Source organism: Dromiciops gliroides, chromosome 2, assembly GCF_019393635.1.
Source record: "Dromiciops gliroides isolate mDroGli1 chromosome 2, mDroGli1.pri, whole genome shotgun sequence".
Taxonomy (NCBI): domain Eukaryota; kingdom Metazoa; phylum Chordata; class Mammalia; order Microbiotheria; family Microbiotheriidae; genus Dromiciops; species Dromiciops gliroides.
The window spans coordinates 639,864,459-639,925,406 of NC_057862.1; the positions used below are offsets into that span (position 1 = coordinate 639,864,459).

Sequence of the window (60,948 nt, forward strand, 5' to 3'; positions counted from 1 at the left end):
AATAAGGGCTCACACACCTACCTGGTTCAGATCACCAAGACTGACCTCTGACCCTCCTCACGTCTGCTATCACAGGGGCCTTCGGGACAGCCGGGCTACAGCTGGGGACATTGCCCATTATTACCAGGACTATGTGGTAAAGAAGGGGCTCAGTCGCAACTTCTTCTGTGGCTCTGTGGTCACAGCCGTGGATATCGGGAACTCAGAGTCGGAGGAAAACAGGAGCCAGCAGGACGGGAGCCCCTTGTTCATGGTGAGTGGCTTTATGACCACCGAGGATGGAAGCCAGCAGCCCTTCAGTCTCCGTGCCCGCAACGTGGTCCTGGCCACGGGAACATCGGACAGTCCAGGCCGTCTAGACATCGTGGGAGAGGATCTTCCCTACGTTCACCATGAGCTCTCTGCCCTAGAAGAGGCCATGAAGACGGGGGCTGTGACCCCCGCCTCTGACCCTGTCCTCATTGTTGGGGCCGGGCTGTCGGCAGCTGACGCGGTCCTCTATGCTCGGCACTACCACCTCCCAGTGATCCATGCATTCCGCCGGCCCGTGGATGACCCTGGCCTCATCTTCAACCAGCTTCCCAAGAAGATGTACCCGGAGTACCAACAGGTGCACCAGATGATGCAGGAGAAGTCCATCCTCTCCTCCAGCACCTCCCGAGGCTACTTGAGCCTGCCTAAACACCAACCCCTGCTCTTCCAGGAGGACCGGCAGGCTGTGTTCCGGGACCAAAATGGGGAGCACAAGCTGTTCAGGGTCTCCCTTGTGCTGGTGCTCATCGGCTCCTACCCTGATCTCTCCTTCCTGGCCCATGGAGGCAGTGACCTGACTGTGGACCCAGACCAACCGCTCAACCCCAAGAGGAACCCCATTGAGGTCGACCCCTTCACCTACCAGAGCACCCGGCAGAGGGGCCTCTACGCCATCGGGCCCCTGGTGGGGGATAACTTTGTGAGATTTGTTCAGGGAGGGGCATTGGCTGTGGCCAGCTCCCTGCTAAAGGAGAATAGGAAGCCCCCCTAGGGCTTCCTCTGCCCACCCTTCATGCCCCCAACCTCACAGCCCCGGCTCAGACAAGGCAGGAGGCTTGCTTAGTCCTACCTGCTTCAGTGACTGGGACTCAGACCGTCCCAGTTCCAACAAGGGCCTCCCCTAGAGGGACGTCTCCCTGTAGGGAGACTACTTGTATATAAAGGGGGGATGGGAAGGGCGGTGATTCTAAAGACCAGCTCCTTGTTCATAGACCAAAATATCAGGTCAGGCCTATGCCCTGGGACTAGTACCATGTTAGTGGGTCTGGCTGGACCAGGGTCTGAGAAGTAAACTTAGTGCTGACCAGCTCAAGCTTTCCTGAACCCAAACTGCAGGCCCCTAGAACTTCAGGTCCTCGGGGGCCCCAAAGCCTTGGCCAATGAGCATCACGGATAATTGTACTCAGCCTTAGGAGGCTCCTGGCCCCCGCTCTTCCCCAGCACTACACCTTCAATAAACCAACTGGCTGCCAAAGCACATCCTTGAAGTTTGTCTTTGTGAAGTCCTAACTTGTCCTTGTGTGGCGATCCCAATGACCTCAAAGTGAGGCTGTGTGTATAAATCTCTGGTCATGTCTGAGAACAGGGCTGGAGTCAAAGACAGAGCTCACGAATAGGCAAGTGTCACTGACAGGCTCAGGGAGCGGAGGGAGGGAAGGGGTCAGTACATAACATTCAGCAACACTCGCCTGCTCCTCATCTCCCCTACCTCCAGAACATCTGGGACCTAAGCCCTTCCCCTGTAGTCACTCAGCCTCTACCCCACCTCAAGCCCTTCCCACCTTTTCATTGCAAAACTGCAACAGCCTCCTGTTTGACCTTCCAGTCTCTCCCCTTTCCAATCCATCCTCCCCACAGCTGCCACATCGATGGAGATATGCCTAAAACACCAATCTGACCGCTTCATCTGCCTCCTCAAAAATCCTCGGTGGCTCCCTATTGTGTCTAGAATAAAATACAGAATCTGCCATCTGGAATTTAAGGCCCATGACATCATGGCTCTCAACCACACTTCCAGTGTGTCTTCATGTCATTCTCTTTCACAAGCCTATATCCAGTCAAATTAGGGTACTAGCTGTTCCCCTATATATGACCATCTCCAGCCTCCATCCCTTTACCCAAGTGATGCCTCATGTCCAGAATGCCATCCTTCACCAATGCCTCTCTCAGGTGTCACCTCCTACATGAAACTTTTCCTGTTTGACCAGTTGCTAGTATTCTCACTCTTGAAATTAATTTCTATATATTTCGTGTTTGCCTCTATTTATCCATGCTGTTATTTTCTCAGAATGTAAGTTCCTTGAGGACAGTCTTTGGTTTTTGTCTGTATCCACGAGGCTTTGAGGGGGAAAAAAAGCAGGTGTTGAATGTTTGCTGACTTGAGTTTTATTGAATTAAATGGAGAGAAGAAGAGAGAAAGAGAGAGGGAAGAAAAGAGGGAGGGAGAGGAGAGAGAGAGAGAGAGAGAGAGAGAGAGAGAGAGAGAGAGAGAGAGAGAGAGAGAGAGAGAGAGAGAGAGAATATCAAGGTCTGAAGGAATGAACGTCAAAGGATGAGAAATTTAAAACTAGTATAGCCTTTTCTTTTCTTTTCTTTTTCTTATATCTGCTTCTACAGATGAGAAAACATGTAGGTTAAGTGATTTGCCCAGCTTCACACTGAGGTGGATCCAATTCCATCTCGCCTTGTAGCCCTGTGAGTGCGTGAGTGAGTGAGTGAATGCTGGGCTGGGCTGGGACCAGTGAGTGAGTGAGCGATCAGGTCCTGAAGGGCTCTTGGGAGGGGTGTGAGTGAAGGATGCTCCAGGAGCTCAGGAAGTCGGGTGAATGGCAGAGTTCTGGGGCTTTTGCCCGGCAGAGGGAGCGCCTGACTTAGAGAAACTCTTCCTTACTTGCCTGTCCCTGCAAGCTGAGGAACCAGAGACAGGGAAAGATGCAAGGAAGGCTCGATGCGCTGGAGGCCTCAGGGGCACTCCTAAGCCGGACTCCATCCCTTCCTAGATGCAGGGTCCGAGAGGCCCCAACCTGCGCAGCACACCTCATCTCTCCCCCTCACAGCCTCATCCCGGACCCGCGACTTCACGGATCCCAAGTGTCCTAATGCGCCCCCCAGTTCTCTCCGCTGGGACTGAGCCCCTAGCCCTCCCCCACCCCCATCATCCTCAGAAATAAGAGGAAGGGAGGGAGGACATCGGGGGTCCCGGGGAGTTGGGGCTCTCGGCTAGGCCGGGGATGGAGGCTCGGGCCCGGCGAGGCGCCCCCCTCCCCGGCGCCGTGGTCCTGTCCGCCCCCCAGCCTGGGTCCCGCGTCCCGAGTCCCGCATCCCACGCGGTGTCCGGGGGGGCGGGGTCTGCAGCGCCGGCGCCGCCCGGAGCGGGCTGGGAGAGGTGGCCACGCGTGGGCGGGCGGGCGCTGGAGCCAGGGGCGGGGGTCGGGCCAGCGGCGACGGCGGCTCCAGCGGGAGGGAGGCGGGAGGCGGGAGGCGGGCGCTGCGCGAGCGATGTGTGAGCGGGCGGCGCGCCTCTGCAGGGCCGGCGCGCACAGACTGCTCCGGGAGCCGCCGCCGCAGGGCCGGGCGCTGGGGGGGCTGCTCCGTTGGGTGGGAGCCAGGATGGGTGAACCCCGGGAGCCGCTGGCCGACGGGCCGGGGGCCAGGACTGGCCACGGGCTCTGTCCCACGCCGCCGCCGCCCCCGTCCCCGCCCCGGAGGGGCACCTCAGTCATCCTGGACGTGAGTAGCACCGGACCCTCTCCGGGGCCCCTCCCCGCCCCGGGCTTCCTCCTCCTCCTCGTCCTCGTCCTCCCACCCCCACCTCAAACCTCTCCTCCCTCTCCTCCACCTCTCTCCATCCCTGCACCGTCCCCCTACGGTCTCAGCATCTCTGATTCCCGCACGATCTTAGCTCCCCCTTCTCATGTATCCTCGTCTCCCATCCTTCGAGATCCCTGTGAAAGCTTCCCCTTCTCCCAGGGGCTCTCTTCTCCCTCCTCTCCCGAAATCAGCCCCTGTTCCCCTTTCATCCCGAAGGATCCTCGGTTCCCACCCCATCCCACTTCTCTGCCTCTCCGCCCCTGCCCCCACCCTCGCCTCCTCTCCCAAGACTGAGCTCCGATGGACTCCCCACCCCTAGACCTCTCCGAATCTGCAGCTTCTCCATCTCAGCCCTTCCCTGAACCCAGATATCCTCGCTGGGACAGTCCCTTCCCTAGCTCCTGGAGCTTTCCGGAATACTCTCCCTTGGTCACAATCTCTCTCCCAGAGTTCCTTCCCCTGCTAGCAGGACTCTCTGACCCCCGCCCCCCAATCTCCCTCCTTCTCTTCGGACCTGGTTCCCTACCCTGGACACCTCCCCTCCACAGCCCCAGCTTTAGGAATCTGTTTAGATGGGGTCGAGTTTAAGGGGCTGAGTCCGGGTGGTATGGTCCCATCACTACTTGATGGTTACGGGGCAGGGTCGAGGGGGTAGATTTCTGGGGTCTCCTTCCCTTCCCAAGCAGGTGGGGTTCAGACCCTTCGCTGTTTCTCCCCAGCAGTGGTGGACATATGTGTGCAGAAAGTGTTGTGCATCTGTGTGGGGAGGGGGAGGGGAAGAGATGTTTCCCTGAGCTGGAAGCCAGAGCCCCGACCCTTTTTAGGGGTGACTTCCGCATTTTCTTTTGAAGTCCTGGGGTGGAGGCTATATCTCGCCCTAAGTTCCCCCCACCCCCAACTAACCAGACCCTGCCTTGGGATGGAAGGTTTGGCTTCCAGATCTTCTCTTTGTAAATCTGAGCATTTCCCTTCAGTAATTTATCAAAAGAGAGTTTGGATTGGATGATGTAGGAAATTCTAGTTCCTAAGATTCTACTTGAATCAGGCACCGCCATAAATGGTTCCTTACACCTAGAAAAGGGACAGGTTCTTGTCCTTTATCTCTTGCCCTGCCCCCCTCCTCAGAAATCACATACCGATTGACTGACAGCAAACCGAGGCTGCTCAAGAAATGAGGATGTCTAAGGGCACAAATTATCCCGGCAGCAAATGCGGGGGGTTGGTGGGGGAGAGAAAGAGAGACAAAGGTCCCACTATGTTACTTATAAGAAAATTGTCACATGGAGAACCTTCAGTCCTGTATAGTAGTAGTGGTAATAATAATAAAAACAATAACATTAACAATCAATATTTCTATAGCGTTTAGAGAGTGTTTTCCTACAACTCTGTTAAATAGCTAGGGCAAGTATTATTCCCATTTTGTGGATGAGGAAACTGAGACTTACAGCGAGGAAGTTTCTTGTCAACATCCCACACAAGTATTGGAGCTAGCGTTAGAACCCGGGTCTTTCCATTGTATCATACCGCCAGTCCCCTACCCGACTCCTAGCCCCTTTGAACTCTGGCTGATGACTGCCTGGCCTCCGTTTCTCTTCTAGACTCTCTCTCTGATCCCACGGGAGGCTCCCTTTGGAAGCTCCCCCAGTCACAGAGGCAGTAGATCCCATGAATCTGAGTCTCTAGTCTCTTGTCCTGGCTCAAAAGGCTACTTAATATTTGCCTGCACTCTCATCCCTTCTAATCTCTGACTTCGAGATCAACGTGATCCCCGGTGCGCAGAAGTCTGGGCCCCTCTAGGACACTAGTTACACACACACACACACACACACACACACACACACACACACACACACAAACACACTCTTTTCCATTCTGAAGTCTAGTACTTGGGGCCAGGAGGAACTATTTGGTCAACTGAGTCAGGGAAGGCCCTATTCAATGCAGGTCTTGGGAAAGGAGAAAAAGAGGAAAACAACTCCTAGCCTCCTTCTAACACTTAGCACATAGTAAAAGCTTTAATAAATGACACTGGACTGACTCGCTGACTCCTTCCTACCCCCAAAACAACTTTCTCAGGATGCCCTGCTACTAATGACAGCTTAATAGCCGCTAGGTAGCACAGTGGATAGAGCACTGGACCTGAAGTCAGGAAGACCTGAGTTCCAATCCTAACTCAGGTGCTTATTAGCTATGTCACTGGGCAAGTCACTTCTGCTCTGTCTGCCTCAGTTTCCACATCTGCAAAATGGGGATAATAAGTACCTTACCTCATGGGGGTGGTTGTGAGGATCAAATGAAACAATGTTTGAAAAGTGTTTTGCAAACCTTAAAACACTTTGTATAAATGAGAGCCTCCCTCCCTGCTTACCTCAGCCCAGCCCCTGGGAGAATTGGGGAGCTCCTGAACTTTCTGCCTCGTGTCCTCTGGTAACCAGAGGAGAATCCATCCTTTGGATACATGAATATGAGGGCACGCATGGTTGTATGTGTTTGCATATGTCTCATAAATTCCTTCTAACTCTAAATTCTATGATCCGTGTGTGCGTGCGTGCGCGAGCCCAAGCATGAAATACAGGGCAGACATATAAGGTCGATCACAGGACTGCCTTCACCTATAGGCACAGCAGCAAATCCCTTCTGTGGTTTGAGTTGAAGGAGGTACCCCAACTAAAAGAGCTCCCCTACCTACCTTTCATGGTGCCTGAAATTCCACCATTAGATTCCTTGGGATTTCTTACAGAATTCTCTTTTTATTAAGATAGAAAAAAATTGGCTCCAGGAGGAATAGGAGAGGAGTTGAGAAGGCTGACAACTTGTCCCACGTCACAGTTTTGTGTGGGGGCTGAGCTTATTTGTATAGGGGAATGTCTATGTGTATAACTGTGTGTTCGTTGTATATCTGTGATTGTGACTGTGACTCTGCATGGATGTATGAATGTCTGTGGCCATATCTATAGGTGAGTGAGACTCAGTGTGTATAATAATATACATTTCTGAGATTATATGTGCTTCGATTCATCTTACCTCTTTGGCCACTCAGGCTTCTCCCTCAGGTGGGTAAAAGGGGTTGGGGGTAAGGCCTTCAGAGCTGGGAATTGGGAGTATTTCCCTTCACTCTTCAAATTAACACGGACTCTTTCCTTCTTGCAGATTTTCCGCCGTGCTGACAAGAATGGTGAGTACTCATTGGCAAAATTCAGCACAGGAAGAGGGGGAGAGACCCTAATTCGGGGGGTTTTAACCTTTGTAATCTTATTAATTTTATTTTATGCATTTAAAAACATGATTTTGAGGAGGGGTCCATTGGCTCCCCCAGACAGACAAAGGAGTCCAGAACACAAAAGAACCATTAAGGACCCCTACTGTAAAGGCAGTGAACCTAGAACACTGCACCTCTATCTCCGAGATGGGATCAGCAAAGCCCAGGATGGGCCAGGCATATCCTGTCCTTGCACACCTACTGTAGGCTCCCTTGTCCCACCTGTGACTTCATGAAAGGAAGGGACTGATTGGGGACTGGGGCTGAGCCAATGAGATAAGGGCCTGCATAGGGAGATTTGGGAACACACAGCAGAAAGAAAGGGATGAGGGAGACACGGAGACGAGGCTGGGTGATTGACAATGCAATTGAGACTTTCTGTGTAGCCAGATTGAGGGATGGCCTAGGCCAAATGCTTGGGCCTCCTGGGGCTGGGATTGGATTTGGCCTTTTATTCTCCCTGACAATATCCCCTGCCCCCTTCTTCTGCTAAAGTCCTCCTCTCTTACTACCTCCTGTATTTAAAAGTAACCTGGCCTGTCAGAGGCTATGGGAGCAGAGTGCAAATGCCAACAGGCTCTTCCAGGTTGGGAAGGTTTTAAATCTGGGACTCTTCCAGACCACAGATGTGTTTCTGGTCAGAGGATCAACCTAGTTAAACTCAGAGAAAGCTAATTACTATATTGGCCTTTGGGACATTAATGGGTTTGGGTTTTTTTTTTTGGCCACAACAACTCTGGACTCTGGACTGAGTCAGGAAGACCTAGTTTCAAGGAAGACAGTGTCTTGCTGTGTGACCCTAGACATGTGAGTTAACCTCTCTGGGCCTCAGTAAAATGAAGGGACTGGACTCCATGGACTCTAGATCCCTATCAGCTCTTAAATGTAGGCTCCTATGATTCTTGAAGAGGTTGTGATTAATGTCACAGTGGAGAGCACCCACACTGATGAAATTACAGGTCATTAAAGTATCTGGGCCCCTTAGCCCCACCTCCCCCACCCCCACCCTCTTTCAGGAGCTGAGCTGTTCCCAGCCTCAGTCCCACTGAGAATGAAGTAGGAGGGGGAGGTGAAACCCAGGCTTGAGCTGAAGCTGGAACTGGAGTTCTCTTTGAGGGGCATGGGGAGAGGGTGTGGTTGGGAAAACTGCCACGAACCCACAAGCTCCCCACTGAGCCTTGGGCTGGCGGGGGCAAAGTCATCGTGCATGAAAAATAAATTGAAATATAACCCATTCCCCAAAATGGGCATCTTGGCTAAGAGTGGGAGCAGCCTCAGAGTGGATCCTTACCCCCTCCCCCACCTGAATTCTCAAGCACAGAAACAGCAGAGAAATAAATGAAGAGGCAAATACCATCAGCCGAACATTACTGGTCCTTTTCATCCCCTATTCTGAAGAACTGGCAAAAGGGGGATTCCTTCACTCCCTCATTTAACCCCCTTTTCTCCCCTTGGGAGCGCACACACACACACACACACACACACACACACACACACACACACACACACACACACACACACACATCCCTACCTTTCCCCACCTACTTCCCCTACTCCCTTCCATTTTCCCCTCTTGACCTCCCTCACTGCCCTCTTTCCCTGCCTCTGCTCTCCCGTAGACCTGCTGGCTTGACTTTTGAATCAAAGGCTGTACTGGCACTTATTGGCATGGGGTAGGAATCTAGAGGGAAAGATGCCCCCCCCCACCACTATACTAAAGTTCAAGAATCAAACCCAGACCAAAACAGTCTCTGTCCTTAAGTTAAATACATGTTTAACAGGGGAGAGAAGTGACCCACACGTGAGACCATTGAATGACAACCAGAAGCAGTGAGTGAGGCACAAGGAAAAGAATACTGGGAGACAGAAAGTCTGGGTCTGGGTCTGGGTCCTGGCTCAGCCACTAACTTCCTGTGTGATTTTGAGAAACTCCATCTCTCTGAGCCACCACTGCATCATCTGTAGGGCTAGTAATCCCATTTCCCTGGTCAATTATGCATCGCCCCCTCCAGCCCAAAGGTTGGAACCCCCTCCTATCAGCCAGTGGTGTAAACGTGTGGCTTTGTACCTAATATTCCCTGGGTTTCTTAAGGGACCCCCTATTGGGTGCCTCTTTCCCCTTCCTAACCCACTGACTTGCTGGATAAATCAACAACTCAACAAAGCAGCCATTAAGTGATTACCACGTGTGGGCACTGTGCTAAATGTCGGGATACAAAGAAAGGCAAAAAAGAAAGTCCGTTCCTGCCTTGAAGGGATTTACATTTTAATGAGGGACGCCTGAAAAGGAGCCGAAACGGGGAGAGGAAGGAGGGAGAAGGTGCCCTTAATAAATGTTGATTGATCGATTGATTGATGTTGGGACATTGTGGAGAAAGACATCTAGAAAGTCAGGAGCCTGGAGAGGAAAGGCATAAAGGTGGTCAGCCTTGGCACTTTCCTTAAAATGGTAGTGGGGGGGGGGTTGAGCAGTCAAAGGAAGGGATGCCAGGCATGCAATGATTTTCCAAGGTGGGAAAGCTAGTAATGCTGCAGCATGGTGGAGAAAGAAGTCCAGAGAGGCAGGAGTGGAGCCCAGAGAGGGATGAAGGAGTGAACACTGGTGGGTGGTGGGAAGGGGACAGTGGGATCAAGAGTTAGGACCTAGGTGGGAATCTGAAGAGAAGGAGACCTCTTCCCCATCATTGTATCAAGGAGTTGTGGCTTAGATAGGCAAGTAAGAAAGGCTTCACCAGAGGATGAAGATGGTGGTGATAATAGTGATGATGAAGGGGATGATGGGGATGAAGAGGAAGGTGGTAGTAGTGATGACGAAGGTGATGATAATGAAGATGGTGGTGGGGATGATGAAGATGGTGGTGGCGGCGATGATGGCATTGATGATGCTGCTTTTGGTGATGACGAAGATGATGCTAGTCAGCATTCACATAGCATTTGAAAGTTTACAAAGAGCTGTACAGGTGTCATCTCAGTTGATCTTCACAGCTTTGTGGAGTGTTATTAGTCCCACTTTAGAGATGTGATCAACTGAGGCAGAAAGAAATTCATGTGACTTGCCCAGGGTCACACTTCTAATACATATCTGAGGGAGGATTTGGACTGAGATCTTCCTGACTCCAAGTCTGGCACTCTAGTCATTGCCCCCATCTAGTTCTGTGAGGGCAGGTACTATTTTGTTTTGCCTTCTTTCTCTCCAAGGTTCAGTGAGACCCCTGGCACACAGCAGAATCAATGCTGGTTGAACTGACTTGAGGTAAAGGGGCTGGGAGAAAGGGAAGAGGGGACATGAGAAGGGAGAAAAGAAAAGAAGGGGCCCTTGAACAATCAAGAAGGCATTTCAGAGGTCATCTAGTCCAACATCCCCAATTTTACAGCTGGAGAAACTGAGGCCCAGAGAGGCAAAAATTACTTTCCCCAAGTCACACAGTGAGTGAGTGGCCAAGATTTGAATCCACATCTTCGGACTTCAGAAATCTAATGTTCTTTTCATGGTAGAGCTAAAAAAAAAAAAAAAGGCAAAGTCGGGTTGAGAAAAACCTTTGAGAAAGCGTGGAGGAGCAAAAGGAAGACGTGTGTTGAAGCAGTGGTCCCTAAAGCTATTTTTGACCATCAGCGTATGTGACTCCACGTGAGAGGCTGTTCATCCCTTCCCCAAGCATAGACCGGGATTACATTTTCATTGTGCTTCTTCCTCCTCATTAGAAAGCTTAGGAACACTGGGTCACAGGCTATGATTTCTCAGGAATTTAATGGGCTCATTAGACAAAGAAGGCGGAGAGGGAGGACAGTGGGGAGGAAAGAGAAGATGGTTGAGCAGTCCTTTTGATGAGAGAAACTCCCCCACTGGTTTTCTTGAGGCAGGGGCTGCTCTCCTTCCTCAGCCTCGACTGCTTTATTTTCTCTAGTGCCCAGGTATAGCTATCGTGGGAGGGTTAAATTCATGCTACCTGTTACTATGGTAGTTTCCCCAGTCGGTCTCTGAATTTCAGACACTGTATGTCTATGTCTGTAAGATGTGGAGCTAGGAGGAACCTTAGGTATCTAGTCCAAGCTACCCATTTTCCCCTTTTTTTAAAAATAAATTTTATTGCTATCTTTTGCAAATCTCCCTCCTCCCTTTCTCATTTCTTATACTGAGAAATAAAGAAGAGATAAAAAATACTACAATTCATAATAACTAATCAATATACTAAAAAGTCTTAACACTGTGTGTGTGTGTATATATATACATACATACATATACATATATATATATACAACATGAATGCAAAGAAGCAGAGAGAGGGGGCAGGTACCTTTTCATATCTCAGAAGGCAAAATTTGATCATTTTTTGCAGCATATTCAGTTTCGATCATTTTGTTGTTCTTTCCATTTCCATTGTTGTAGTCATTGTGGGTATTGTTTTCTTGATTCTGATGACTTTACATTCATGTGTCTTCCCCTACTCTGTATTCATCACACTCATCATTTCTTACAACTCAGTAATATTCCACATTACATTAATGTACCACAACTTGTTTTGCCAATCCCCAATTAAGGGGTATTAACTTTATTTCCAGTTCTTGGCTACTACAAAAAAATATGCTGTTTTAAATATCCAAACTCTTCATTTTTTACATAGAGGGAAACAGAAGCCGGGAGAAGGAAAATAGCTTACCCCATATCAAATGAAAATCAGATCCAGGAATTAGTCAGGGATTCTGATTACAAGTCACATGACCTCTCCACTAGACCCTGCCATAGATTTTGTGGGGTGAAGACCCAGATTACCGACATATGCAATCTATCATCCCATGTCAAAAGAATCTTTAAAAAAATTTAAAGACTAATAAAAAAATGGTTAACCCTTAAGTGTCTATTGACGCCTAATCTGTACCTGACATAGTCATTTAGCCTTTGCTTTGAGACTTCCAATGAAGGGAAATTCATTATCTTCCCCATTCCACTTTTGGACAGTTCTACTTGTTAGGAAGGTTTTCTTCACTCCATCCCTTAAATCTGTGAGTTCATCAATGTGTGTGAAAAACTGAAACAATGAAGATCACAACCCATCCATATCCTCTTATCCTGAGTGACTGACTCTAGGTAGCACAGTAGATAGAACAAAGGACTCGGAGTCAGGAAGAGCAGAGTTTGAATCCTGCCTCAGACATTGACTGGCTGTGTGGCCCCCAGGAAGTCCTTCACTTTTCTTTGTCTCAGTTTCCTCATCATCTACCAAATGGGGTATTGATAAAAGCGCCTCCTTCTCAGGGTTGTTGTGAGGATCAACTGAGCTAATACATGTAAAGGTTCTGCAAACCTTAAAGGGATCTATAAATGGTAGCTATTATTATTTTTTGTCCAAGTCCTCCCCCAAATCCTCCAAAAAATCCTCTTCCTCTTTGCAACATCCATCCCTTGCTCCCAGTTCTGCTTTCTGGGACCAAACAGAATAAGTCAAATTTCCCTTACACATGATACTTGAAAATAGCTCTCTACATTCCCAAAGTTTTCTCTTTGTTGTTGTTCAGTTGTGTCCCACTATCCTTAACCCTATTGGGGATTTTCTTGGTAAAGATAGTGGAATAGTTTGCTATTTCCTTCTCCAGCTCATTTTACAGATGAGGAAACTCAGGCAAACAGCGAAGTGACTTGCCCAGGGTCACACAGCTAGTAAATGTTTGAGGCCGGATTTGAACTCAGGGTCAGCACTCTATGCACTGCACCACCTTGCTGCCCTGTCTTCTCTAGTTCTTTTAATTAGCTCACATGTGGCATAATCTCATGTCCCTTCACCCCATTCTTATTTGTCCTCCTTTTGATGTTCTGCAGTTTACCAATTTCTTTCCTAAAATTTGGGAGCAAGAACTGAACATAATAATCCAGAGATGATCTGACCAGGGCCCTGGGAAGTGATACAAGATGATAAGTACCCATACTAGGCTTCCTCGCACTAGTGTCCTGGACACCATAGCTCTTATAATTCAGCCAAAAATCAACACCTCCTCCTCCTCCTCCTCCTCCTCCTCCTCCTCCTCCTCCTCCCCCTCTTATCTTCATCCTTTGGTGAATCCTTCCCTATTTACCCACCCAAGCCACAGCTCCTTGGCACAACAACAGGAAGGAGGTCTCCTACCTAGCTCCTACCCCATGATCCCATTGTCCCCATCCTATCACCCACCATCCCGTGTTCACTCCATTCTTCTCTGGGCCCCACTCCTGACTCTCCATACTTCATTCTCCACCATGCCATGGTCCCCTTCGCATTCTGGAAGACCCTTTCCTCTGATTGATCAGTTCTTCCCTGAACCTCCACTTTAAGAAAAGAGCAGGGCCAATGAGGTGGTGTAGTGGATAAAGCACGGGCCCTGGATTCAGGAGGACCTGAGTTCAAATCCCGCCTCCGACACTTGATAATTACTAGCTGTGTGACCCTGGGCAAGTCACTTAACCCTCATTGCCCCACCAAAAAAAAAAAAGAAAGAAAGAAAAGAAAAGAGCAAAGCCCAATCATGTTCACTCTTTTTTCTCTAGACTCCACTTCCAACTCTCTAGGACTTCTTTCTCTACTATGCCCCAGTGTGGGTACCTTCTCCCACTCCTCTCCCCCAACTTTTCACCCCTTTTTTATATGTTGGCTTCCCTCATTAGAATATGAGCTTCTTGAGGACAGGGACTTATTTTTCTTTTTGCCCTTCTGTCCCAGAACTTAACACAGTGTCTGGCACATAGCAATCGCTTGTGCTGGTTGATTCATTTTGAGCTTGCCGTCTACTAGGACCCTTCAGATCTTTTCTACACAAACTGTCATTTAACCTTGTACTCATGCACCTGATTTTTTTCCAAACACAAAGACAAGACTTTGTATTTATCCCTATTACATTTCAGCTGCTTAAATTTGGCAGTATCTTTTTTTTAGGTCCTGATATCCCATTTGTAAACCATCCTCCCTAGCTCCCTGCCATCCCCCAATTGGATAGGCATGCCATCTACTGCTGTATCCAAGTCATTAATAAAAATAATTAAACAGCCCAGGGCCAAGGGCCCATTCTGCTGAAGGCCACCTTCCAAGTTGGCACTGAATAATTAATAGCTTCTCTTTGTATCCAGTCACTCAACCATTTCCAAATCCGCCTTACCTCTGTCATCTGACCCACAATCTCTCCATCTTTTCTACAATAACAACATAAAAGACTGTCACATGCTTTGCTTACATCTAGGGAAAGCATGCCTATAGCATTCTCCTGATCTATTCCTCTAAGTAAGTAACCCTGTCAGAAGAGGAAATGATTTAGTCCACACATAGTGATGCCAGATTACTTTGTATATGTTCACCAGCCATCCTTTAATAATACATTTTATTTTATTTTTTTTCCCGAGAATCAAAGTAAAGCTCAGTGACTTCATTATCTCAGTAAATGTCCTCTCTTCTTCAGGAGAATGGAGGCTACTTCAGGGGTGAGGTCTTTCATTCTGTCTTTATAGCCCAATCCCCAGTACAGTAATTTTCTCATAGTAGACACTTAGAAAATACTTATTGAATCGAACCGAGTTGACCTCTTGTTGCAGACTCTATCCTCCTTTTTTTTTTTTTTTGAAAACTGTGGCAAAATTTCCCCTCCTTTAGTCCCACAGGACCTTTTCGTGCCCTAAGATCTTCCAAATGTCAGTGAAAGTGACTCAACAATCACATTCAGGACTGAAAAACCTATTCTTCACGATCTTGGGATGCACTTCGTCTGGCTGTGGGGACTTGGATTCACCGAGGGCAACTAGCTGCTTCCTTATTAGTCACTTATGTTCTGTGCTTTCCAGCCCAAACACCATTCTCCTTTGCAAAGAAAATAGGAACAAAGTGAGAAATGAGTGGTTCAGCCTTCTGTCTGTCCTCTCTGCTCCAGCCATTGGGCCTATCCCTTTTTGATCCCTTTCTTTTCCCCAGAATAGTTTAAAATTCCCCACAAATTCTACTTTGTAGGAGTTTGTTGTCTAGATATGTATGAAGACAAGACCAACACAGGGGGATATTACAGTGTATGTACCCAAATCTTAATATGCCTGATCCTCATGTAAGTGTTGTAAGAGTTCAGGAAAGGGAAAATGTCTGTGGTCTGGAATAGTCAGGGAAGGCTTCTCAAAGTGTAGTTGTTCAGTCGTGTCTGACTCTCCATGACCCTATTTGGGGTCTTCTTAGCAAAGATACTGGAGGGGTTTGCCATTTCCTTCTCCAGCTCATTTGACAGATGAGGGAACTGAGGCAAACAGGGTGAAGTCACTTACCCAGGGTCACACAGCTAGTGTCTGAGGGCTAGATTTGAACTCAAGAAAATGAGTCTTCTTGACATTGTGCCACCTTCCCAAAGTAGGTGGGCTAAAGCAGGATCTAGGGGTGACAGGTAGATTAGAACAATATAGGGAGAGCTAGACAGGATAGGCTCTTAGAAGGGTACAGGGGAAAGGGTATCTGGCGGGTGGAATATGAGCAACAATTGGGAGACAGGGATTATCCTCATGGAGGGGAAAGAGACCAGCCTGACTAGATAGGGATTCGCTCAGGGACTTATGGGAGGCTGGGGCTGGAGAAGCAGTCTAATGTTGGATTCCACAGGGTCTTTCATAACGGTCTAAGGAGTTTGAACTTTTAGATCCAGTGAGCAATCGGGGCTCACTGGAGGTTCTTGAGGAAGGGGGCGACATGTTTAGTGCTGTAAATTAGGGAGATGAACGGCATGCTATGTATGATATGATATGGAGGGGGCAGCTAGGTGGCGCAGTGGATAGAGCACCAGCCCTGGATTCAGGAGGACCTGTGTTCAAATCCGGCTTCAGACACTTGACACTTACTAGCTGTGTGACCCAGGAAAGTCACTTAATACTCATTGCCCTGCAAAAAGACCAAAATAAAATATGATATAGAGGAAGAGACAACAGCTGGCATGGAGCCATTTAGGTGGCCACTCCAGCAGTTTAGGCGAGAGGTGATGAGTAGGAGAGGGTGGGTATGAGAGTTATCAGGAAGGAAGTTGCTGTAAAATCTTAGGGACTTTTTGAAATGCTGGGAATGAGGAAGAAGGAAAAAGATTAGAACAAACCAGGCTTTCTGGCCTGGCTGGCAGGGAAAGTAATTGTACGTGTCATTGATGGAAATTGGAAAGTCACAGAGTGGAGCTCATTTTGTGGTGTTAGACAGCTGATGTATTTGGTTTTAGACACTTCCATTTGGAGCAAGAAGAGGCCTTAGAGATTATATGTCGAGTCCAACCCTCCTACTTTCCAAACAGGGAAACTGAGGGCCTGAGAGGACAAAAGGCTTGCCCTGGTTCTGATGGCAAATTTGTGAGACTCAGTATCAAATGAGATAATATTTGTTAGAAAAAAAATGTCAAAACCACAGAGTAGTGTGCCCGACACATGGTAGGTACTATATAAATGCTTATGCCCTTTCCTTCCCCAAGTAGGAAGGGACCAAAGTGAACTAAGATTCAAGATTGGAGTAGGGGGTTGGGGTGGGGTGGGGTGCTGTAAAATAAAGGGAAAGAGACCTGTTGGGGGAGCGGTGAAGGTAAGGAGCCGAGAGACAGTCACTCAAGAGGATCCAGAGCCAGCCACAGATAGTGGGCAGTACTATCCATATTTCCCCACAGTATAGCCATGGGAGACACTTGAGTGTGTGTGTGTGTGTGTGTGTGTGTGTGTGTGAGAGAGAGAGAGAGAGAGAGAGAGAGAGAGAGAGAGAGAGAGAGAGAGAGAGAGAGAGAGAGAGAGAGAGAGTTTTAAAGGAAGGAGTTTGGCATTTGAAAGGTCACATGCCACACAAGCTGTCAGTGCTCACTTGTTAGTGAGGCTACTGGCCCTAGCTCGTTATGGAAGCGACCGGACCCATCTCGTTAGTGTAGGCTTCAGTCTCACTTGGTTAGCTCGGACACACTTGAATACACGTACACTTGAAGTTGATCCAACGTAAGGATGCCAGCCAGCGCTGTGGTCCAACTGAAGCCATTGCATTGACTTGGTGACTCTTCCCCCTAATTAGAGGTGGATTCATTAGGCTTGTGGTCCGTCACTGGGGACGGATGCTCTTGGGTTCATCGTCTCCTTCTTGGTTCTTCTTGTTATCTCTGGTCATTGGGCCGAAACGTCAGAGCAGAGATATGGTTAGAAAGAAAGAGAAAGAGATGAAAGCTGAGGCAGAGACCCTGAGTCATGGTTCCTCCCTCCTTTCTTCCCCCCACTCACCTTCCTATTCTCTTTTGCTGGCTTTCTTCCCCTATCCTGGGGAAGATATGGGTGGGAGCTCTTGTAGGGAGGAAAGGAGCCCACCAGAGTGTTTTAAAGGGCAAGTATCCCCCTGCTTTACTGGTCTCCTGGAATAACTCAGGACAAAAGAAGTTAGCTTCTGAAGACACTGTGAGACATATAAGGAGTGTCATGAAAAAGACCCCTTACCCCCATCACTATCTGGTGGGGGTTTTGGGGGGTTTTGTTTTGTTTTTGGTTTTGGTTTGTTTTAGTGAGGCAGTTGGGGTTAAGTGACTTGCCCAGGGTCACACAGCTAGTAAGTGTTAAGTGTCTGAGGCCAGATTTGAATTCAGGTCCTCCTGACTCCAGGGCTGGTGCTCTATCCACTGCGCCACCTAGCTGCCCCCCACCCCCATCACTATCTGTAGTAGACTTAGCTTTCAGACCAGGAAAATGAAGCATAGCAACCATTGATTAAGCTCCAACATGTGTACAGAAGACTGTTCTGGGGTTTAAATGAGACCCTGGTCTCTGCCCTCAAAGACCTTGTAGTCTAAAAGACACTAGCACAGGTAAGGATAATTCAAAACAGTGTGGGATAAATTCCCGAGTGAGGTGCAGAGGAGAGTGTTGGGTTGGGTTTGGGAGGGAAGGTGGATTCTTAGAGGAAAGCTTCATGGAGGAGGTGACGTGTGAAATGGGCTTTTAAGTTCAATCAAACTTAATCAATGAATCTTCAATCAATGAAGAGGGTGAGAGAGAGAATTCCAGGGCACGAGAACCAATTTGAGCAAAGACATTGGAGCAGGAGATCACAGAGAATGTTGAGTGATCCCGGCTTAAGAGTGGTAGAGATGGTTAGAAAAATAGAGTGGTAGCAGGTTTCAGGAGCCTTGAATGTCAGGTTATGGAGTTTAAACTTTATCCTGGAGGTAATAGGGAGCCACCAAAGACTCTGGAGCAGAGTGACACGGCTGGTCTATTTCTAATAAAGATGATCTTGGTAAAAGTCTGATGGTTAGTTTGGAAGTGGAAGAGAACAGAGATGATAAATGCTGTGAGAGAGCTGTTTGCAATAATCCAGGCAGGTGGTAATTAAGTGCCTTTACTGGGGATGATGGCAGTGAAATTGGAGAAGAGGAAATGAATACTAGTGATGTTGAGATAGATGAATAAATGAAAAATCATCTATTTAGCACTTACTATATGCAAAGCACTTTGAGCTCCAGGAATTAGCCCCCAACCTTGCTACATTGTAGGCACTTATTAATTGACCGGACAACATATTCTAATTGGGGCAGGAAGTAAAGTGTGGATAACAACACATATAGGAGATTTCAGTTGGAAGTGGGATGGGAAAGTCCCATGGACCTTTGGGTAACAGAGAAGGAAAAATCTCAGATAAACTTAAGACTTAGAATACAGTACCCTGGATGAATGATGGTGGCCACAGACATGGTCGAGCCAGAAGTATGAGAAGTTTTAGGAAAAAAGATACTAAGGAAGATAATGAGATAATGGGTCAGGTGAAGAGTCACCATTCTTAGTGCCTTGAAGAACAGAAAAGAAATGGGTGGATTTCATAGTTCATTAAGGAAGAGATTCAGGTCAAACAACCTCTGGAGTAATTAATTCCCCTCCTGTCTGTCTGTCTGAGAGAACTGTGTACTGATAGGACCCTCCTCCCCAACCGCCCAAGATACTGGACCCTCATGGTGGGGTTGTCTCTGATCTCTCAAGGAGGATGGGGAGGTTATTCTAACAGCAGCACCTACCAGGCCCTGGGGGTAATAGGAGAGAAGAGGAGGTAGAAGGAGTCTAAGTAGGGAGGGGGGAGGAAGGAGTGTTGGGGATGAGCAGATGGAGAAGGCGGAAGCTCATCTGTGTACCCTATCTAGAGCCTACAGGGCCATCTCCCTGGAGGAGAAAAGCCAGACACTTTCGCCCAAGATTGGAAGCTATGGAGACAGAAATAAACTCAAGAGAACCCTGTGCTCCTAGAACCCGACTCAAGCTGAGAAAAACAAGAGTGCGATTCTCATCCTGAGCCTCCGTGCCTCACTCTGGGTTAAGGGTTTGCTTCTGAGCCCCGTGGATATCTTACCCAAATCTCCTGCGTCTTTGCAGACCCATGAAGCGTCCAGAATGCATTCTGGCTTCATGGGCAGAGGGGACTATACCATGTAGATCTGGGCAAAGAACTTGTTCCCAATGGAAGTCAGTAGGCATTGGAAAGAGCTCTGATTTTAGAGTCAGAGGGCCTGGGTTCAAATCCTGTCTCAAATGCTTAGTGCCTGTTGTGATATTGGGAGAGTTACTAACCTCCTTGGGGTTCACTTTCCTTATCTGTAAAATGATGGTGTTGGGCAAATGGCCTCTGAAATCCTTCCAGCTCTGGTGCTATTACCTTATGACTTATGTGACCGCAGCCTCAGAACTGCAGGATGAAAGATAGATTGGACTTTTTCCTGCCAATTAAATCTTCCTCAAAAAGTAGCTCAGGTCTTCCTGTGGTGGCTAAGAATTGGAAATCAAGAGGATGCCCATCCATTAGGGAATGGCTAAACAAGCTCTGGTATATGATGGTGATGGAATATTACTGTGCTATAAGAAATACAGTAAACAGGATGATTTCAGAAAGGTCTGGAAAGACTTATATGAACTGATGTATAGTGAAGTGAGCAGAACCAGGAGAACGTTGTGCACAGAGACAGCAATATTGTTCAACGAAGAACTGTGAATGACTTAACTATTCTCAGCAATCCAATGAGCCAAGGCAATCCCAAAGAACTAATGATGAAACATACTCTCCACCTCATAAGAAAGAGCTGATATTGATTGAAGACAGACTGAAGCGTGCTATTTTTCACTTTTTTTCTTTTATCCAAGGTTTCTTATACAAAATGACTAATGTAATGTTTTCCATAATTGTACATGTACAACCTATATCTGATTGCTTACCACCTCAGGGAGGAGGGAGGGGAGGGAGTAAAGGAGGGGTAGAATTTGGAGCTCAAAACTTTAAATAAAAACGTTTATGATGTTTAAAAGGAGAAGTAGCTCAGGGCTGCCTTTCCTGAACCAGGGAACAGAGCAGTCTGAGGATAAAGGAACACCAAACCCTGGCTGGTTCCACTCTAGGGGAAAAAGAAGGACCTTGTAAGATGGGTGATAAAAAGACAGAGGTCTAGTATGAGATAGAGGAGAGATGGACAGATGGGTACACACTCCCCTTAGGCCCAGGCCTGGACTTTATCACAGTTGGAAAAGAGTTGATATTAGGGAGTAAAATGTATGGGACCCCTATACTATAGTTTCGGGGATTATCTGTTGATTGGGGATTATTTAGGTTTGGAATTTTCTAGATTTGGGGATTATCTATAATGTGTAGGTCACCTCTGAGTTTGGGGATTATTTGTGATTGGGGATTTGGGGGGTTAGGGATTACCTGAGTTTCCATTCTCCTTGCTCCTTGGTCCCAATGGACCACGGAGTTGCTCTTTGTCTCCTGACCCTTGATGTCTCCTGTCTTCTTTCTTTTTAGATGATGGGAAGTTGTCCTTGGAAGAATTCCAGTTGTTTTTTTCAGATGGTGTCCTTAATGAAGAAGAACTCGAGAAGCTCTTTCACACGATTGATTCTGACAACACCAAGTGAGTCCTCATATTTCCCCAACATGGAGCTGTTCTTATAGCCTGGGATCACTCACAGCCCACAGCAGCCACAGCTTTGTAACTATACCAATCAAAATGCAGGGGTTTGGGTGAGAAAACAGAAGAGCGAGAGAGACAACTATTCTCTTAACGACAATTTTCAATGTTCCTCACTAGTGGATGGGGGACCCTGGATAGCTTCTCTAACCTAAAAACAGTAGTTTGTCCAAAAGTCACTTTGCTTGACTTTTCAAGGAATTCTAGATTACATCGGACAAGATTCGTAGAATCTTTTTGTTTTGTTTTGTTTTAGTGAGGCAGTTGGGGTTAAGTGACTTGTCCAGGGTCACACAGCTAGTGAATGTTAAGTGTCTGAGGCCAGATTTGAACTCAGGTACTCCTGACTCCAGGGCCGGTGCTCTGTCCACTGTGCCATCTAGCTGCCCCTAGATTCATAGAATCTTAAGGGACCTCTTAGAGGACCTCCATGGCTTCTATTGTGACTGATGGATCCACATACCCCAAACCTCTTCCAACCTCTTTCTAAGAGAAAAGGCCTGGATCCATTTCCTCAGTGCACATATGGGAAAATAAAGGCTTTGAGGACAGAAAGGAGCCTAGAAAAAGGAATCTCTTAAGAACATGTGGATTAGGGGTAGTGGTGGGCTAGGTTTGTTCTCAGAAGTCCATTGCCACTTCCTTCTGAAGCCATCTTCGCCCTGTGCCAGAGAGCTGTAAATTGTTGAGGTTGCTCTCCCAGGTTCTGAGTGGCCCCAGGCCAGGCCCTAAGCTAGACTATGAGGTTATAGTATCACAGAATCTAAGAGTTACGAGGGACCTCAGAGGCTCTCTGGTCCAAAACAAATGTACCTGATTAAGTATAACCTCCATCAGCCTCCCCGAACAGTGCTCCTCCCACCTCTGCTTAATGACCTCCAATATAGGCTTAGATCTGGTTCTGTTCTCTGCAGCCAAGAAGAATCTAAGCCATCCTGTCAGGGTCGCCCTAAGCCTCCCCTTTTCCACCCTATGTCATATACTCTAGGCTTCTCACCTTTCTGGTTCCTCTCTTCTTGATGCTTTCCAGGGATCTATGTCTTTCCAGAAATGTAGAGTCTAGAACCAGATGTGCCTTGACCCATACACACACACATACACAGACATAGACATACACACATCTATATATGTGTATGTGTATATCTCTGTCTACCCATCCATCTATTTATCCATCTATCTAATCTATTACTCCCCCATTCTGGATACCGTGCCTCTCTTAATGCAGCCTGAGATAGCATTAGTCTTTGTTAGGTACCATGCACCATGTTGACCCTATTATGGGCACTAGGTGGCACAGTCGACAGAGCACTGGGCCTGGAGTCAGGGAAACATCTTCCTGAGTTCAAATCCAACCTCAGATACTTATTAGCCGTGGGACCCTAGGCAAGTCACCTCACCCTGTTTACCTTAGTTTCTTCATCTGTAAAATGAGATGGAGAAGGAAATGGCAAACCACTCCAGTGTCTTTGCCAAGAAAACCACAAATGGGGTCAAAGAGAGTGGGACATGACTAAAAAGTGACCGAACAACAACACCCTATTGTCTCATAATGAGTTTACAATCCACTAAAACCCCTAGATTTGGGGGGGGCAGGGCAATGATGGTTAAATGACTTGCCCAGGGTCACACAGCTAGTTTGTGTCAAGTGTTTGAGGCCAGATTTGAACTCAGGTCCTCCTGAATCCAGGGCCGGTGCTTTATTCACTGCTCCACCTAACTGCCCCCTCCCTAGATCTTTTTAATGGGAATTCTACTAAAAAGTCTGTCTTCAGTGGTCTCTCCTTCCCAAGCTCCAAGTCTCTGAGGACCTGCTCACCTTTACTCAGCTTTTCAGGATCCTTTCCCTGTCCTCCCCATGCACTCCCTCAGTGCCAGGCACCTGGGGACACAAAAATAAAAACAGAACAAATTTTGCCCTAAAGAAGCTTACATTCGACCAAGAAAAAACAAACAGATTATTGTGAATAAGGCACCCCGAGTAGGTCAGATTGGCTGGAATATGGAGGGAATAATAGGAAACAATTCAGGAAAGATGTGTCGAAGGCATATTGTGAGGACTTTAAATGCTAAACAAGGGAGTTTGTATTTGATCCCAGAGTCAATAAGGAGCCAGTGAGCATTCTTGAGCAGAGGAGCAACAGAAGCAATCCTGTGTTTTAGGAATATCAATATGACAATTGCATGGAGGATAACTTGAGAGAGACAAATCTGAAATCAGGGAGACCATTTAGGAGTAATTGTAGCAATCCAGGCAAGAGGTGATAAGGTGATGGGGCCATATGAATAGAGAGAAAGGGAAGGAAGCAAGAGATGTTGTGAAGGTGAAGTCCACAGGATTTGGAACTAATCGGATATGGGAGGGGGGGAAGCGGGGTGGGGCGGGGAGGAGGGAGGGAAAGACAGAGACAGAGAGACAGGGAGGGAGGGAGAGAGAGATACAGAGAGAGAGAGACAAAGAGATGGAGGGAGGGAGGAAGGGAGAGAGAGACACACAGAGAGACACAGAAAGAGAAGTTTCAGTGAAGTAGGAAGGTCAGCAGCAAAATTGCAAAGCGCTGAGAAGGGAAAGCTTCTTCAAGGATTATGACAGTGAAGTGGAGGAAAATAGCTTGAGAGGACGGTAAGATCAAAGGAAGGTGGTTTTTTTTTTTTTTTTTGGTAAGGGTGGGAGACGTCTGTGCATATTTGTATGCATCAGAGAAGGAGCCAGTCGATAAAGACTGGAGGTTAGAGAGATAGTGGAAGGAGCAAGCTCCAGTGAGTGGTAGTAGGGAGAAGGGTTAGTTTTGGCAAAGAGAAGTGACACTTCTTCAGAGACTGGAGCAAAAGAGTAGGGAAAGGGAATTAGGGTTCAAAGTATTGGAGGTGTGGAATTGAGAAGAAAAGAGAGCTCACAACAGATGGCCTCAGTTTTGTTGGTAAAATAAGAGACAGTGTCTTCTGCTGAGAGAGTGAGGACAGAGATGATATTCGTGTCATGAGAAGATTCCGAACCGATACCTTGAAAGAGGGGGATAGTTACAGGGAGCAGTAGGATTGCCATGCAGCGGTGAGGACCCAGTTGAAATTAGCCAACATTTTCATAGTGGACCAGTCAATATGAATGCCTGCCTTCCTCTCTCAATGTATGTCAGTGCACCAGAGTAGGAGGGGAGATGGCAAAATAGTGGGAATTTGAAAGGAATAAGTGGTGATCAGTGATTTGAAGAGAGGGGAGAGGGTAAAATTAAATGGGTTAACTATCGGGTTAAGATTAGAAAGAGAGAAATATGAGGCTAGAGCAAGGGTGATGGCTTGGAAAGCAGGGAAGGGAAGAGTAATTAGGGACTGGGTGAAAACAATATGTTTAGGGAGCATCAAAGAGCAGGGAGAAATGGAAACATAGGAGGTTGTCGCAGCTCTGGATTGTGGAGGTGTAACACTGGTGGGTGATGATATCCCTGGAGAGAAGACTTGGGCCATGGTAGTTGAGGTGGGGGAACTTTTTATATGCCAGGACTATCTATGATAGTCCTCGAACTTCTTAAGTAGACGATTCCTTGCTCAGCCATTTTATCACCATCCAAGTGACATTGATTTTTCCTCCCATATACAGTGTAGTGTCCTTGAGATCAAAACCTTTCCCTTCCACTTCTTTCCAGACCCTTTCTGCATAGCATCCCTTTGGCACAACACACTCTGAATTGTTCAGGATGGGTACATCCAGAACCATTTTTCTATAGGTGGAGAAAGTCACCATCATCCATAAGTGTTCGCTGAGGTCAGTTTTTGCCCAGCTTTGCACGTAGCCCTGTGAGGTATACAAAATAAATAAATACACACTTCCTGCCCTCTGGGAGCTCATAGTCCAATCGGCAAGACAAGACTTAGACACATATGAAAGCAATTAGCAATAACATCAGACTAAGTTCTGTGACGGCAGAAACTATTCGATTCAAATTAGGAAACAACTCTTAAGCAATCTACTATGTTCTAAGCTTTGAAGAAAGAGACCAGCATGAAATAGTTCCTGCCCCCAAGGAGTTTACCTCTGTATCCTCATCAGCACCTAGCAGGGTGAATAAGTAAATAAATGCATGAATGAGGAAACTAATGGATAAGTAACAAATAAGTCTTGTTGGATGGATGAATGGATGGATGGATGGATGTTGAACATTGATTGTTGACTGAAGAAATCTCAGGAGAGGGGGAAGAAGAGGAATACAGTGGGAAATCTAGGTGTTGTAAAATAACACCAATTAAAAACTTAATTTAAAAAATCTTATATATAGTATACACTATATATAAATAAGTGAGTTGTGGGTGCACAGTCTTAGAATTCAATTAACTCCTCTTAACAGAATGATCTGATGCTCACAGGCTGTTCTGTAGATTTCCTTTCAAGGTTGTCCAGCTCACCCTTTCAGTCCCATCCTTGGGTCTTTCCATCCTTTCTTTCTGGCTCCCAAATCTACTCACAGCTGCCTCTGAAGCTGCCCAAATTCTGACTCAGTGGTTCTGTCTGCCTTTGGATTGCATTCAGTAGCTCCTGATTAAGTCTCTCTCTCCCCAAGCTCATTTTTCTCTTCTCTCTTACCCTCATCTCCAGATGGTGGTGGTTGTTTGTCATTCGTTTCCAAAGGGGACCACTGATGGTCAGCCACTGAAGGACCAGATTACTCTCTGGCTGATTTCTCTAGGTCTTTTCCTTGAGTTTAGTCTGGGTCATACCCTTGGTCAGTCCCTGACCAGCCATCCATCCAGCAGCCAGGCTCTCCCTGCCGAGAGCCAGGAAAACGAGTCTGCCTCTGTTGTGGACGATTGCTTCCCCATCCAGCCAACCCTGACTCTGTGGCTGCCCAACCCTTTCTCCCGGCCCCCTCCAGGAGCCTTTGCTTCCATCATCCCCTGCTGTTTCCTCTCTCCAGTTTCTCAACAACAGGTTCCCTCACTCTCCGCATCCCTCGCTTTCTGAACTTCCACTTTCTCTCAGCGGTTTGCATCATCCTCTTTCATCTCTTCCCCTGTGGGGGACTCAGGGGTGGGGAATTCTGCCTGCCTCACACAGGCCACCTGTCAAGCATTTCTCGGCTGAGTGGGAACAGAAGCTCACTGACGCTCACATTTGCATTCCCATCGTTCCTGACCCCACCAAAGGGGGCTGATTTCAAAGCCCCGGATCCTTTCAAGGAGGGCTTTGCCAGACCCCTTCCCTCTGGTTGAGACTTCTCCACCCAGTGTCTGATGACTCATCCCATTTTGTCCCTTTCGGTGTTCAGTTCTAAAGGTGACGAGATATATAGAAAGAACTCTGGTTTTGGAGTCAGGCAAACTGGCTCTGCCACTTCCTAGGTATGTGGCCCTGGCTTGGTCAGTTAACAACTTTGCCTCAGTTTCCTCATCTGTAAAACAAAGGAACTGAGCCTGGTGGCCTCTAAAGCCCCATCCGGCTCTATTATTCTGTGGTTGGGGGTGTAATGTGCTTATGGAACATGTCCAGTGCACCCTCGGGGTCCTCCTAGGGAACACCTACAGATTTTTATTTATTTATTTATTTATTTGTTTGCTTTTGGTGAGGCAATTGGGGTTAAGTGATTTGCCCAGGGTCACACAACTGTTAAGTGTCAAGTGTCTGAGTCTGGATTTGAACTCAGGTCCTCCTGAATCTAGGGCCAGTGCTCTATCCACTACGTCACCTAGCTGCCCCAACACCTACAGATTTTAACCAGTCCTATCTGGAGATGATCCCCTCCACCTTGTGGACTTCATTGTCACTCTAATGGGAGACCAAAAGCAGGGAATATTTTGCCTTTGAGTAGGACCCTCACATCCCACAGAATCATAGACTTAAAGCTAGAAGGAATCTTGGAGACCATAAGATTTAATCCCCTCATTTTGCAGATGGGGTCACATAGAAGTTTTTAAGTGACTTGCCCAGGATCACACAGGGCAAGGATCTGAAGTAGGATTTGAGCCTGTCTTCCTGATTCCAAGTGTAGCCCACCACATCATGCTGCCTCATAGATGCTGCCAGCCTTTCTCCCCCTTCATTTGGGATCCAAACCTAGGGGTTTCGTCTTGGTGTCCCCTGAGTTGGAGATGTGAAAATGGAAAACCATGCTCACTGTCAGGCACCTCCACCTGGGGTTGGGCAGATGCAAGTCCACTGACTCTCCAATTCTCTCTCCCTTTCTCCCTCCCTCTGCAGCCATGTGGACACCAAAGAGCTGTGCGGTAGGTGCCCCTAGGGTTACTAGGTGTGGGGTTGGGAAGCATACCAGGGGGAGGATGTGAAAGGGCCAAAGGGGGCTCCCCAAGCAAACCAGATAGGAGGGCCTTGGAGGGAGGAACAAAAGGGGGAATGGGGCAAGAGGAGACTGGGAATGGAGCCAGAAGATTAAGAATCTTTCCCAAAGCCAGTGCCATCCACATTGACTTTCATTGCTCTTTGCCTTCATTGTCCCCTTTGCCTACACCCTGCTCATGAACACCCTCAATCGTCCTCCCCATTTAGGACTATAACGTGGTCTTCTCTGTCACCCCAAAGCAAGAACAGAGCTCAGATGTGCCCTGACCACCCCTTGCCCTCTGCCCCCTTCCCTTAGATTATTTCGTGGACCACATGGGAGACTATGAGGACGTCCTAGCCTCCCTGGAGACCCTGAACCACTCGGTCCTGAAGGCTATGGGCTACACCAAGAAGGTGAGTGCAAAGCCAACCTCTGCTATCCATCAATCACCAAGCATTTATTAAGAACTTCTAGGCACCGTGTACCCCTCAGATACAAACTGAGGGGGTCCTGGTCTGGCCCAGGAGGAAGGCCCTTCCCTCATGATCCACCTTCCTCTTCAGGGACAGGCAGGGAAAGTGACAGATATGGAGGAGATTGGATGTGTTGGGGAAGCCTTGTTTTATGATGCTTTTTATTTTATTTTTTAAATTTTTGGGGCAGCTAGGTGGCTCAGTGGATAGAGCACTGGCCCTGGATTCAGGAGGACCTGAGTTCAAATCCAGCCTCAGACACTTAACGCTTACTAGCTGTGTGGCCCTGGGCAAGTCACTTAACCCCAATTGCCTCACCAAAAAAACCCAAAAACAAACAAACCAAAAAAAAAATTTTTTTTTTTTGCGGGACAATGAGGGTTAAGTGACTTGCCCAGGGTCACACAGCTAGTAAGCGTCAAGTGTCTGAGGCTGGATTTGAACTCAGGTCCTCCTGAATCCAAGGCCAGTGCCTTATCCACTGCGCCACCTAGCTGCCCCGTATGATGCATTTGAGGGGATCCATGGAGGCCACAGCCCATCTGTGTCTCCTCTTCCTGGGTCAGTCTGGTCCAGATTCCTCCAAAAACCCTCCGTGGAAGATCTACTCCTAGTTCTGGAGGCCTCCTCCAGACACAGTACGGCCCTCGGGTTAGTCATCATTGTCCCATGCTCAGGACATGTGACTCATCCACCCCCTGTCACGGCCCTTTGTGACCTAGGTGATGTTTCATGGCGTGTCTTGAGCCCGGGTCTTCAGCACTGACCATATGCTGCAGGCTGCTTATGCCCACAGCCTGTCCTACAGGGTCTTTTTAAGGAAATCCACACCCACTGGAGTTCCACAATAGCAATCTGCAGAGGGGCAGCTCAGTTCTGCAATGATAACAGCTCACACGGCAATAGTACTTTAAAGGACAATAATTCGTTCTCCCCATGACGATCCTATAACAGAGGATGAGTATTATCCACATTGTACCAATGGGGAAACTGAGGCTCAGTCAGGTAAAGTGATGTGCCCCCCTCGGCACCCCCCCCAAATCACACAACCAGGAAGTATGGGAGTCAGGATTTGAACTCAGGTCTTTTTCCGCTGCACCTCAGTAACCATGATGCAATAGAAGTACTGTTTGGAAGGGGTCCTATTAGAGAAACTCCAAGGGGATTTGCCTACCCATGAGATAGCTTGTCCATACTAGATAGAGAGTGCTGGGTCTGGAGGTGGGAAGACCTGAGTTCAAATCCAGCCTCAGCCACTTCCTAGCTATGTGACTCTGGGTAAGTCACTTAACCTAACCTCGACTGTGAAATGGAGCTCCTAACGGCAGACATCTCCCAGGGCTGCTGTGAGTGGCAAATGAGATAATAGTTGTAAAGCTCTTAGCATAACATCCAGCTTTCTCCGCAGAGCCTCTGACCCAATGGTGGTGGGACTGGGGAGGGAGAGGGGAAAGGGAGCAGGGAACACAGAGTCAAAAAGAGGAGGCCACTCCTTTCAATTCCATTTAACACTGGTTGAGCACCTTTTGTATACAAAACCTTCTGCAGGGCCCTGGAAACCAGATTCAGAGATGGTAGGAGGCTTTAGGAAGAGTTGTGTGACCCCCTTCTATCCCTCCTTCTCAAGCCCCATATGGAGAGTTGGCACTCCCCCTCCTATCAGAGGTCTCTAACTGGGTTAGTCCTGAGGAGAGGAGAGGAGTGGAGGAGAGGGAGGGGAAGAGGAGAGGGAGGGGGAGAGGAGAGGGAGGGAGAGAGGAGAGGGAGGGAGCGAGGAGGGGGGAGGGAGGGAGGGGGAGAGGAAAGAAGGGGGGGGGAGAGGAGAGAGAGGGGAAGAGGAGAGAGGAGGGAGGGGGAGAGAAGAGCATGAAGTCTGGCTGAGTGAATCTCTCTAAGGCTCTGTGAGCAAAGCTTCCTGACCAGGCGACCCTACAGATGGGAAGACAGCGCTGGCTGCCGGGAGGGAAGGAAGGAGGGGGCGGGGGAGGGCTGGTGAGTCTGCCTGCCGCTTGGAGGGGGCTCAAGGCAAGCCTGATTAATCTTCATAGCCGTCTCCCAGCTCCCCAGAGTCTAGAAGAAGCAACTCTTCCAGGGACAAGGAAGAAAAGGAAGGACTTTCCCCACCACTCTATCCCTTGTGCCCCCTTGCCCATCCTCTGCCCGTTTCCTTCCCCATCGCTAGGGAGTCAAATATGTACTAGGAGGTCCCAGTGCTTATTTACCACACGTCAGGCTCTGTACTAAGAGCTGGGGATACAAAGAAACCTGGTCTTTGCCCTCAAGGAGCTCCATTCACATTCTAAGGGAGTGGGGTGGCGAGGAGAGCGCTAGACACGGAGGGAGGAGCACTGGGTTCAAATCCCAGCCCCCTCACCCCCTGTGACTCAGTTTTCTCATCGTACTCCCTACCTTGATATGAATCAGGTCAGTCAACTAGTATTTACTGAGCACCTACTGTGTGCCGGGCACACTGTGCTGAGAACACAAAGAGCTCACAGTCTCTGCTTGGACGACACGCCAACAACTATGTACAAACAAGATGTACGCTGTGTAAACAGCGAGTCATCATGCGAGGCAGGTACTAGCAGGGAAGGGGGTCCGGGACAAGCCCCCTGCAGGAAGTAGGGTTTGAGCTGAGTCTTGAAGAAAGCCAGGATCCAAAGGCGAGGAGTTGTCCTGGAAAGAAAACCTTAAAGCTGTGTCTAAATGTGAGGTATTACTATCAGGTCAGGGGGATGTGCTGGCGCACTTGTCTGGGGAGAACGGGGTCTGTGTGGTGTTCCTTCTCTACCACAAGGGCACCCTGAAGACCAAAGAGACCATCCGCCTTTACAAGCAGTCTGAGGCGGGAGAGGAAATCCTGACCCAGGGGACGCCGTTTTTCTTCTGAGGAAGCCTTCAGTCTCATAGGCTTGCCCTCGGGAAGCTGCGTGGTTCTGCTTTCCCACCATCCGAAAACAAGGTGGTTGTGGTTGGGGTGGGGCTGACCTTGTAATTCCATACCACTTTACTTACCTGTTGGGCAGCTAGGTGGTGCAGTGGATAGAGCACCAGGCCAGGAGTCAGGAAGACATTATCTTCCTGAGTACAAATCTGTCCTCAGATACTTCCTAGCTGTGAGACCCTGGGCAAGTCACTTCACCCTGTTTGCCTCAGTTTGCTCATCTGTAAAATGAGCTGGAGAAGGAAATGACAGACCACTCCAGTACCTTTGTCAAGAAAACCCCAAATGGGGTCATGGAGAGTCAGGCACCACTGAAAAGACTGAACAACAACAAATGACTTACCTGTGCAGTCAGAGAACCTAGGGGCACAGAGGAACGGGTCTCAGACATTTGGTTTTCTTTAAAAAAAAAAAAATTTAACTGGGAAGGATAATCAGTGATTATAATTCAGCAAAAGTTATCAGAACCTGAAGTAATTTTCTGAGTATTAATTAATTTTCCAAAAAGACAGTCTGACCCACAGCAAATCCTTCCCCTTCATCTTCACAATTACAATGCAGTCTCAAGCAGGCCATGAAATTGCCTGGGCTGGGGAAGATATTCCCATTGTGTCTCTTTCTGTCTGACTCTCCCTCTCTCTCATTATTACTGGCTTCCTTTCTATCTTTTCCCTCCCCATTTCGGTTTGTTTCTCCCTATCTCCCCACCTCTCTTTGTGTTGCTTTGTCCTTCTTTCTCTTGCCTTGCTCTTTCCTTGTCTCTCTTTAGACAGCTCGCTCTCTCTCTCTCTCTCTCTCTCTCTCTCTCTCTCTCTCTCTCTTTCTCTCTCTCTCTCTCTCTCTCTCCTCCTGCCCCCTTTCTCTCTCTATTCCTCTTTCCTTCTTTGCTCTCCCCTCCCCTTTCTTCCCACCATTCCTCTCTGTCTCTCTATTCCTTTCTCTCTCTGTCTGTCTCTTTCTCTCTCCTTCTCCCTCCCTCTCTTTTGTCTCCCTCTCCCTTTCCTCCTCTCTTCCTCTCTCCTTTCTCCTCTCTCTCTTTGTCTGTCTCCCATCCTCCCCCTCTCTTTCTCTCTATCTCTTTCCTTCCCTCTTTTTCTCTTTCTGTGTCTCTCTCCCTATCTCTGTCTCTGTCTGTCTCTATCTCTCTCCTTTTATCTCTCTCCTTTTCTTTCTCCCTTTCCCCTCCCTCATCTTCCTCCCTCCCCTCCCTCCCTCTTTCCTCCCTCCATTTCTCTCTCCTCCCCATTCCTTCCCTCCTCCTCTCTCCATCTCTGTTTTCTCTCTCCCCTCCCTCTCTCCCCCTCTCCCCTCTTTTCCTCCCTCCTCCCTCTCTCCCTCTTCCCTCTCTTCCTCATCTCCTATTGGTGAGTGTCTCCCCAATCCTTCAGTACCAATGAGGGCCCTAAAGCCCTGCTCTCTGCTCTCCTACCCATTAGACTGTGAGCTCCTTGAAAGCAGAGACTGCTTTATGTCTTTCTTTGTGTCCCCAGAGCTTAGCGCTGTGTGTGGCATATAGCAGACACTTAATAAATGCTAGTTGGTGGACTGAACCCGATCTTGCTTCTAAGATTAGGGATTCCAGGAGGCCTTTTGGACTTGGGCCTAGGAGCACTGAGGGGAAGGCCAAGGATGGAGAAGGAGGTTCCGTTGGGAGAACCAGAAATGCCAGTGAGCTTTTCAGACAGAATCATCTCATACAGGTTGCCTCCTCCTCCCTCAGATGTGTTGACTCTTCAGGGATGAGTAGGGAGAGGTACTGTGGGAGGTGTCGGCCGCCTGTGCCCGGCAGCAGCCACTCCTCTGACCCCATGCGTCTTCTCCAACACCCCAAACACACACACACACACACACACACACACACACGCACACACTTTGTGTTCCTCACTCCCCTGTTCCCCCCCCCCTCCCCGCCCTCCCGCCATAGGTGTACGAGGGGGGATCCACGTGGACCAGTTTGTGACCCGCTTCCTCCTCAAGGAGACAGCCAATCAGATCCAGTCCCTGCTGAGCTCCGTGGAGAGTGCGGTGGAAGCCATCGAGGAACAGACCAGCCAGATACGGTGAGGAAAGCAGTGTCGAGCCTGCTCTACCCGTCTGTGCCTATGTTTGTGTACATAGTAGGTGCTTAATAATTATATCGCATGAGCACATGCACAAGTATAGGTGTAGGGCTGGACTTGAGCCAAGAAACCTGGGTTCAGATCCTGCCTGTGGCACTTACTAGTTCTGAGACCTTGGGCAACTTACTTAACCTCCTGAAAGCCTCGTTTTGCTGTTAGGTCATTTTCAATGATGTCTGACTCTCCGTGACCCCATTTGTGGTTAAGACTCAGTTTACTCTTCTGTAAAATGGTGTCAGTAACATATACTTCTCCCTTAAACCTGCAGGGGTTAGAGAAATATGCTGTTATTGTTTCTGATGTACACAGGAACAGTGATGGCAGAGGAGAAAGGGGCTCAGAATTTGAGCAAAAGACTTGGTTCAGTCGCAGCCTGGCTGTTTACTAGCTGGGTGACCTTGGACAAGTCACTTCCCCATTTGGGGGACCTCCGTCTTTTCATCTCTGAAATGAACTCTCCTACTTATCATGTTGACTCTCACGACTTATCCTGGGGCTCACCTGGGCTTAGGTACATACAGTGCTTGCAAACCTTAAAAGTGTTAGGTAAATGTCAGGACGGGTCCTGGGATTTCTCTGCACAGGTGCCTGCATTTGTCTAAGTCAAGTCTCTTAGCATTCATTAAGCACAGCTGCTAGGTGGTGAAGTGGTTAGAGCACTGGGGCTTGAAGTCAAGAGGACCTGAGTTCAAATGTGGTTTCAGACATAGTAGCTGTGTGACATCCTGGGCAAGTCCTTGTTTGCCTCAGTTTCCCCATCTGTAAAATGAGCTGGAGAAGGAAATGACAAACCACTCCAGTATTAGTTTGACCTGCTGAAGTCCAATATCACTGAGGGGTGGGGTAGGGTGGGGTAGAGTCTGGCCCTGTCTCCAGTGCAAGCTGATTCCTAGGGAAGGTTTGGTTCTGACCCTGTTCCTGGACTAAAGAACCCAGCTGACTGTGGTTGGGGAAATGGGAGAGATCAGACATGCTGAAAACTTGAGTCATGGACTAGAGGGGGACAGAGGATTGATTGCTTCCTGTCACAGTCTCCTCCCCCTACTTCTGCCCCTCCCACAAATTCAAGGTACATCATTTCCCTGAGGCTGGAGACAGAGATTAGGATGATGAAGGGTGTGGGCCACAGTGATCATGGTGGGAGTGTGTCAGCTAGGGAGAGAAGCTATCCGCTTTGTCAGGATGCCTGGATGATAATAACCGTACCAAACTGATTATGGATGGAGAACATTGCGGCTTCTTTCCTCCTCCTAATAATTCTATGAACTAGGTACTATAGGTCTCATTATCCCCAATTTACAGAGTTTCAGAGAGATTGAATGACTAGCTACTCCGTGTCTGAGGCAGAATTTGAACCTAGGTCTTCCCAACACTGAGTCCAAGTGTGCCTAGAGAAGCTAGAATACATGTGACAAATGAACTGGGAACCCATGTGATGAATGGAGTCAGAGCCCAGAGAGCCGCCTCTATTGAAGGGAGGGAACGGCACAGCTCCTCTTGGATAACTGAAGAAAATCTAGCTCTCCCAGAGTTACATCCATGCCCTGGCCTTCAAAAGATGAGCCCAGTGTAGAAACAGTAAGTCCGTGTGTCAGGAATCTGGCGCTTCCCCTGAAGCCATCACGTTGTTTTTGTTTGTTTGTTTGTTTGTTTGTGGGGCAATGAGGGTTAAGTGACTTGCCCAGGGTCACATAGCTAGTAAGTATCAAGTTTTTGAAGTTGAATTTGAACTCAGGTCCTCCTGAATCCAGGGCCAATGCGCCACCTAGCTGCCCCCAACCACCGTGTATTTTTAACACCTTGCTTGCCCTACAGACAGAACCCTGGCAAACCCAGCCAAGGCGTGGCCGATGCATGGTATGGCAACCCGGCTCCCCGCTATACCCCTGACCACAACGTCTCATCTGCAGAGCCCAGGAAGAGCTTTCCGTCTGGTGAGTGGAACCTGGTAGGAGGGAAGTGTTCACTAGGGGCCCCCTGGAGGGTCACTCCAGTATAGGAGGTCCCTGGATTGTCACATAGGTGGGGCTTGGGCCATGAGGCGGAGCCCAGGACCCTTGGTGTAGAGGGAAGGGCTTGGGGATTCAAGGAGGCTGGGGAAGCTCTCACCTAACACAGATCTATTCGTCCTGGAGCAGAATGCTGAATTGGGAGTATTCCCAAAACTTGGAGGTAGGGGCTGGGGAGGGGGGAGTCACCAGAATTCAGGAGGTAGGATGCTAATTACTTAATAAGCATTTGTTAAGTACTAACTAGATGCCAGGCACTGTGCTAAGCTTTAGGAGTACCCATAAGGCATAGTCGCTGACCTCAGGAACTGACACACTGAGGAGACAATGTCTGTCCTGTCTGTCTGTCTTTCTATTTCTCTTTCTATTTTTCTATCTTTCTATTTTTCTTTCTGTGTCAATATCTATACATGTCAATGTCTATATGTCTCTCTCTGTGTATATATATGCACATATATATGATATACACAGCATAAATGGAAGGAAATCTCAAAGGGAAGGAACTAGTCATGAGGGGGACCACGCCAAGCCTCCTGCAGGAGGTGGGATTTGAGCTAAGCCTAGAGGGAATCCAGGGAAGGGAGGAGGCAGAGGTAATGGAGGAGAGCATCCAGGCATGGGGCAGCAGGACACTTCAGACGCAGGTCTGGGCCCACCCACCCTTAGCTCACTGAAGACTCCTCATCCCCTCTACCACCATTCATGACTCCCCAGTGTCCCGGAGGCCCCCAAATGAACTCTCCGGCTTTTCCTAAGCAGGTTCCCCAGACACCAAGGAGGAAGGGCTGGAAGCCCAAATCAGTCGCTTAGCAGAGCTGATCGAGAGGCTGGAGAATAAGGTAAGGAAGGTCTGGCCTCCGTCCCCTGCCTCAGAGGCCCCTTGGAGGCGCCGACTGCTCCCAGCCCTCACAGTCATTCCATCTATAGATCTGGAAATGCTACTTTCAGGGGTTTATTTATGCCACCACCTTCTCCACCTGGGAGCTACAATTTTCATTAGGATACGCTTTAACCAAGGGGTGGTTGGAGCCTCGATACTTCATGGGCTGCAGTCCCAGTATGGTCAACAGAAAGATGGAGGTGGGCCCCTTTTCTATTAGGCACAAATATAACTCGTTATTAAAATGGCAGACGGTGAAGTCTGATAAAGCAAGGTTCTCCTGACTGCCCCTCCAAAGCAGCTGTCCTTGTCCCTAGCTTTGTTCCGGGCTACCTCCTGTCTCCCTCCCTCCCTCTCCCTTCTCTCTGACATTGGTCCCAGGATGGTGTTCGAGGGATGCCTGTTCCAGGCATAGGTTGATCAGATGCCCTCTGAGGCCTGCTCCAACTCTGAGTCCTAACATTTTATGATTAAACTCACAGCTGGGTGCTGGGGAGGAGATGTTGTTCCTCCCTTAGGGGACTGTTAGGCTTTGGGGGATAAGTGGTTCTAGCAGGAGGCAGAATGCTACGTCCCCTCTTTGCCTGCCCCAGGGGGCAGAGCCCAAGCCTGCCCAGAGCATCCCTGCACCTGCAGCAGGCTTTTATCCAAAGGAAGAAAAATGTCTCTGGTTTGGTGTTGGTCAGGAACACAGTGGCCTCTCTGGCTAGAGATGCATATTGAACCAATCTGTTCCCATGTTTGATTTTTATTTCGATGAGTCTTTGGAGTGGAGGAGGGAGAAGATTGAGAGAAGGGAATGAGAAGGGGAAAGGGGGAGAGAGATAGGGAGGAGAGAGAGAAAGGGAGAGGAGGAGAGAGAAAGGCAGGGGGAGAAAAGGAGAGAGAGAGAGGGGAGGAAGGGGGATGGAAGGAGAGAAAGAGAGATAGAGATAGAGATAAGGAGGAGAGAGGAGGGAGGGGGAGAGAGATGGAGGGAGAGATAGGGAGAGAGGTAGGGAGGAGAGAGAGAAGAGGAGGGAAGGAAAGAGGGGGAAGGGAGGGAAAGAGAAAGGGAGAGAGAAGGCGAGAGAGGAAGCCTGTTTTTCAGCTGCTTTGTAAATGTCATCGGTGCTGTCCTCCTGGGGGTGGGGGGTGGGGGTGGGGGCCCTAAACAAGCTAGAGAGGAAATTGGGAGAAAGCCATCTGGACAAGGAGTGAGATTGACAGTGACACAGAGGGTGTCCTGAGGGACACCCCCCTCGGTGTCTGCAGAGATTGGGTTCCTGCCCTCTGACCCAGTGTAAGGGGACCTGTCAGGCTGACACCCCCTAGGGAATTTGCCAATAGGAACCAAAGTCCTAGAGACCATCAGTCATTGCAAAACAGCTGAATACCATTGATTTAATCTGGTCCTTCCAACACTTCCCAGTGGGATAGCCAGGGCAGGAGTGAGTTATTGATTTTTCATTTGATGTATGAGAAAACTCAGAGGTTAAAGGACTTATTGATTTCCATGCAGTTAGTTAGGGGCAGGGCCTAGAGCAGGAACCCAGTGATTCCAGCTCTGAAACCCACATGAGGCATCTAGGTAAATCAGTGAATTGAGCACTGGACATGGAGTCAGGAAAACCTGAGTTCAAATCCTGCCTCATACACTTACTAGCTGCGTTACCTTAGGCAAGTCATTTCACCTCTGTTTCCTCATCTGTAAATTGGGGATTATAATAGCCCCCTCTTCCCAGACTTTGTTGTGAAGATAATATTTCTTTTTTTAAAATTATAAAAGTATTTTATCCTTTCCAGTTACATGTAGAGATAGTTTTCAATATTTGTTTTTATAAGATTTCTAGTTTCAAATTTTTCTCCCTCCCTGCCTCCCCAAGACAGCAAGTAATCTGATATAGGTCATATATGTACGATAACATTAAACACATTTCTTCATTAGTCATGTTATAAGAGAAGAATCAGAGCAAAAAAGGAAAAACCTCCAAAAAAGAAAAACCACAGCACCAAAAACAAAAGAAATTGTATGGTTCAATCTGCATCCATATTCCACAGTTCTTTTTTTGATTTGGAGAGCGTTTTCCATCATGAGTCCTTTGGAACTATCTCGGACCCTTGTATTGCTGAGCAGAATCAAATCTATCACAGTTGATCATCACATGCAATGTTGATGATACTGTGTACAATGTTCTCCTGGTTCTGCTCATCTCACTCGTCATCAGCTCATGCAAGTCTGAAGATAATTATTTCTAATGGGTTTTGCAAATCTTCAAGCCCTCCATGAATGCTAGCTAGGGTTATCCCCCTTTCTGTGGCACTTTATGATTTACAAAACACTTTCCTTGCAAAGACCATCTGCTGTAGGTAGTACAAGTATTGTTATTCCCATTTTGCTGATGAGGAAAACTGAGAATCCTAGGTTTAGACCTGGAGGGGCCAATCTAGAGGTCACCTAGGCCAATTCCTTCATTTTACAGAAGAGGAAATTGAACCCAGAGAGGATATAACAAGGGTTCAAGGTCAGATAGGTAGTAAGTAGGAGAGGCAGGATTCAGATACAGATCTCCTAAATCCTTGCCCAGGGTCATGCCAGCCTGGAGCCAGGGAAAGAGCCCTGCCCTATATTTCTAGGTGCAGCCGAGAGCTGCTGAGTTATTGGCATTCTGTCCTGATTAATGATTAAGAGTGCCAGCCTGAACCAATCAGTAAGCAGCTATTGGGATTGCCTTGGGGGGGGGGGTCGGGGAGGGGAAGAACTGGGCCCTGAGCCCTGAAAAGCTTCTCTTGGAACCGCTGAGCAGAGGGAGGTGCCTGGGAAAACATCGGTGTAGAGTGAAGAGGGGGGGACCTTTCAGTTCAGTCCTTTTTCAGTCGCGTCCGACTCTTCGTGATCCCTACTGAGGTTTTCTCAGCAAAGATATTGGAACGGTTTGCCATTTCCTTTTCCAACTGATTTTCCAGATGAGGAAACTGAGGCACGCAGAGTCAGGTGACTTGCTGGGAAGCCATCACAACCCACACATTTTTACTGAGGCAAACAGAGGTTAAGTGACTTGCCAAGCAAGTCAGTGCATGAGGCAGGATTTGAACTCAGCACTTCTTGACTCTGTTCAGCACTCTATGCACTTCACCCCCTCCTTGCTCCCTGCCCCTTAGACCGTGACTAGGGCTGCAGCTTAAAAACCACAAATATCCCAGCAGCCATTTTCCTTCAGTGGAGCCAGAGGTGGGGTGATGGGAAGGCTGATGTGAGGACACAGACATAGGAGCCTGGTGAAGGTCCCTAAATGGTCTGGGACTGTGAGAGGCTGGCAACTGGGTGGGGGGGCAGCCTTGAGTCAGTTTGGGGGGGGGGCAGAAGCAAGCTGCCCCAAATCCCCGGCCTCGGCAGGAGGTGCTCAGCAGGACCAGAGAGCCCAGGTTGTCATAACAACTTGGGGCAGCTCAGGAGGGAGGCTCTCAGAGTCTATTATTAGAACGCTGGTCGTCCTAACAACCAGGGCTCTTCAGAGATGACAGGCTCACGGGCTAAGCTTCTTCATTATCTTTGATTTGTTTTCCTTCCCTTGTACCCCCCCACCCCCACCCCAGAGAAGGGTGGGTTTCCCTGTCAGGCTGGCCTGTGACCTGTTGGGATAACGGCTAGACCCACCCCCTGCTGTCACTGCCTTCCTTAGCCCACCTGCAAGTGCTCCCCCCAGGACCTATCTCTTACCAACATCACCATCGGTATCATCACCAATATTTCGCTTTGGAGTTTGCAAAGCACTCTGGGTATGTCATCTCATTTTATCCTCACGACAACCCTAGGATATAAGTGCTTGGATTATCTCCATTTTGCACATGAGGAAACTGAGGCAGGCAAACATCAAGTGCCATGCTCAGGGCCATATACCTAGTAAGTGTCTAAGGCAGGATTTGAACTCAGATTTTCTTCTGATCACCACCTCCTCCAATCTGCCCTTCCTTTTGTTAGTCCCCGTCCCTTTTTACTTTCTTATAGGGTAAGAGAGATTTCTGTATCCAACTAAGAGCCAGTTCTGATGAGAGTAAGGTTTAAGCTTTGCCCATCACCCCTTTCCATTTCCCCTCTATTATAATAGTGTTTTCATGCTTCTTTTGGGAGGTCATTTACCCCATTCTATCTCCCCCTTCTTCCAGTGAAATCTTCTTTCTCATCCCTTTATTTTTGGGGGTATCATTCCACCAAAATCACCTTATATCTGCACCCTCTGTCTACGCATACCCCTTAGAGTAATCAAATTCATACGAGTTACACTTACTATCTTGTCATATAAACATGTAAACAGTTTAACCTTTTTTCAGTCTCATATGTTCTCTCTTTCTAGCTCCTTTTTTATCTTTTATGTTTCCTTGAGTCTTGTATTTGGAGATCAAATCTTTTTATTCAGTTCTGGTCTTTTAATCAAGGATGTTTAAGAGTTCTCTATTTCGTTAAATATCCATTTTTCCTCCTGAAGTATTATACTCAGTTTGAACTCAGATTTTCTTGAAAAGGTCCTGGCTTCTACCCACTCCTAAATGTGTCGATGCCTCCCAGTTTCTTCAAACCTGACTCCCAGAAATCAGAGCCTCAGAGCTGCCTCTGGGGCAGAGAAACATCTGCCCTGGTCACCCCTGAGAAGGCCACAGTGACACTATTTAGCCCCAGCCCCTGCCCCCTGCCTGACACAGCCCCTCATAGCCGTGAACAGATGTCCTTCTTCCCTTTTCCTGTCCTTTTGTTGGGAGGCTAGAACACAACTGCTCCCTGGCTGGCCTGGGGAGGCATCAGAGATATAACGGAAAGGCCATTGGACATAGTCAGAGGGGTTGGGTTTGCCTCTGAGCAGCCACTCACCGTGATCTCGGCCAAGTCACAATGTCTTGGGCTTCAGGTCTGCCAATTTGTGATGTTCCCGTGCAGTTTGGCAATTCTATAAAGAAAGCTACATGGGGGCAGCTAGGTGGCGCAGTGGATAGAGCACCGGCCCTGGAGTCAGGAGTACCTGGGTTCAAATCTGGCCTCAGACACTTAACACTTACTAGCTGTGTGACCCTGGGCAAGTCACTTAACCCCAATTGCCTCACTAAAAAAAAAAAAAAAAAAAAAAAAAGAAAGCTACATGGATCTCTGAGGGGAGAAGAGTCCAGTTTGTAGCAGTGAGGGAAAAAGGAAGGAGGGGGAGGGGAGAACTAAGGACAAAGACAAAGGTTAGCAGGAAGTGTATATCAAGGAGGGAAAGTGAAAGGATAAGGTCAGGGACCGGGCACTAGGTTCACCCTGTCCTCAGAACTCCAGATTGTATTAGGTTTTTAAAGATTAAATTGTATTAGATTACTGAAAGATCTGATTTGGCCTTTTGTCAGAGTCCCCGAAGAGCTCAGGGAGAACAGGGGCCAAAGGGTTCCTAGGTAAGGTGATGCAGAAAGAAGAGAGAGACACAGTTGGGGGTCAGAAGGGGATCCAAGTGCTGATGGCACAAGGACTCCAACTTTATTGAACTTGGTAAGCAGTTTTATAGAGAGAAGTTACATAGCAAGTGGGGAGGGGGTCATATAACATGCATGCTTCAGGAGTTCTGAGATTCTTTGCACAATGGTTCCATACATTCTGTCGATGCATATTGTGGCAATCTCTGGTGCCAGACCCTTGGGAAGTTCCTGTTAGAAACTAGCTCAAGCAAACATTATTCTTATTCTGTAAGTGGGTTATTGTTGCTAGAGGAAGTTACAGATCTGTGCCTTGGGTTAGAGCTGCTGAGGGCTCCATATTTCTAGAGGGTCTAGGGACCTTCCTCAGGCTATAGCTCCCACGCCCGGGGCAGACCCTGTTAGCCTTTTATAGCCTGAATTTTGGCCACTTCAAAGCACTCTCTTCTAATTTATGGCATTGCTCTTACAGGGTTAAGTGCCCCAATAATGTTATTTTGCCTCACGTTGTGTTTTCACAGAACCGGTCAACAGGGTTAGGTACAGTTTGCCTGTCTACATAAAAAGGTAGTTGATAATCCCAGGTAGTATGTGACCATGGTTGTAGATCTTAGAGATCCTATAGTCCAGCTCCTCCATTTTTCAGGTGAAGAAACTGAGGCACATGGAGGACAAATAACAACCCATCTGTTGCCCTGGCCAACTCATTGCTTGGGGTGTTGGTGATAACCTCAGAGCAGTGGGATTCAGGTGCTTTGGGATCCTAAATAATGGAGTCAGGACTTGAACCAGGTCCCAAAACTCCAAACTCAACACTTCTACTGAGATAATATAGTGCCTCATTCAAAGCAAACACCTTTTTTTTCTTTCTTTGCATCCATTCATAATTTTTAAAAATTGTTTATTTTTAACATTCTTTTCTTTTTAAATTTTGAGTTCCAAATTCTCTCCCTTCCTCCCACCCCCTCTCCTACCCACTGAGAAGACAAGCAATAAGATATCAATTATACATGTGAAATCATGCCAAACACATTTCCATATTAGCCATATTTCCAAAAAAGCAAGAAAAACAAAGTGAGAAAATTATACTTCAATTTGCACTCGGGGTTCGTCAGCTCTCTCGCTCTCTCTCTCTCTCTCTCTCTCTCTCTCTCTCTCTCTCTCTGGAGGTCGAGAGCATTTTTCCATCGTGAGTACTTTTGGAATTGTCTTGGATCACTGTATTGATCAGAGTGGTCAAGTCTTTCACGGGTGATCATCATTACAACATTATTGTTACTATGCACAACAACTTCCTGGTTCTGCTCACTTCACTTTGCATCAGTTCATAAAGGTCTTGCTATGTTTTTCCGAAACCATCCCCCTCATCATTTCCTACAGCACAATAGTACACCATCGCAGTCATATGTGATCTCATATCCTGATGGGAGATTAAAAGGGGTAAGAGAGACAAATATAGCAAAGGAAGTGGAAAATGCCAGTTTTGGTGAAACTGACATTAATAAGTCTGGTAACCTACCACCATCAGACAAAAGCTTGAGAGAAGGAGGACAGGAAGGGGAGGTTAGGAAGGAAGGAGGGAAGGAAAACAGACAGATATAGACAGAGAGAGATGGGGGGGGGAGGAGGAAGAGAGAGACAAAGCAGACAGAGAGAGAGACAGACAGAGACAGAAACTGATATAGACATACAACCAGAGAAGAGGATGTTTTGACATACAGGCACCTCAGAGGAAGGAGAAAGCATCATGGCCTGACTGTGCTTAAGGAAATTTACCCAGAGGAAGGGGTACTTGGGCTGAGCTTTGAAAGATGCATAGATCTCTGCAAAGGTAAAGAAGGAGGTTGGGCAGGAAAGAGAGAAAGACATATTAGGTAAGAGGAACACAGTGAACAAGAACATCCAGGTGGTGGTGCTTAGTAATGAGAACATCAGTCTGACTGGAGTAGAAAGCTTGTGATGGGGAATAATGGAAGATGAGGCTGGATAAATGCCATACTGGGTTTGGTCTTTCTCCTACACGGAATGGAGAGCCATTAGAGGCAGCTTGACATAATGTCAGCAGGCCGGCCTTGGAGTTGGGAAGTCTTGGGTTTAAGTCTCAACAGACATGTTCTTGGCTTTGTGACCCAGGGCAAGCCACACTCTTTCTTTCTTTCTTTCTTTCTTTCTTTCTTTCTTTCTTTCTTTCTTTCTTTCTTTCTTTCTTTCTTTCTTTCTTTCTTTCGGGGGGGGGGGGCGGGGCAGTGGGTGACTTGCCCAGCTAATAAGTGTCAAATGTCTGAGGATGGATTTGAACTCAGGTCCTCCTGAATCCAAGGCAGGTGCTTTATCCACTACACCACCTAGCTGCCCCCAACAAACCACACTCTTAGTACACCAGGCAATTCAGTAAGACTGCAAATTAGAAGAAGGTGCAGAACAGCATCCCTTCACCCATCAATAAAATCACAGACCAATATGCACTTATTAAAGTGCCTACTATGTGCTAGGAACTGTGCTAAGCTCTGAGGATAAAAAAGAGGCAAAAGGAGCAGCTAGGTGGCGCAGTGGATAGAACACCGGCCCTGGAGTCAGGAGTACCTGAGTTCAAATCTGGCCTTAGACACTTAACACTTACTAGCTGTGTGACCCTGGGCAAGTCACTTAACCCCAATTGCCTCACTAAAAAATTTTTTTTAAATTAAAAAAAAATTTTTAAAAGAGGCAAAAGCAACCCCTGCCCTCAAGGAGCTTACAATATAGTGGGGAAACAAATATTTACAAATCAAGCTATGAACAGGATCAATTTTGTTGCTGTTAAGTCGTGTCCGAGTCTTTTTGGACTCATTTGGAGTTTTCTTGGCAGAGATACTGGAGTCGTTTGCCCTTTCCTTCTCCAGCTCATTTTATAGGTAAGGAAACTGAGGCAAACAGGGTTAAGTGACTTGCCCAGGGTCACACAGTTAGGAAGAATGAGGTCAGATGGAACTCAGGCCTTCTTGAGGCCAAGCCCAACACTCTATCCCCTAGACTCCCCCAAAGCAACCCAAGCCTCACCAAGGCTGAATTCTGCCCTTTCCTTGAGTTCTGGATAGAAGATGGGGAGGAGAGACAGAAGGAAGCAAAGTCCCCAATTACTACTTTGGATAGAAGAGAGTGTCTTCCCTTCAGAAATAGAAGAGGTTGAAACTGAAGTGTTTTAATGTTCCAGGGGGTGGGGAGGGATCCTCTCTCTCTACTTCTCAGTCCACAGCAAAGGATACTGAATGAAGGTTTGGTGGAGTTGTCCCTTTCTGCCGGACCATCCTCTTCTTTGAACGCATGTCTATCTTCATTTTCTCTGTCTCTCTGTCTTTGTGTGTGTGTCTCTTTCTCTGTCTCTGTCTCTCTCTTTTTCTCTGTCTCTGTCTCTCTCTTTTTTCTGTCTCTGTCTCTCTCTGTCTCTGTGTCTCTCCTCTCTCTTTTTCTCTGTCTCTCCTCTCTCTCTGTCCCTCTCCTCTCTCTGTATCTCTCTTTCCTCTTTCTCTTTCTGTGTCTCTGTCTGTCTGTGTCTCTGTCTTTCTCTGTGTGTCTCTCTCCCACACTCACAATTTCCCTGTCTCTTGTTCTCCTCCTGTATTCCTCTCTCCATTTCTTTGTCTCTGTCTCTGTCCTTTTCTTTCTGTCTCTCTCTTATATACGCCCCTAAATCCCCTTCTACATATACAGTATCCACCAACATAATGAAATCTGTATGGGGAGATCAGAATCCAGGCTTTGCCACTTATTTTCTTGCTGTGTTACCACGGGTAAAGCCACCTAACTTTTCTCAGCCTCAGTTTCCCCATCTTTAAAATGGGAATGATAGCATTTGTTCACAGTGGCAGTCCAGCCCAATGCCCCCAACTGTTATTTTACAGACGAGACACAGATTTGCCATAAAAGAAAGTACTTTGTGGGGGGAAGCTAGGTGGAGCAGTGGATAAAGCACCGGCCCTCGATTCGGGAGGACCTAAGTTCAAATCCATCCTCAGACATTTGACACTTGCTAGCTGTATGACCCTAGGCAAGTCACTTAATCCTCATTGCCCCCCCCCCAAAAAAAAAAGAAAGAAAGAAAGCACTTTGTAAAGCTATAGCACTCTAGTAATGTTAGCAGTTGGTACATTGATTTCAAAGCCCAACCTGATGAATGATGTGGATGGTGGTAGCCGCCATGTCCCCCTCCAGCGAGAGCCAGCCTACCTTCCTCTCATACTCCACCTCCATCTGGATTTTTCAGGGGAATGCCCCCTGGGGAGGCCTAGGTCCATCCCAATAGGTCCACACCGCAGGGTTACATAGCCAGGGCTGGGTACTGTACCTCCCCCTCTGGCCCACCTCCATCTGCAGCTGAGGCCAGGGACTTTGGCGGACGCTGGCCTGGATTTAAATGAGGATGTGCACAGCAGGGACTAGAGAATGTCCATTATGATGGTCGGCAAGTATTCTGGTAATTAATATACAGTTATTTCTATGTCCCTACCTTTCTTTTCTGTCCCTTCCCAACCCACTAACTTGAAATTACAAATTAATTGAAGACTTCCCTAGACTGGGAGTCCAGAGACCTGGGTGCTCTACCCCTTGCTTCTCTGTGACTCTGAAACCAATTTTGCCCCCTATAGTTTAACTCTACAAAATAACAGGAGAGAACTAGATGACCTCCTGCCCTGACCTTTGTGTTCTAAGGACTAATGCGGCACTCATGGGGAGATTTAGAGCTAAAAGGAGGAAACAAGCATTTATTAAGCACCTAATATATGCCAGGCACTGCAATAAGTCCTTTACAAATATCATCTCATTTGATCCTCACAACAACCCTGGAAGGTAGGCACTGTTGATTACCCCCCTGGTTATAACTGAGGAAACTGAGGCAGACAAGGGTTAATCGACTTGCTCTGGTTCACACAGCTGGTAAGTGTCTGAGGCTGATTTGAAACCCAGGTCCAGTATCTATTCACATTCTTTGTTCCAAGGGACCTGCCCAGCTGTGACATTTCACATTCTAAGGGTCCTTTTAGCTCTCATGCTATGATCTAAGGACCGTCCAGCCCTGACAGTCTTTGTTGCAGCGCCCTTCCCAGCTCTGACATTTTGTTGTAAGGGCTCTGACATTCTCTGATCTGTCTATCCATGAGGAAATGACACACACCATCTGCTCCTGGCCACCTTCCTCCAGCCTGGCGCTCGAATCGCACCACACACACACACACACACACACAAACACACACACACACACACACACACACACACACACACACATTTTTGTTCTGATGAACGGGGGTGGGCACTTCGATCGGCAGGATTCCTGGCTTAGTCCAAGTGTCAGACTCAAGGGTGAACATCTGTTCCTTTGGCTGAACCCCTGGCTCTTAACCAGGTGGGAGGGAGACGGGTGAAGGCCAAAGGGGTCCACAGGGAGACAAGGGCCAGAGCCTGGAGGTTGGAAATACAGACACAGTGCCTGTGGTTCATGCACTGGAAATGGCCCAGGGTGGCCCATTCCAAGACCTAGAGTCTACTCATCCCTAAGTTCTAGAAACTGGAGATAGGGTAAGACCCTAGAGGCCAGGGGGTGGCTCATTTCTGGTTTTGTGTTCTCAGTACCCAGCCTTGTGTCTGACACATAGTAGGTACTTGATGATTTATTGATTGATGAGGGGCCCACGTTCACAGATAGAATAGCTTCAGGTACTCAGAGAAGGGAGACAATAAAACGTCAATTAGATTAGTTGGCTTTTCTCTCTAGTGTCATGTCATCTGTGACATGGAGGCATGGAGGTTTCTGGGACAGCATCATGTCATCAGAATCATCCTCAGAGGCCCAAGACTTCCCAAGTCCTTTGGGGATCAGTACCTTCAGCCTTGGTCCCCTGTCCAACTCTGGACCCATTGGTTGGAAGACCCACATGGCCCAACAGAGTTCCCCAAATAGGACTGAACTTCTGAGGCCTCCTTAGAGGTAGCAAACAGTCACAGGAGAAAAGGGGGGAAAAAGGTGGGCCTGGGTTCAAATCCCTAGTTCTGGCTCTTTACTAACGGTATGACTTGGGCAAGGCAAGGCATCTCACTCATGGGGTCTTTAAGGGTTGTGGTGAAGATTCAGAGATAATATTATACAAAGTGCTTTGTAAGCCTTCTTAATAGGGTCTCCTGCATGAGTATACTTCACGTTGGCAGAGATCTTAACTAAACTTTGGCTCTCCCACAGCAGCCTCTGCCGCTGGATTTGTACCCACTGCTTGCTTCATAAATGTCGATTGAACTGACTCTTGTTTTATTGATTCCAGACCCTGTGGTTTGATCTGCATCAGCGTCTCTCAGATGGAAATAGCACGGCTTGCACTGTGAGTACCCATCCCCCACCAGGTTTTCTCTGTCTCTCTCCTTCTCGGAGGACGACCCCACAGCCCACTGCTGATAGGAATTCTCAGCTGGGGCAGAGAATTTCTCTCAAGTGAGGACCTTATAAAACTAATATCGGTGCTTGTTAGAAGACTAAAATTTGCCGCTTGGTCAAATGAATACAAGACACCCTGAGGTACAAAATGGTGGATTGCCCCCTACAAAACTGGAAAGGACTCCCCTCACAGCTGCAGCAGTGGAGAAGTACCATCACAGGGCCTGTGTAGAATGGGGTAGGGGCAAACGACACACTGAGAACAGGTGCTCATAAGGTTTAGAGCTAGAAGGAATCTGAGCAACCATCTAGTCCAGGGGTTCTTAACCTGGAGTCATGAACATGTTTTTAAAAATATTTTGATAATTTCATTTCAATATGATTGGCTTCCTTTTGTAATCCATAGGTGTTTAATAGTATGCATTTTGAGAAGGGGTCCATTGGCCTGACCAGACTGCCAAAGCGGGCCATGACACAGAACCCCTGGGCTAGTCCAACTCTCATTTTACAGATGAGGAAACTGAGACCCAGAGAGGTTAAATAATTTTCCTGAAGTAAGACAGAGAGAAAGGAGCCAAGTCATGCCTTGAAACCTGTGTCCTCAGAGGTTGGCAGCTCAGCTATCCCCTTCCTCTTCCCTTAGTATCTACTGTTGGTGAGACAAGAGATGGTGGTGTCACGGGAGCACCTGGGGGAATTCTGAGCTCCCTGAGGCAGTACCTGAGGAGCACAGCCGAGGACAGCCACTGCTTTCAGTAAGTCCCACTTGATGAATCGGGGAGGAGGCGGAGCAGAGATCCCAGTTCCACCCTCCATCAAGTGCCCTGATGCCATTCCCCTTCCCTGACTCATACTTCCTCCCCACGACAACTTGTCCATCCCACACCTTATGACTGGCCCTTTCTAGGTCTAAGATCTAGAATCCTGGGGTATCACCAGTAGGATGCAGGGAGGGGGTGGGGAATGCTAAAGTGATTTGGAGTTGATATCTGGTTCAGCTACTTCCTGTGACGCTTTACTAGCCATGGGTATGTCACGTGAGATTTTTTGAGTCTCAGTTTCCTCATCTGTAATATGAGTATAGTAGACTACTTCTACCTCTACCTCAGAAGGTTGTTGCAAGGAAAGCATTTGGGAAATCTTGATGTGGCAAATGAGAACAGTCACCATCATCTTCATTCCTAAGGGTCATTGATCTTATCCTGCTGATTCACCAATGCGAAGAGGGCTAGGGACATCTCTGGTACCACCAGCACCCTCTCACAGGGAACCTCAGGAGATAACACTTCCAGAAAAAAACATGTCTGATGACCTAAAGCCCTGCTTTAAGAGGGTGCTTTGAAGCCTTTTTTAAAGGGTGGCTTGCACGGCAGAGTCAAGATCCAAACAGATTTCCACAGGTTTGCCTCTTGAAATAAAGCTTATGAGATGATATGTAATGGGGACAAATGTAAATGTTATACTCAGGTTCAAAAAATCAATTCCCCATGTTCAAAATAGTAGCAGTTCATGGTGGTGGGGGGTGGGAATGGGTATGAAGGTTGTAGTTGAGTGCATGCTCAATATAAGTTAACAGTGCGATTTATTGGCCCCCAAAAAAAAAGGCTAATATGATCTGAGGTCTGCATTAGCAGAACCATGTGCAGAACAAAGACAATAATGGTCCAGTCTGCCAAGCTTAGACCACGTGCTCAGTTCTGAGTAACCACATTTTAGGAAAGGTATTCATGAGCTGGAGATCATCCAGAGAAGGAGGGAGAAGGGCCGTAAGATCTTTTGAAGGAAATGGAAATTTTTTACCTGGAGAAGAATGACTCAAGATGTATGGGATATCTCTCTTCAAGAATGTGAAGGGCTGTAATGGGGAAGAGGGATTGGGCTTGTTCTGAATGACCCCAGAGAGCAGAACTAGAAGAGTAAGGGAAAGAAAGGGGCAGAGAAGGAGACTTAAATCTAGCCCCTAGGGAAAGACTTCCTAAGGATTAGAGCTATCACTGAGTGAAAGGAACTCGCTGCCTGAGGAGATCAGCTCCTCCTCATTAGAGGGCTTCTTGCAGAGGCTAAAAATGACTTCTTGTCAGGGATTCTTGTATGCACATGGGTTTAGACTAGGTGGTGATTGAGTACCCATTCTGCTTCCATTGTTTGAGCCATTAGTGACGGCTGATCATGAATATCTCAGACTAATGTTTGAGAGGAGATGGACTGATTTTGATGAGGCAATGCTGTTATTATACAGAATTGTATAAGCCTGGTCCCTCTGCCTTCATTCATTTATTTTACAAATATCTATCAAAGGCCTGTATCCAAAGCACTAAGTGCTCCTGGGCAAGTGACTTAATGGCTGTCTGCCTTAGTTTTCTCAACTGTAAATGAAGATAACAAGAACACCTATTTCCCAGGGTTGTTATGAGGATCATATGAGCTAATATTTGTAAAGCACTTATCACAGTACCTGACATCTAGCAGGAGCTTAAAAAAGACTTGCTCCTTCCCTCTCTTCCTCCTTCCCTCCCCCTTCCTTCTTTCCTTTCTCCTTCCTTCCTTCCTTCCTGCCTTCCCTTTCTATGGCTAAGAACTGTTTATGGTCTCAGTACCCTCCATGTTTCTGGAATTCACAGTGGTTTGATGCCATGGTTTGTGTTCTCTCTCTCTCTCTCTCTCTCTCTCTCTCTCTCTCTCTCTCTCTCTCTCTCTCTCTCTCTCTCTCCCTCCCTCCCTCCCTCCCTCTCTCTCTCTCTCTCTCTCTCTCCTTAGGTTTGGAAAAAGCCTTAACAATTATCTAGTACAGAAGTTCTAAATATTTGTGTGTGTGTGTCACGGACCTCTGGGGCAGCAGTATAGTGAAGCCCAGGGACCCCCTTCTCTGAATGTTTTTAAATGCACAAAATAAAATGCATAGGATTCTAAAGGAAAATGATTATGTTGAAATACAATTATCAAATTTTTTTTTTAAAACTAAGCTCACAGACCCCAGGTTAAGAATGCCTGATCTAGTCCAACATGTTCATTTTGACAGAGGAGGAAACTGAGACTCAGAGAAGGGAAAATGACTTGCCCAGGGTTGCAAGTGGGATAGGCAGAATTTGAATCCAACTGTTCTAATCCCAGTTTCATTGTCTCTCTGCCTCTGCTTCCCCCCCACCCCCCCCTTCTCTTTCAGCATCACTGCCGTGAGACTCTCTGATGGCTTCACCTTCGTTGTCTATGAGTTCTGGGAAACTGACGAAGAATGGAAGAGGTAGGACCAAGTCAATTTCCAGTATTTTACCTTGAGGACTCAGGGTGCCAGGGAGCTGGTTCAGTAAGACTTCCCAAACCAGGGAAGCAAATCTCTAGCCTCCCTTGCTGATTTGTTGCACAACTGATTCTGCTGCCTTAATGGAGAACTGTGGCTTTTGTCTTCCTTCCTTTCTTTTTTCTTCCTTTCTTCTTTCCTTCATTCCTTCCTTCCTTCTTTCCTTTATCTTTCTTTCCCTTATTTCCTTTCCTTCCTTCCTTATTTCTTTTCTCTTTCTTTCTCTTCTTTCCTTCCTTCTCTTCCTTCCTTCCTTTCCTTCCTTCTTTCCTTCCTCGCTGGGGTACAGGTTCCTCATTTGTAACAGGAGGCCATATGTTCCTTCAAGGTCTCTTCCCTCCCTCAACCATGCTCAGCATTTCAGATTCCTATCAATACAATCATCTCAAGTTCTTTTACCTTCCCTCACAGAGTCATGGATTCTCAGAGTTGCACCTGAACAAGAATCTCCCCACAACAACATTCCCAACAAGTTGTGTGAAGACCACCTGTGAAGGGGAGCCCCACCCCCCAGTCAGCTGAGGCTCTTTTGGGCCATCTCTCACCCTTGGGAGATTCCCCCTCAAATTCTCTGTCTCTTTGTCTCTCTGACTGTCTCTCTCTGTCTCTGTCTCTGTCTCTTTTTCTCCCTCCCTCCCTCCTTCCTTCCTTCCTTCCTTCCTTCCTTCCTTCCTTCCTTCCTTCCTTCCTTCCTTCCTTTCTCTCTTTCTTTCTTCTCTTGGTTCTACCTTTCAGGCCCTATTTCTCTTGACCCATCGATCCCTCCAGGTATTGGAAGATAGCTCTCATGTCCTCTCCATAGGCTTCTCTTCTTCAACCTAACCAGTTTCTTCATCTGCGCTCCCTCTGGCCACATCTTCCTCTTGACTTATGCCCTTCTGTGATTTTCTGCTTTTCAATTCTGCCCCTTCCCATTTTACCAAATATTCCTTATAGCATTCTGCCTCTGTGAGGTTTATGTACAGACACCACTGTGGATGGAGGGCTCTCCCATCCTCCTTTTCAGAAGGGGCAGCAAACAGGTGAGTCCCAAAGGAAGAAAGCCAGAGACAGTCCTTGGGCCCCCACATACTAAGGAGGTGGTTCTAATATTTCCCAAGCCTCACGGACTTCGTTTCCCTGAAATCACATCATGTGCCTTCCTCAAGTCCAGGCTAAAATAGCCTTCCCTGGAATGGTCGAGTGGGTTCCTGGGCATCAGATAGCTGTACTCCAAGGAAGCCAAATCCTGAGCCCAGCAATGGGTGCCTTTTGAAATGTGTGTGGCTGAGATAAGATAAAATGGGAAGCTGGATGGGAATAATGTTGCTGAGTTAAGTATCCCTGTTGACGAAAAATTTTTCTACTTGAACCTGGGACCAAATCCCCATCTTCTATTAACTCAGTGAGATGAGAAATGAGATAAAGACATTGAAAAGTTGCACCATGCTGCATGAGCATAAGTAGGCTCAGGTTTTTAACTCCCTGGGGGTCTCGCACAGGCATTTTCTAAATGGCCCCAACAATTTAAAGCCTTCAGGAGCTGTAGACTCTGTAGAGAGACGGGCAGAACTGTCCAAGGTGGGATGTGGGGCTCAGAGATCTGATGTTGTGCCCAGGGGAAGATCAGCAAAAAAAAGGTAAGGGGCAGAAATCCAGGCAGGACCTGCTCCCCACCTGACTCAGGGTCCTAGAAAGATCACTGGACTCAGGAGTCCAAAGATCCGAGTGCTAATCCTGGCAGTGCTGCTTACTAACCGCCAGTCACTTCTCTCTCTAGACCTCAGTTTCCTTATCTGTGAAATGAAGGAGTTAGGCCTAGAATAGGGCTTCTAAACCTTGTGCATGTGTATGTCCTGGACCCCTTTGGCAGTTTGGGGAAGCCTGAGGACCCCCTCTCAGAGTCATGTTTTTAAATGCATAAAGTAAAATCAATGGATTACAAAGGAAACCAATATTTTAAAGAATGATATAAAATATAATAATATATTAATACAGCATGTCATAATATATTAATTAATATATAATACAATATAATGTTACATTACAGTGAGATGAGACGATATGATGTGATGTGATATATTCAGGGACCCTTGGCCTAAGGTTACTTGGTGACCTCTGCTGGGAGGTGTCACGGTATCGGCCTGATTTGTAGTTGTTTTCTTTGCTCCAGAAGGCTTTGCTTAGACTTCTCCTGCTCTCTGGAGGGTCATGGAGGAAAGGATGTCTTCCCCTCAGGCTGTCTTTAAACACAAATGGACTCTTGAGGCACAGCTGCTCCACTTCCTGGGAGAGCAAAAAGCCCAGCCTAGCCTTGGTATATAGAGCAGCTAGATAGTGCAGTGGATAGAGTGCTAGGCCTGGAGTCAGGAAGACTTGAGTTCAAATCTAGCCTTAGACACTTACTAGCTGTGTGACCTTGGGCAAGTCATTTAACCCTGTTTGCCTCAGTTTCCTCATCTGTCAAATGAGCTGGAGAAGGAAATGTCAAACCACTCCAATTTTCTGCCAAGAAATACCCCAAATGGGGTCGAGAAGAGTTGGACATGACTGAACAGTAACAATAGCCCTGGTATATAACCTTCCTAGCCCCTGTACATGAAGCTCTGTGGTTCAGCCCCAAGAGGGATGTCAGGAGGCTGTCAAATGCTAATTGATGGGCAACTGAAGCATCTCTCTGTGTTGGGGGCCGGGGGAGACGGTGTATCACATTCTTTTATATATTTATTTATTCATTAAGTATTCATTTATTTATTTATTTATTTATGCGGGGCAATGAGGGTCAAGTGACTTGCCCAGGGTCACACAGCTAGTAAGTGTCAGGTGTCTGAGGCCAGATTTGAACTCAGGTACTCCTGAATTCAAGACCAGTGCTTTATCCACTGCACCACCTAGCTGCCCCTAGTGTACCACATTCTTAAACCCCACTCCCTCCAACCTCCACCACCTCACAGAGCTTAGAATCCCAGGATTTAATGCTCAAAGGAATCTCAGAGGCCGTGTAATCCAACCCCATCATTTTACAAATGAGGAAATGGGCCAAGATTAAATGATTTCTCCAGGGTCACACAGCTAGCAAGTACAGGAGGATAACCCATTGTAGAGATAGGGAAACTGAGGTTTAGAGAGGGAAACCCTGAGTAAGCGGCAGACCCCAGAATTTGAACTCAGGTCTCTTGACTATACATCTAGTGTTTTTTCCCCAATATACCCTACATCGGGCTGCCTCACAGTGATAGTAGGCTTCTAGAGAAATTTCTTCAGCCTGTGAAGGTAAATGGATAGATATTGAGATTCTACAGTGGACCTGGTGCAGATGACATCTGATTCACACCTTCTCGTCCTACCTGATGACGGTTGTCCAGTTCTTATGGACAGCCCTCCATGGAGGTCCCACCAAGGGTGTTGGGACCTCCCCTTTGGAGGGTTCACAGACATCTGTGCATTGTTTGGGTTGCCCATCCAGCACTCCCCTCTTTCACCCTCTGGCTGGCCCACTCAGACACATCTGATGCCATTTCTCCCAGGGGGTGGCCTCTTCACATCTACCCCATTTCTTCCATGCACTGCCTTGGGGGTTTAGGTCTTCTGAGATCATAGTATTTCTTTTTTTCTTTTTTTTAGTGAGACAATTGGGGTTAAGTGACTTGCCCAGGATCACACAGCTAGTAAGTGTTAAGTGTCTGAGGCCGGATTTGAACTCAGGTCCTCCTGACTCTAGGGCCGGTGCTCTAGCCACTGCGCCATCTAGCTGCCCCCGAGATCATAGTATTTCACCACCCACAGCCAAACAGCCTCGCTAGAAGAAAACCTGTGTTGAAATGATGGGCTCTGGTGACTGGGAACAGCGGGAGATCACTGGAAGGACCAGGCACATTTTTTGAATGCAGTCCATCCCCAATGACCTCTTCTTATTCACTTCTCCTTACCTATCTGTACTGTCTATTCCTGAGATATGTGACCTGAAGGAGGAGTCCTTCAAATTAATAATATTTGCTGAGTACTTGTGGGACAGCTGGGTGGCTCAGTGGATAGAGCAGTGAACTTGGAATCAGTTCAAATCCAGCCTCAGACCCTGGGAGAGTCACTTAACCCTATTTTCTTCAGTTCCTCAAAATGGGCTGGAGAAGGAAATGGCAAACCATTCCAGTATCTTTACCAAGAAAACTCCAAATGGGGTCACCAAGAATGGGAAATGAATGATGTGGACAACAACAGCCAGGTGCTATGCATGAGAAACTGTGGCCTCTGCCCTTAATTCTGAATGAGACCAGAGGAACCAGATAACAAGATCCACTAAATTATAAGTGACAAATGAGCAGAGCAGGCTATCCACCCAAGTGCTGTGCAGCAGCCGAGGGGTCTGCCTGGGGCTGAAGTGGTCAGGGAGCTCTGTGAGATGGAATGGAAAGGAGGACCACAGACCTAGGTCTTCCATGGGGCTAGAAGAGATACTCAGACAGAGATGGAGAGAGAAAGAGAAAGACAAAGAGATATGAAGAAAGAGAAAGGCGGAGAGAGCTCAGGACTGGGAATCAGGAGCCTTGAGTTTTGACCCTGATAAACTGTATGACCTTGGGTAAATCATTTCCACTCTCTGAATCTCAGTTCCTATGTCCGTAAACAAGGGGAATATCTGGAGCTCCTTCTAGCTCTAATATTCAGCGACTTTAATTCCAAGTGATTTTCCCCAGGCCACACAGAAAAGCAGAAACTGAGCTTGCCATAGGTGACTCTTGGATTTCCAGGCCCTTTCCTGGAAGTGTTATTCAGGACCCCAGACCCTTGGATCTGTGCAAAGGGTGTTAATAAGATCTAAGTTACATCCTTCCTTCCATCCTCCCTCTCCCCCAATCTCTCCTTGGGATTCAGGCACCTGCAAAGCCCAGTCTGCAAAGCCTTCCGGCATGTGAAGGTGGATACACTGACCCAACCAGAAGCTGTCTCCAGCATCCCAGTGCCAGGTAAGGGCTTGGGCCAGAGGGAATACCTGGGTGGCCAGAGGAATGAAGTGGTGCTAAGAGGGCATTATGACCTGGGGAGGGGATTGGGGGAGGAGAATTGGCTTAGACTGTTCATTCAAAACCGCATTCATATAGCCGTGGTCTTTCACACACAAGCTACAGTTGACAATACAGATGTAGAAAATATAAAATAAGGACAATCATGGAACACGTTCAGTCAAAGACCGGGAAAAAGCTGAGATATCTGCAGAAAGAGCATTAATTTGACCTCTGAGCCTTTCCTGATCGAAGCACTCAGATTTCTAAATTTGCAGAACACCCTTCAAAAAAAATCAGAACGTGGGCCAGCTAGGTGGCACAGTGGATAAAGCACCCGCCCTGGATTCAGGAGGATCTGAGTTCAAATTCAGCCTCAGACACTTGACACTTACTAGCTGTGTGACCCTGGGCAAGTCACTTAACCCTCATTGCCCCACCCCCCAAAAAGATACAAATGATGTACGGTTGAGGCAATTAACTATAGCTGAGATCTCTACAAAAACAGCATACAAAAAAAAAATCAGAACCAAGGATCAGCGAAGCTGTTCTCAAACCCAGCATCTCTGCACCCACCTTGGAAGAGTGCTTCTGGTTTGTACGTAGGATGGGAGCATCCCCATCACTTTGTGGCAAGCACGCCTGCTTCCCTTCCCGGCAGGTAGAGAAATATTTTCAAAAGGGCATTCTGGAGATCATGCCTTGATCCAAAAGAGGGACTCATGTAAAGAATCTCAAGCAGTTGGTGGAAGGGCCTTTGGGAGCTGGACAGGGTGACCTCAAAGATCCAATTGTAAATTCTGTCGAAGCTTTCCCTTTCCCCTGGGGACAGCCCGCCATCCAAATGTCACACTCTCTCACCTTTTTATTCCCTTTGTAGCTGCTTGGTGCACGCTGAATCAAGACTGAGGCGGCCCACCTTAAAGGACTCAGAATGTCGGGCCAGGGACTCGGCCACTCATTATAAAGGATCGTGTGTCTTTTCTAAGAACCTTGTTCCAAGTGCTGTCTTTTCAATCCACTTCTGAACAGGAATTGTATTTTCTTGTTGTTTGAAGTGAAGGAAAAAAAATCCCTCCCTCTCCCAATACCCATCATTATTCTGTATCCTTGGGGCTCCCTTGTCCCTTTGTTACTGTCAGAATATTGAGGCTGTTTCCTTTTAGGCCCACTAAAGTTTGGGGCCTTGAAGGAAGCAGAACCAACCAAGATCTTTGTAGATCAAGCAAGAAGCACAATCCTCCCCCTGACAGTACACCTCTCGGCAGCAGCCACCCCTCCAAGCGCCCACCATTGGCCCAGTTACAAAGCAGCTCCATCCCAGTCAGCCCCATGAGGTCCCCTCGTTTTTCAGCTTCCCACAGCCACGGCCCAGCCTTGTCTCTTTCTCTCCTGCTCTCTCCCCAGCTTTCCACCTCCTCTCGATGCCCATGATTCATTTCCTTCACTTTAAAAACCATGCATGATCGCTCAGCCTCTGTGTACTTTCTCAGGCTGCCCTCCCTGCCTCAGCTCCCTAGCGGACCCATCCAGTTATTTATTTATTTATTGGTGTGCTACTTTCCCCTTTGGTACCTGAGACTATAAAGCAGGGACTCGGGGCCTTTAGGCTGCTAACTAGCGGATCTCTGCCTTTTGGATAGTCCTGGTGGATAGTATTCTTCTTCTTCCCTTAGGAGCCTCAAGCCTCTAGATTTAAACTGTAGAACTTTGCAAAATGTCCGTACAGTATTTTAGCCAATGTAAACTGTTTACCATTAGGTGAAAATAAACTCTGATCGAGGAGCAGCTGTGGAGTATGTGTGTTTTTCCTTCCTCATCCCTGTAACCCTTCCAACACCTCATCCCTTAGCATTTACCATAAATATGGGTTTTCCTAACTTGGGCTGAAATGATTGATCACATGGTAGAGAAATACACAGAACAGTGGCTTGAGTGGGAAGAACACTCTATTAGAGTCCAAAGACCTGGATTCAGATCTTGACTCTGCTACCCTTTGAGTGACTTGGGCCATTTCACTTGACCTCTCTTAGGCTTCACTTTCCTTATATGCAATATGATAGGGTCAGGCTAGGTCTCTAGATCCACTCTAAATCCTATGAACATGAGAGGTGAGGGACTACATATGCAGAAGGAGACAGGAATTTGTTTTGCTTGATTTAGGGTTTAGGGTTTTTTTGGGGGGTTGATGGGAAAGAGAAAGAATAAATGTTTGTTCATTGAAAAAAATAATTAAAAAATAAATTCTCCCCACATACTGAAGACGTGATTCCCATTCCACCTGCCATTCTCTCCTACCCTCCTTGTAGGAGATGGATCTTTTCCCCAAATGGAATATAAGCCCACTGAGGGCAGGGACTCTTTCTTGTTCCTTGGTTTCCTCCGCACCCAGGAGAGTGCCCAGCTCCAGGAGGAGTTTAATTAATGCCCTTGGTTTAAGCACTTGTCCAGGCCTTGGCGAGGAGGAGGTTCTCCCAACTCCAACCATAGTATTACTTCAAACAGCTGAACTCCGTTCTACTGAGGAGGAAAGGACTCCGGCATCTGAGCCCACCCATTCACCTTGAACAGCCAGCATGCTCAGCTTCTGTCAGGCTCCCTAACATAATAAGCTTGAAGCACCTAAGTGGTGAACCCCGAGAGCATGGGGAAATCCTGAAAGGCTGTCAGAGATTCAGGTCCCCTTGGGTCCCAGTGCTGTCACTAAATTCACGGTGTTGTGTGTTGTTCGAGTCACTCGCATCCCTGGGCCTTACTTTATTGATCTGTAAAATGGGTGTTTTAGACAGAAAGAAAAACAAGCTCTGAATCCTTTGATGCTCTGGGCACTGGATATTCCTTGTAGCTCTAACATCTTATGGGCTCTAAACACTCTAGTCCCTGATGGGGCTCAACCTCACCTTTCCACAAATAGCAACACACACACACAAATCCCTAGCTTTCACCTACTGAATAATTTCTTCTTCAAGGGCCATATCTCAAAAGAGACTGAGGCCAACTCAGAAAAAAAAAAATACCCACAACTTTCGGCACCATGTTGTCCAGCAGGGCAACATACGCCAGTGAAGACAGTGTGACAAGGTAGAGAATCAATTAGTCAACAAGCATTTATTAAGTACCTACTATGTGCCAGTCACTGTGCTAAGTTCTAGAGATATAAAGAATGGGGTAGGGGTGGGGCAACTCACCTGCTGTCCCCAGGGAGCTCACATTCTGATGGAGAGAACACATAAATAACCAGGTATGTACAAGATAAAAAGAGTTCCTTAACTGAGAGGGGAAGGTACAGACTTTGGAGTCAGGATGATGGAAGTTTGAATTCCATGCCAGACATTTTATCAGCTAGTGTGGACTCCCTCATACTTCCCATGCCATGCAAATCACAAGTTCCCAAGCCTCAGTTCCCTCATCAGTAAAATGAGAATAATGCTGAATAGGGTTTTGGGAAGGTTGTGCAGACTCTGAAGCTGTTATTATATCGGTGTGTGCATTAGACCAAAGCAAAAGGTGGACCCGACTGACCTCCCTGTAGCCACGCATCACTCAAGTGATGAGCACCGGGTCATGATTCTGAGTGAGAGCCAGTCAATAACAGCCGACAGGACTTGCTTTTGCTATCAATACTCCGCAGATGGAAGATGCTCTCCTCCGACCAAAACCCTGTGTTAATGCTCGAGACGGCACCGAGGCTGTGCCAATACTGGGTGAAGAAAGGATAATGAGAAGTACGGGAGGACAAGAGCAAAGCTGGGCCTGAGATTGAATGCATTTCTTAATGGAATCGCTCAGACCCTTTTCAAATAAAGGAGCACTCAGGGTTTTTGCTTGAGAAACTTTGGGGACGGATGCATTTTTTTTCCAACGAAGCAAATTCTCTGTCATTCATAGTCACGTCTCTTTTCATGCATAGGGGCTAGGTCTCCAAGTCCCCCTAATCCAAACACAGGCATCCCCTCCTCCATACAGGGTTCACACAACCTCTTTTGGAACACCTGCAGTGATACAGAATTCACTTGCTTGTTGGGTTGTTGAATCGCCCCAGTTAGAGTTTTCTTGCTTAGGTCAAGCAATATCTGCCCTCTTGGTCCTAGCTCTGCCCTCCAAAATTATAGCCTGTTTGCCCTCTGAGAAGCAGAATAGCTCCCTCAATTTAGGAGTCCAGAGACCCGAGTTCCAGCTGCAAATCCACCACTGTGTGACCTTGGACAAGTCATTTTTACTGCAGTTTCTTTATCTGTAAAATGAGAGGGTGGGACCAGTTTGTCTCTAAGGTTCCCTCCCTCCTAGCTCTCACATTCCATGGTCCTATGTAACCTCCTTCCAAATGTGTGAAGAAGGCAGCCACCATATTCCCTTAAGTCCTTTCTTCAAACTATAAACATTCCCAGTTCCATTCATGTGCCACAGTTTCAAGACCCCTCACTTGCTTCATCCTCAAAAAATGTGGATCCTAGAACTAGATACAATGTCTCAGCTCCATCCCATCCAGGCCTGGGAATCATCATATAATGCTTCTTAAGATTGCCTTCATTCCATTTGACCACTACAACCGTGGCACCCTGGCTCCTACTGAACTTGTGGTCAGCCTCAGAAGCTTGAGGCAGGGTGTGAAACAGTAGAAAGAACACTAGAATAAGAATCAGTAGACCTGAATTCAAAATCTGTCTCTGACCCTTCCTAGTTACGAGACAAGTTCCTTACTTCTATGCCTCGATCTGTTCAGCTTTCAGCTTATTCTTTTTATTTGTTTTGTTTTGTTTTGTGTGGCAATGAAGGTTAAGTGACTTGTCCAGGGTCACACAGATAGTAAGTGTCAAGTGTCTGAGGCCGTATTTGAACTCAGGTCCTCCTGAATCCAGGGCCAGTGCTTTATCCTGCTGCCCCCAATTTGTTCATCTTTCAAATGCGGGTCAAAATACTTATACACCCTATTTCAGAGTTGCTGAGAGTAAATAGTGTTTTGAAAATCTTAAGACAGTTTAGAAGTATATTATCATTAAGGAGAGTACCTGTGATTTCATTGGTATAGGGAACTCCCAGATGAAGAAATTCCTTCTACCAGTGCAACTCGTGTACCTTCTCTGCAGCTTATAGATGAGAGGGTAGCATGGGGCACCCAGATGT

At 47.4% G+C, this 60,948-nt stretch overlaps 2 protein-coding genes across 2 annotated transcripts in view; both read left to right on the top strand.

Moving 5' to 3' along the window:
• The window catches only part of OSGIN1 (oxidative stress induced growth inhibitor 1), a 13,681-nt gene extending 12,174 nt beyond the window's left edge, over nt 1-1,507 (top strand). The window contains exon 6 of the mRNA XM_043989674.1: nt 76-1,507. Within this exon, the coding sequence (XP_043845609.1) occupies nt 76-1,024 (949 nt within the window). The 3' untranslated portion in view covers nt 1,025-1,507. The remainder of the gene's footprint in view (nt 1-75) is intronic.
• A 2,024-nt stretch (nt 1,508-3,531) lies between these two features.
• On the top strand, nt 3,532-57,604 carry NECAB2 (N-terminal EF-hand calcium binding protein 2). Its single transcript, XM_043985027.1, is given in 14 exon segments — nt 3,532-3,762; nt 6,994-7,018; nt 20,869-20,977; nt 27,222-27,247; nt 27,619-27,720; nt 32,645-32,780; nt 34,656-34,774; nt 35,609-35,688; nt 47,438-47,494; nt 48,191-48,245; nt 48,248-48,302; nt 50,711-50,788; nt 55,697-55,788; nt 56,705-57,604. Coding segments are annotated over 14 exon segments (1,194 nt in total). The 3' UTR covers nt 56,734-57,604.
• The last annotated feature ends 3,344 nt before the right edge of the window (nt 57,605-60,948 follow it).